The sequence below is a fragment of the Quercus robur genome, chromosome 3, assembly GCF_932294415.1.
Source record: "Quercus robur chromosome 3, dhQueRobu3.1, whole genome shotgun sequence".
Taxonomy (NCBI): Eukaryota; Viridiplantae; Streptophyta; class Magnoliopsida; order Fagales; family Fagaceae; genus Quercus; species Quercus robur.
In genome coordinates this window covers 39939064-40011152 of record NC_065536.1, presented here as the reverse complement: position 1 = coordinate 40011152, position 72089 = coordinate 39939064, and the positions used below count along the sequence as shown (strand labels likewise).

At 37.2% G+C, this 72089-nt stretch overlaps 1 protein-coding gene across 6 annotated transcripts; it reads left to right on the top strand.

Moving 5' to 3' along the window:
• The first annotated feature begins 21195 nt into the window (after positions 1-21195).
• Positions 21196-71723, top strand: LOC126718007 (protein PHYLLO, chloroplastic). Of its 6 annotated transcripts, none has more exons than XM_050420026.1 (28): positions 21200-21507; positions 21601-21810; positions 22776-22990; positions 23840-23951; positions 24089-24205; positions 25666-25767; positions 27603-27662; positions 27837-27905; positions 36895-36999; positions 37069-37263; positions 37664-37762; positions 38601-39164; positions 46773-46997; positions 47695-47997; positions 58669-58736; positions 58972-59130; positions 59244-59369; positions 59463-59594; positions 59693-59810; positions 60075-60230; positions 60559-60801; positions 60952-61119; positions 61323-61466; positions 62258-62719; positions 64058-64357; positions 64447-64604; positions 64712-64819; positions 70953-71723. In XM_050420026.1, the coding sequence occupies exons 1-28, from the start codon at positions 21349-21351 to the stop codon at positions 71245-71247; spliced, it is 5172 nt and encodes a 1723-aa protein (XP_050275983.1). In that variant the 5' UTR covers positions 21200-21348; the 3' UTR covers positions 71248-71723. The 6 variants fall into 6 exon arrangements, with proteins under 6 accessions (XP_050275985.1, XP_050275983.1, XP_050275982.1 ...); XM_050420025.1 differs by having other exon boundaries at positions 59693-59825; XM_050420027.1 differs by lacking the exon at positions 58972-59130 and having other exon boundaries at positions 59693-59825.
• The last annotated feature ends 366 nt before the right edge of the window (positions 71724-72089 follow it).

Here is a 72089-nt window from a genome sequence, read left to right as displayed (position 1 = left end):
TTCCCAAATCATTAGCACTTGTCGCACTTTTGGACGACCTGAGTTGCATCCTTCTGCATTGTTAGCTAGAAATATCTTGCACGAACAACTTGTCCGACGAATGAGCGTGGTCCAGAATGATTTCCACATACACCTTTGTGAATCTCCCTTAGAACATATTCAGCTTCTTCTCCTCTTGTAAAGCTTGTCATTCAAGATTGTAAATCTGGATGACCTAACCTTGACTTTCCTTGCTTCTGTTGGATCAGATGAGAGATTACCACTTTTGATGTAAGTGATTATTGGATCCATCCAGCTTTCTTCTGATTGTACATAATTTACATCAATCCCTTTAATGCTTGGAAGATACTGCACCTCCATGAGCAATCCAGGTTGTCGCTCACTAGTCTCTGACGATGCTAGTTTAGCAACCTCGTCCGCTTCAGAATTTTCTTCCCAAGGTACCTGAGCAATCTTGACATCATCAAAGTTAGAAATTAACTGATTAGTCAATGCTAAGTACCTCTTCATCCTGTCCTCCTCAGCCTCGTACTCATTGTTCATCTTCGCAGTCATGAGTTTTGAATCAGAGTTCAACTTCAGGTTTCTCACACCTAGGGCCTTTACAACCCTCAAGCCTGTTAGGACGGCTTCGTATTCTGCTTCATTATTCGTTGCTGGGAGTTGAAGCTGAACTCCATACTTGAGGACGCCCTTCTCAAGGGAGAAGAGAATAACTCCTACTCTGCCTATGCTTGATGCCACTAAGTCGTCTGTGTAGATCGTCCAGTAATCTAATTCCGAATCTTGATTAGCTGCAATGAATTCAGTGACAAAATCTACCAATGCCTAGGCCTTGATTGCTGTTCTAGGCTTGTAGTCAACGTCGAACTGACTTAGTTCCACTGCCCATTAGATCATCCTCCCCGTTGCGTCTAGCCTACCCATAGCCTTTCATAATGGTTGGTCCATCATAACTAGTATCGTGTGTGCTTGGAAGTAGGGACGGAGCTTTCTTGATGCAACGATCAAGGCAAAAGCCAACTTTTCTATCCTTGGGTACCTTGCTTCCGCGCCTTGGAAAGCCTGGCTTGTGTAGTAGACCGGTTTTTGAATCTAGAGCTCTTCTCGGATCAATGCCGAACTTATAGCTATCTGAGAGACGGCTAAGTATAGAAACAAATCTTCTCCTTCAACGGATGGACTTAATAGTGGGGGATTAGACAAGTAATCTTTAAGTGCTTGGAAAGCTACTTCACACTTATCTGTCCCTGGAAAGCCTGCTTCAATGTTTTAAAGAATGGGAGGCATTTGTCTGTAGCTCTGGACACAAACCTGTTCAAGGCTACTATGCACCCCGTCAATTTCTGAACTTCCTTCACACTCCTTGGGGACGTCATATCTAGTATGGCTTTAACTTTCTCAAGGTTGGCCTCTATACTTCACTGTGAGACCATGAACCCTAAAAACTTGCCGATGAAACTCCAAACACACACTTTGCTAGGTTCAACTTCATTTGATACTTCCTTAATGTGTCGAAAGTTTCTCTGAGGTCATCCAAGTGCAGATCTGCTTTCCTGCTCTTCACAAGCATGTCGTCTACATAAACTTCCATATTCCACCCAATCTACCTGCTAAACATCTAGTTTACTAATCTCTGATAAGTAGCCCTTGCATTCTTCAAGCCAAACAGCATAATTCTATAGTAGTACAACCCCTGGCTGGTAACAAACATTGCCTTTTCTTGGTCTTCTTCATTCATGCGGATCTGATTGTAACCTAAAAATGCATCCATGAAAGTCAATAACTCATGGTCGGCTGTTGAATCCACAAGTTGGTAAATCCTAGGAAGTGGAAAGCTGTCCTTTGGGCAGGCGCAATTAAGATCTGTGAAGTCTACGCACATACGCCATTTCTCGTTTGACTTCTTTACCATGACGATATTTGCCATCCATTCAAGGTAATAGACTTCTCTGATGAACCTGGCAATTAAAAGCTTCTCTACCTCTTCCATAATAGCTCGGTTTCTCAGGATCAAAAACTAGTCGTTTCTGCTAGACGGGTTTTCAGGTAAGGTCAACATTCAACCTGTGCTCTATCACTTTATTGTCTATACCCGGCATATCTTCATGAGTCCAGGTGAAGATATCTAGATTCTGCTTCAAGAACTCCATAATCTTGGTCTTCAAATTTGCGTTAACTCCTGCTCCCACTTTTGTTACCTTGGTAACATCTCCTTCTACTAGGCTTACATCCTCCAGCTCTTGAGTAGGCTTCTTTGATTCTTCCTCCACCATCCATGCATGGTTTTCTTTTGAGGCTAATACTGCTTGGTAGCATTCTCTAGCCAATAGCTAATCTCCGCATATTTGCCCTATCCCAATTAGGGTAGGGAACTTCACTTTCAAGCAGTAAGTCTTAGTTACACCTTTGAGCCAATTTAATGTAGGTCATCCCAAGATGACATTATAAGATGATAGGCAATCAGTGATTAAAAAATCCACCTGCTTTGTTATCCAAGCCAGATATGCGCCTGTTATGACTGACAATGTGATGATGTCTTTGGGATAAATCCGATCCCCATTAAAGCTAACCAATGGGGACTTGAAAGGTCTAAGCCTTATTGGATCTAACCTCAACTACTGGTAGGCCGTCATGTACATTATATCCATGGAGCTCCCGTTGTCAACTAACACTCTCCTTGTGTTGAAACCTTCAATTTCCAACATAATGACAAGGGGGTCATTATAAGGTTGCTTAATCCTAATGGCATCTCATTTAGAGAATGTAATGTCATCACTTTCTGATCATCGATACTTTAGGGGCGGATGCTTCATGTGAACATTGTTGACCTGCCTATAATAAGTCTTCTTTAAAGACCTGTATGACCTTCCAATAACGGGCCCCCCTATTATCGTTCGTATCTCACCCACGGCTTGCTTTTGATGATCTCGTCTGTCATCCTTAGCATTATTGTGAGCTTTGTCCTCAGTCTTGGCTCTGGGGTGGTTGTCCTTCTTGATGAACTTCTGGAGCTTCCCCTGTTAGATCAATTCTTCTATATGTTCTTTCAGATCATGACATTCGTCAGTGTAGTGGCCGTGATCCTTATGAAAACAGTAGTACTTCTTCGGATCACGTTTTCTAGAGGACGTGCTTAATGGCTTAGGCCATTTTAGTCCTGATTCATCCTTAATCTGTATCAGGATTTTGTTCGCAGGCATTACTAATAGGGTGAAATTCATCTTCCTCTTTGGAGTGTCAGAACTGGTCTTGCTGGTCTTGGTCTCTGAATACGAATCCTAACAATCCTTCTTCTTACCATGAGAATCACCAGGATCGTCTTTCTTCCATTTCCTTATCAACCCTTTCACAGTTAGGATGTCTTCACCATTCATATATTTCTGGGCTTTGAACAAGAGATCCGTCATAGAGGTGGGAGGCGTCCTTCCCAACAAAAAAATGAAGTCGAGGTTGTTAAGCCTAGCCTAGAAGGTCATCATTATCACCTGGTTGTCAGCCTCATCAATCTCCAACACTGCCTTGTTGAAATGCTTCACATAATCTCTTAGGCTTTCCCCTTCTTGCTGCCTCACTGTTATTAAGTAAGAGGTTGGCCTCTTATGATGCTGTCCTCTAATGAAATGGCAAACAAATGAGTCACTGAGCTGTTCGAAATTTGCTATGGAAAATGCTGGCAACTTACTAAACCAAACTCTGGTTGCCCACCTAAGTGTGGTAAGGAAAGATCGGCAGATAACTTCATCGGGTGTCTGTTGAAGGTTTAGAATGGTCTTTGAATGTTCAAATAGTGTGTAAAATACCTTGAACGTTTAGACTCCCAAATTACAAATTACCAATTCAAGTTTATTATCAAACAATGTATGTGCGGAATATGAACATAAGCTTAAAACAGAATTGATAAAACAATCTAAACCAAATAAAATCACAACCACAGCAAAAATTAAATGGCAAAACTTAAGGGAAGAAAGATGCAAACACAAAGACAACACAGCGATGTGTTATCGAAGAGGAAACAGAAGTCCTTAGTGTAAAACCTCTCCACCGTCCTCTAAGCTGTCAATAATCTACTAGAGAATGAAGTTGGGATACATGAATAGCAGAAAACCCTCCAAGCCTAATCTACTCAGTGTACCTAAGCTCTCCAAGCTTCTTGCTCCAACGAGGTTACACCGAACCTTTGTCTTCTCTAGCTTACCGGATTCCGCTATAGCCCATAGCATCAACCAATATCAATTGGTCCCTTCCTAACTACTTCCCAAGCACCAAACAACCTCCTTACAGATATAGGTATGGTGAGAAAAGGTTTTGGCTAATATACCTCTCAAGGATGTAACAATGAAGAGGGTGAGAGTAGAGGAATTTGGAGAATCAAAAGATGAAGATTGTGGATGAGTCAATCTTATTTTTCTTTAAGGTTTCTTTCTTAAAATTCTCTCTGGAAGCTCTCTACATTTCGTGGGTATAAGGGGTATTTATACTGGAGTGTGTTTGGAATGCGAAAGGTCAGTTTTTCCTAAACAGAGTGGTCTAGCCACTTGGCCTTGCGACTGGACTGAGTCGCGAGTTCAAGTCACGAGCTAACTGCCTGGCCAGCCTGGGACTTTTGTCCTGTAGTGCAACAGCTGGCATGACTCTTCAGCTCCTTTGCATGCTTCACACATGTGCCTCTTTTGGAGACTTGCCCGCCGCGAGCCACTCGCGAGATCTAGTCGCGAGTCCCTACAAAATGCACACTTCTAAGCTTTTCTTCACACTCTCTCACACACTACCTTTACATGATTCCCACCTAAATACATGGTTTCTAAATGCTGAATTACAAGCAAATTTGACACGGAATAAAGTCGACAAAATGGTTGATTAAATTCAACCTTATAATCTCCCCCTTTGGCTATTCCATGACAAAACCCTAAAACAAACTCTAGACTTAACATGTGAGTTGGGAACAGTTGAACAAAACTCACTCACACCTAACTCTAGAATCTGTGTAGCTATTGAACCATAAGCACAAGTATCTTTTGAAAAACAATAACACAATATGATCATTGTATGTAGAAAACTTGTAATACATATGGAGCAAGCACAATACGATCAAGCAAAATGAAATTAAGCAATAAACCATGGCTTGACCAAAAACGAACAATCACTATAAATAGTGACCATAATGCTCATTCACACAAGGAATGAACATCCAGACATGCAAGCTAATAAGCTCAATACAAAGTATCATTTACATGTCCAACACTCAACCAATGCAATAACTCAAGGTAATTGCATTAAGGATATAAAATCCAACAAAGGGCACAGGAGTGATGTACTTAAAGAAAAATGCATAACATTTAACAACAAGTACTACGCTACAAAGTAAGGGTACAAACATAATATACTGAATATATCATCTTATATATATACCATAGTACCAACAGCTTTAAAAAAAGTATTAAAACCATATCCATGAGTTTAAACCAAGTGTATTTAGCAAACCCATAATAACAATTATCCAAAACATAACACCACTTCAAAACATAACACCAAAACCCATAAATAACATAAAGTAAACACTGTTGAAATTAAGTTTTTGGTATGCTCCCCCTCAAAATGGCACTCCCCCTCAAGAGCTACCCTCTAAAATTCTCCCATTTTTTGACTAGAATGGCCAAAGGGCTACTGCTGGGTGGTGAAACTATCAAACTTTGCTGAAAATAAGTTCATCTAATCTTGGAGAGCAGTCAGCCTGTCAGATTGCTCATTCTGGACATCTCTAAGCCCATCAATTCTCTCAAGGATGATCTGGAATGCATATGAAGGTACAGCATATGAAGATGAAGCTCTGCTCCTTTTGCCATAACCTCTTAAGCTTGAGGGTTGTCCTTCAGCCTTTGTCTCAGTCTCCATTTGTTCACCTTCTTCTTGATCACCTTCTTCTTCATCACCCGGAAGATGAACTCTTATCCTTGTAATGGTTAGAGTATTACTGACAGAGGGAGTAGTCATGAGACTGATGTCTTGAGCGATTTCCACACCTTTGCTCTAAAAAGCCTCATAAGTAGACTAGGGAAGATCAGTTTTGCCCTTGAAGTTGTTCTAGTCTCATTAGCAATAATGAAAAAGATATGAGCACTTATATCAATGTAGGTGTTCTCCTTGAGCTCCATGAGGAAAATGGCTCTAGCATTGTTGATTGTGGTCATTTTCTTCACTGGGTACAGGTTGAACATCATGATCATAGTAAGGCATCTCATATCAGCTGCAAAGGCAGTGGTGTTGAGGCGTCTCCCCTCTCTAACTCCACCAATATGAGTTTGGACAATTTCTATAGATAGCATCCTATCCTTGTAGTGTGTGAAATCATGCTCCAAGTCCTTAAACCCTAGCACCTTATCAATATCATTTATATCTATGTTGAATTCATGTCCTCCTATCCAACAGTTGATCTCATCCTCTCTTAAAACAGCATTAGCATAGAATTCTCTAATCAGAGGATCACTCAGTAGCTTATCCCATCCTCTGTCCTGAAAACACCTGGGAATGAATGTGTCCCTCAAATCAACCAAATCCATAAAACGTTCTTGGAAAATAGGTGCCTTCAAGTAGAGCTGAGTGTATCTCTCAAAATGTTGAGGAGACCTGAACTTTATATTGTCCATCATCAACCTTTTGTCACCCTTTTTAGCAGTAGTCTTCTTCTTTGCAAGAGTCATTTGCAAAACCACAACAGCAATTCCCACAAAAACAGAGCACAATAGATGGAAACTCAAAAGTTAGTAATAGGTTAGTAGCATTGAAAAGAACAGAGAATAATACCAAACAATTAGTCTATATTCAGTTTAGAATGAACTTGACATGAGATAACCTAAAGCAGAAGAACACAGTACAGTTTTATCACCAACTCTAAAGCATAACATAGTGTGACAGTGTGCATAGAAACACAACATAAACAACCTAGGGTACACAACCAAACACATAAACTAATATGCACTAAGCAAACATTGTGAACCAAAGACACTCACAAACAGTGTGAATCTCAAAAACCGTAAAATTTAAGCACGTCTATAAGACATGTCTCAATGGGTATGATATGCTCAACACAAGACCGATTAGTAGATATACTCAAGGATGAAAATCAATCATGATAACAAGAATATCTAGCATCCTAAAAACAAAATCAACAAAACCCAAACACCCAAACTCAACAAACAAGAACCCAACCCATATCCGAAACATCATAGATCACAAATCTCCATAACAACTCACAAATCCAAGAAAACAAGGCTATAAACATGAAATATTTAGTGAGAATAAGAAAACTCATACCTTTTTCTTGAAGATTGAAGTAGAAATGATGAACAACAATGGTGGTTTTTCGAGAGTGACACGATGAGTTTGAGAGAGGTATAAACGGGGAAGACACTGAACAGTCACAAAAGTTCGAGAGAAAACTGAAAAGTTTTAAAAACTGTCCTTAAAGCGCAAAACACACATTTTTCGCAACTGAAGCAAGTCACGTGCAAGTTGCCAGGACAAGTCGCCAAACACCTTAAAGCCAAAATTTTGAAAAATTTGTCTAAGTGTTTTTCGCGACTGGAAAGTCCACCTGTGAGGAAGTCGCGAAGGGAGCCGCAAAAACTTTTGTATAACCTCGCGACTGGAGCTTCCACTTGCGAACAAGTTGCCAAACCAAGTCGCGAGAATTTCCAAAACCCAGATTTTTGAAAAAATTACTATGTATTTTTCGCGACTGGGACATTAACCCACCAGTGAGTCGCAAAAATTCGCTATGTAAGCTTGCGACTAGCTTGACTCGCGACCAAATCACCAAAACAAGGTAACACTATAATTTTTTTTTTGAAATTTTTTATATTTTTGCAAAAACAAAAAAAACTTTCCAAAAAAAAAACTAAAACACTCAAAAATCTTTTTGGGTTTGATCAACAAAAATTGAGTATGTGAAAAACATTTAATCAAGTATAATCATACAAATGAATAAAACATTCATTGAGCATAAACATGTGTGATGTGTGTGGATACCAATGATGAGATAATCCTTAATCTAATGTGAAGTTTCAATTATCAATTCAACCAAGGCATACACAATTAGCACTAGGAAAAGTGACCAATCTTAATAATAGAAATATGCATATATGACCTCCCACATAAACTTGATTACATAATTTGAAGCTTTTCATTTGGCTCCATATACATCATATCATTTGATCTTTTTGAATCATTACATCTCATTTTGAGATTGATACATGAAATTTTTAATATTTCAATTTGATGAGCAAGCCTTTGGCTTTTTGGGCATCATACATTTTATAAAAGTCGCTTTCCCTTTTTCTCAAATACTACTATGTGCGTCGGTTTTTGCAGCTCATTATCTCTTTTCATTTGGAGATATATATTTATTGAGCTCTTTAAGCAAAAACAATAAAATAAAAGAGTGGGAAGATATATAGGCACAAGTCTGTGCATGTCTCAAGATCAACAAAACCATTGACTAATCATTCATGACAAGTTTGAAGATCTATTTACAACAATCACATAGATGTCAAGATTTCTCCCACAATGATATGAGTCCATAGGGAACAAGCTATGCTCGTAAATGCACAAAACCATTAGTACAAAAGTACAAGGCAAAATATGCTTGTGACAAAACATAATAATATCGATCAAACTTTTTTGGATTTTCTACTTTTTATGTGCTTTTGGATTTTTGATCAAAAGCAACAATGTACAAACATTTAAAACAAAAACAAACAACCAAACAATTTTCAACTCAAGCTAGCAAAAAGCACACTACCAAGCATAGTCACAAAACATAGGAAGTATTGATCCATGGACATGTTGTAATGCTTATGCATGAGTATCCTTCTTCACCTACACATCACGTGCGTTTGGGGTGATATCCCCATAGGATTGGGTATGAGTGTTAAGGCTTTCAAACCTTCTGGTGAAGCTTGCCAAACAGGTGGTGAATACATCAATCATCTTCATCACATCCATCACTCCGGAATCACCATCTCGACCTCTTGGTTGCCCAACAGCCTAATTCCTTTTGTCATCTCTTGGTCCTCTTAACCTTTGATCCCTTGCATTCTTCGATGCACTAAGATTATGACAATTTGGTCTAGTGTGTCCTTGAACTCCACAATGATGGCAGAAATGGTTTGTTCTCGGACCTCTTTGTGATTTTGGAAGTGATTTCCCTTTAGCTTCAGACTTGATCGCTAATTGGTTACGAGGCTTATTCAACACCCGTTGGTCAGTCACATTCCTCTTCTTCTCCGGCTTCACTTTCTCAGCCTTTGTGGTAGATACCATTGGTTCTTTGGCTTTCACAAACATTACTTCCTTGGAGATATTGACAGTCGAACTAATTTCTCTAGTATATCCCAATCTGGTTCTGTCGAAGAAAGGTTTTTGATGAGAAAGTACTTCATCAAACTTCTTGGAGGAAACTCGCTATCTTTAGCGTTGGCTTGAACCACCTCAAGCTCAAGAAATTTTGTCTTTGAGTAAGTTTTAGTTAGCTTTCCATTCAATGTCTCTATTTCACATTTGGCCTCCTTATATCGCACTAGGAGACTTCTATAGTCCTCCTCTACCTTCTTCATCATTTTAACGGCTGCCTTGGTCATCATTTTAACGGCTGCCTTGGCCACCCTTGCATATTCTCCTGACTTCTCAAGGAGGGAATTATAGTTCTCTTGAAGACCTGCTGTACTTTCATCTTCTTCAACATCCAATTCTTCTACAATTCTCATTGATTCCTCATCACTATGCTCCCCAAGCTCTTCTATAGCCAAACTCAAGTCCTCCAAAGACTCAACATGAGCAATAGTCATAAAAGTGGAGTAATTTCCTTCTCCATCACAGCTTTCCTCCGAATCAGAATTGGAAGAGTCAGAGTCACTAAGAGTGGTGGCATACACCTTGCCCTTCATTCTCAAATAATTAGGACATTCCTTCTTGAAATGGCCATGTCCATTGCATTCGAAACAAGTGACTCCTTGAGTAGATTGAGACTCTTTTCCATCTTTCCTTTTGAAGTCCTTTTTCTCCTTTCCAAAACTTGGAAATTTCCCTTTATCACCAAATTTTCCATTGTTCTTGAACTTTAAAAATTTTCTGAAATTTTTTACAAGGTAAGCAACATCTTTCTCGACAACATCCTCATTTGATGAGTCGTGAGCTTCTACCCTTTCATTAAGTGTCTTAAGAGTAAGGGATTTGCTCTTCCTTTGGGATGGCAATGACAGCTCATATGTTTGAAGTGAGCCAATCAGTTCTTGAACTTTGATATCATCTAGGTCCTTGCTCTCTTCAATTGCTGTAACCTTTGCACAGAAGCTCTCCGACAATGATCGAAGGATTTTCCTCACTATCTTTGAGTCCTCTGTTTTCTCACCCAAGTTGAACTTGCCAATGACCACCTCATTCAGCTTGCTATAGAAAAAGTCAAATGACTCGTCCTCACTCATTTTCAGCTCCTCAAACAGAGTGGTCAGCATCTGCAACTTAATGTCTTTCACTTTCTTTGTTCCTTCATACATTGTCTCCAATATCTGCCACGCCTCCTTGGTAATAGAAATTTGAGATATCCTGTGGAACTCATATAGAGATATACCACAAAAAATAACGTTAAGTGCTTTGCTATTTGCATTAGACGCCGCGAAGGTTGCCTTATCCCACGTGGATTTGGCAGCCTCCAGACTAGTCCATCCAACATCCATCGCATCCCAAATGGTTTCATCCATTGAACGCAAAAATGCCCTCATCCTGACTTTCCAAAAGGTATAGTTGCTACCATCAAAATATAGTGGAGCATTTAGAGATTGAGACTGGTCCATCTCAAATGGGGTCAAGGATCGCACTAAGGTAATTAAACCACAGTAAGTGCACCTGCTCTGATACCAATTGAATGTTCAAATAGTGTGTAAAACACCTTGAACATTTAGACCCCCAAATTACAAATTACTAATTCAAGCTTATTATTAAACAATGTATGTACGAAATATGAACATAAGCTTAAAATAGAATTGATAAAACAATCTAAACCAAATAAAATCACAACTACAATAGAAATTAAATGGAAAAGATTAAGGGAAGAGAGATGCAAACACAAAGACAACATAGCAATGTGTTATCGAAGAGGAAACCGAAATTCTCAGCGTAAAACCTCTCCGCCGCCCTCCAAGCGGTCAATAATCCACTAGAGAATGAAGTTAAGATACACGAACAGCAGAAAACCCTCTAAGCCTAATCTACCCAGTGTTCCTAAGCCCTTCAAGCTTCTTGCTCCAACGAGGTTACGTCGAACCTTTGTCTTCTCTAGCTTACCGGATTCCGCTATAGCCCATAGCATCAACCAATATCAATTGGTCCCTTCCTAACTACTTCCCAAGCACCAAACAGCCCCTTCACAGATATGGGTATGGTGAGAAAAGGTTTTGGCTAATGTACCTCTCAAGGATGTAACAATGGAGAGGATGAGAGTAAAAGAATTTGGAGAATCAAAGGTTGAAGATTGTGGATGAGTCAATCTTGTTTTTCTCTAGGGTTTCTCTCTTAAAATTCTCTCTGGAAGCTCTCTACATTTCATGGGTATAAAGGGTATTTATACTTGAGTGTGTTTGGAATGCGAAAGGTCAGTTTTTCCCAAACAAAGTGGTCTGGCAACTTGGCCTCACGACTGGACTGAGTCGCAAGTTCAAGTCGCAAGCTAACTGCCTGGCTAGCCTGAGACTTTTGTTATGTAGTGCAACAGCTGGCGTGACTCTTCAGCTCCTCTACATGCTTTACACGTGTGCCTCTTTTGGCGACTTGCCAGTCGCGAGTTCCAGTCACAAGTCCCTGCAGAATGCACACTTTTAAGCTTTTCTTTACAATGTTTCACACACTACCCTTACATGATTTTCACCTAAATACAGGGTTTCTAAATGCTGAATTACAAGCAAATTTGGCACGGAATAAAACCAACAAAATGGTTGATTAAATTTAACCTTATAGTTTTAAAGGCCCCTATATGGTCAAGAAGGTCCTTTGTACCATCATAAAACTCCAACTGCGGTAGGCGAAACTTTGAAGGCAAAGAGCACTCCAAAACACTGGCTGTGAAGGGTGAATCTGTTCGTTTAAGCATGCCATCAAGGTTCACCATCGTCTTCCTTTTCATGGCATTCTTCACTTCGCCGAGTTCCCTCCTTAAGCTTTTCATCAGATGGTCATTGTCATGCATAGACTGCCCAGTGTATTCAGTTGCATCTTTTCCCTTACTGTTTTCAGGGCTGCTGGCCTCCTCATTATGTCGACTATGGTTGCGTCGATAATGCGAGGCATTGCTGCCCTCTGGGCAAGCTCGGCATTTCAACTCTTCATTTTGCTTCATCAACTTTTGTACATTTGATGTTAGAGCTTGGATTTGTTGAGCCATCACCACAGGATCGGGAGTGGGTGCCGGTGCGGAATCCATAAAGTGACTGGAGCTTTATCGGTAGGAGCACGATGGTTTGAGAAAGGATCAACTCTTCGTTCCCCACAAACGGTGCCAAACTAATGAAGCCGAAACTTGACCTCGTCAATATGCTCCTAGTCAATGCCAATGGACGATCTCCAGTACCTGATATCAAGAAAGAAAAGGCAAGGGAGGATTCTGTCGGCGTGAGGCTAGCTGAAAATACTCCGATGCTAAAGTTAGATTATAAGTTCTCAAAAGAAGTTTCTCATGATTCTTTCCGAATGTTTTCTATGTCCTTACCTCAATTCTCTTTCCCTTTTTATAGTTTGCTTCATGTTGGTGCAGTTATGTCTATTAATGCTGTTTTGAGCATTTTTCTTCTGAGAGAAACGTGGCATTAATTGACAATGATGACTGCATTCAAGGTATAACAGATGACCGTTGTGCCATTATTGTTTTTGTAACTGTTCCGGCGCAGTCATTGCTTGTCAGCTGTCCTTATGGCATTTATTTGTGCTTTTAATGTACGCAGACTTGTCTTCGTACATATTGACGGGGTCTTGCCCCTGCATTCGTCTCTGTCTTGGACGTAGTTAATCTCATCTATCTTCTAAATGACCTAAATATGATACTCGTTAGTGGGTTTTGGACATTGCTTCCCTTCAGTGCCTTTGCCAGTTCTAGCAACGACACCTTTCTTTTAATGAGCCCTTGTGGTTCTGGGCTCTTTAGTAGGGGCTTGTTGCACAGGCTGAGGAATTTCTCCCTCTTTGGAGCCTTTAGTTGCTTTTCCCCTTTTCCTTTTTCTTTTCGATAGCCTCGGCAGCGGCGGCTTGAGTTGGGGCAGAGGTTGTTGGCCAAGGAACTACAGGTACCACGGAAGAGTTACCCTCAACATGGGCAATGAGTAGTTCCAGTAGGTCAGGAGTCTTTTCCTCTAGAACCATGGCTTCTAAGATGTTGGTTGCTTCTTGACTGATGCTAACTTAAGCGGTGGCGAGTAAGGGTAAGGGAGTCTTTGGGGTCTTCACGATAAAAGACTTTAAAGTCTTTGTCCATATCATCTTAGGTAGGTTCAGGTGTGTGCTCCTCTGGCTTGTTGTCAGGAATAGCTTGCTCTTGGGAATAAAGCAGTTTGGCTACAAGCGGAGCTGGCAATTAGGCATCCTGAGTATTGAAAGGAGGAGACTTAGTCAAAAATCCAGGAACAACCACATCGATTATAACTAGCCTTAGGTCCTTCGCTCTAATCACGTTTTTAGGACTTTGGGAACGATTGGAGATAGGTGTGAATCTGAGGATCACGTGCATCATGCACCACCCGAAGTTACCTGTCTCGGTGGAGAAAAATTTTTGACTTGAGAATTCGGTTGAGGTCTGAAAAGTTCACCAAACTTTTGTTCGGAGTAGTGTGGATTTCGTCTGCAAAAAATAAAGAAACTATAAGTCACAGAATTATTTATTGGAAGTTAAAAACAATAGATTATGTGAAGATGGATGCCCTAAATTAGTCTAAAGACCTCGAGAACCCCACCTGGTTCCCCACTTGGGTAGGGCAGTGCAAACCATCATGCCATCCACCCGAGACAAAAAGGAAATCTTCGTCCATGCCCTTATTCGACTTGGGTATACTAGAAATCAACCTAACCGAGGGAATTCTACACTTAAAGTAATAACCTGTGTCTTTTCCCCTTTGACTATTGTATACCCAGTTTACGTCATGCCAAGTAAGGTTGGTCCCCTTTTTTCAGTTTATCATATCCACACTATCGAGGACCCTAAAGAGTTTAGGAGAGCATTGAGTTGGGGATAACCTAAAATTAATAAGGAAATCCCTAGTTACCTTGCCCATGGGAATTTCCACCCCACCTTCTATAAAGGCGATCATAGGAATAACTACTACCCCGAGTGGTTTATTAAGGACCAACCACTCTCCTAATTCGTAATGTTGGAGTTCAACATTGTTAAGAATCATATACTTCGCCCTAAAGGCAGCCATACATTTGGGGGTATCAACTAGTCTAGCGAATCTACCCATATGTTCCTATAGGGTTAAAAATTAAACAAGGAAGAAAGTTTTCTTATGTATAGAATGGGATGAAGAGCCAAACGCACCTATAAGCACTAAAAGGTGTTTTCCTCGGACTGCTGCTTCAGTGAAAGGTAGTAGAAAGCAAGTAAATGAGACAATGTTGTTCCTATTTCCTCATTATATTGGAATGAAAAAATGAGCGGTAAATGTTCTCGCTCATAAATTATGGAAAATAAGGACCGTAGGATCACTATCGTACCGTAGAACATAGGGGGACAAACAACCACCTAGTGCATTAACTACAAAGTCGTGGATACCGAAGTATCAGGAACGTGCAGGAGACAGATGAAGCAATGTATATATGTGGGAACGCGTCTGGCACATACCGCTTCACTCGTTGTTACTAAAACCTTCCTCTTAGAGGGCTCCTTAATAGCATGGTTTTAAAGGGCTAATGTAGGGCATCCAAGGACCGAAGAGAATGTAAAATGAAGTATCGAGTGGTTCCACCTGCAAAAATATATCCAACCCGAAGACTTCACCAATCTTAGAAGGGAAAAGGATGCAAGATAGCATTACGGGAGGACCCATTTGGAAGAGAAAGGGTCAGGGAAAGAGGGCCAAGACTGTGGGAGGAAGCTTCCTGTAAAGGGTATACCTTCCCCCACCACATTGAATGCATTGTAACAATCTTATTAACTGCATTAATGAGGAAATGACACTTGAATAGTAGTTTCACAACTAGCAACCCCTTCTACCACCTTCATCAGAGCTCTGATGGGACAAGTGACCTAAGGAAAGCCGTGAGACATACAGGTGGAGGGCTACTAAGAAGAAGGATATATAAGAGATGGGAACTTCCCAGTTAAAGAAGATGATTTTTCTCTAAGTGTAAAAATGAACTACAAGATAAACAGTGAAGGTTTGGTGTAGACTTTGTATCATTCATCTATAAGAACAAGTCCTCGGATTCTCCCAAGGATAGTAAAATCTTTAATTATTATTTGAATTGTCTATCTCTAGAGCTTTTAATTCCTCGGATTAGACTAGAATTTAGTCCCAGAATTACGCTTGAACTTTTTTCTCACTCTCTTTAAAAATTCTTTTGTGTGGGCTTGAGTTGAGGGACAAGGCATCACTATATTTAGTGGGCTTGGGCCATCAATTTCCTAGTACCTACAGTCAATATTTTAAAAACTTATTTGTTTATAGTATGAGAGAAAATGTCAAGAATTTCATATGGTGGCTCTATCTTTATGTCATCTATGGCTGAGACTAAGAAAGTTGAGTAAGTGCAATTCAATATAAGGGTGAACATATTCCAAAAATCTTACTGCGTTTAAATCCAACAATATATAAATTATGTTCATATGCTTCATTTTTTAATGGAGATGAAAATCAAGGGAGATAATACCGAACCAAAAGCTGTTACTGTTTGGTCAAGAAATGTTTATAATATTGTTGATATTCGTACAACAAAGTAGATGATATTCTTTTGACAGTAATTGATATTGAGATGCTTGTTGTTGTCAAACAATGACTATTCAATTTTTGAAATGAAGGATCTTAATGAAGTATCATATATTTTGGGCATTAAAATTAAATGAGATTAGATGAATAAAAATTTTAGTTTCTCCCAAGAAAAATATCATATGGTTGATTGTTTAGGTGGGAGGGTTGCCTATCATAATCTTAGTGCTTTTTTTTTTTTTTTTTTTTTTTAAATATTAGCAAAGCAAAATTTGGCCATCCCTTTTGCTAAAGGCTTGTCTTTTGTATTATTTAAAACATGTGTATTGAGAATAAGGTCATGTTAGGCCAAGTGGGAGACTAAAATTATGCATTCATTGTAGTCCTTGACACTACCATATCCATTCATTACTGCATAATAATCTCTGCAGTCCTTCTATAATTAGATTCATGCATGTTATGGTTGGCCATAATAAATCTATCATGTCATTTCCAGTAACTTGATAATAATAAAATGGGGCAAATTACAACTTACTCATATGTAGTTTAACCGAAATTTAAATTGTCTACTTGTGATTTGAAATCTCATAATAAAAGTGTTTGTTGGATCCTTTTTGATCTTATATCTTTACGTTTTTTTGTGTTTTTGAAGGAGAGAGAGGCATAAAAGTGGAACAAAATTATATATTTAGTCATGTTTTTAATAGAGGTATATTACAGAACTCTAACTGAGCTAACCTCCGGTGGGTAAAGTGTCAAATTTCAAACTACAGGTAAACAATTTAAATTTTGGTCAAACTACATGCGGGTAAGTTGTAATTTGCCCTAAGTGTATGCATACTTATAATTTGACAATTTTAAATAAAAAATTTACTATTTATATATGTAAGACAATATTTTCAAAAAAATATTTTTTTTCATTAGATAATTGCATACTTAATGCCAATTTTTCAACAAAATTGAACAACTTTGAAATTTAGAGGACTCAATTGAATGAAAGTAAAGTTAAATAATTGAAATGAATATCCATCAAACTTAGAAGGTGTATATTAAATTTTAGCCTTAATTTTATTGTAAATTTGTAAGTGATAATATTTGAGAATTGCGATTTTTCTTTGTTGTTGTATCAACACGTTTTGCAATTTCCTTACCCTATATTATTTAAGCAAAAAATCCTTAAGCAATATAAAATTATCTTACTTTCATTTGATTATCTTACTAACTCATGTGTAATTCAATTTACACACACACACACACACATATATATATATATATATATATATATATATATCTCCCCTTTTTTTTTTTGAGGAAATTTTTTCCTTTTACTTAGTGAGATGCATGGATGTATTTTTCATCATTGTGTGGACATTTCTATGGTATGAGAAAATGTTAGAAAAATTATTCAATGATCATAAGAGTTTGCATCAATCGAGTTAATATCGTATCGTACTGACCGATTCAGCCAAAATATGTCGTAAACAAGTACAGAAAACGTGTTTATCTTAATTGCTAGAAATACTGGTTATTATTGGACAATATCGACCATACTGTTGGATTTCGGGGTTTCGATTGAAATATGAAAATTGGCTAGTATAAAAAAAAAAGGGCAAAAATCCAAAACTGACCCTCTAACTTTTAGCATTTTTCATTTCAGTCTTTTAACTTTCAGTTTTGTCATTTCAGTCCTCTAACTTTCAATTGTTGTCAATTTGGTATTTAGTTAACCATCTATTAATTGTCTCCGTTCAATAAGCAAAACGATGTCGTTTTGTCTCTTTTTTTTTTTAATTTTTTTTTTGGTAATTAAAAGCAATTAAAAAAAAACTGTTATTAAATAAATAAATAAATAAAAACATTTAGGGGAACAACGTGGTTCCCCTGACCATGAAATCAAAACACAATTCCTGCCTAATCAAACACAAATCGTGTAAAGTTTCTCACATCCCTAAAGTTTCTCACATCAAATTGGTACTCCTTTATGACAGCTTCAGCTGGAAAAGAAATTAAGCCAAGAAATCCAAGGAAAAGAAAAGTGAACAGAGACTTCTTCATACACACCGAGAGAGAGAGAGGCTTCAGAGATCTCAACTTGTTATCGGAAATGGTTACTTTCAGGTTCAACCAGTACCAAGTTGTTGAGCGTGCTTTGCCCACTGAATCTGATGAGCACCCTAAGATTTACCGCATGAAGCTTTGGGCCACGAACGAGGTTCGCGCCAAGTCCAAGTTCTGGTATTTTATGAGGAAGCTGAAGAAGGTCAAGAAGAGCAATGGGCAAGTGCTTGCTATTAATGAGATCTTTGAGAAGAACCCAACCAAGAAAAGTGAACAAAGATAAGACTCTAGCCATTTTCCTAGTCAAAAAAAGCTTCTAGTGTAGTGTTTGTATGGATGAGACACTGAGGTGTAATGACTTGAGGTGGATATATGCTTGTATAGAGGTAATGGTTGGATATCAATTTGTAGAGGAGAAGCGGTGGTGGATGATTAGGTAGGAATTGTGTTTTGATTTTAGGTTAGGGGAACGACGTCGTTCCCCTAACTTTTTTTTTTTTTTTTAATAATAGTTTTTTTAATTTCTTTTAATTACGAAAATTAAAAAAGAAAAAAAAAAGCCAAAACGACGTCATTTTGCTCATTTAACGGAGACAGTTAACAGATGGTTAATAGAATACCAAATTGACAACAATTGAAAGTTAGAAGATTGAAATGACAAAACTGAAAGTTAGAGTATTGAAATGAAAAAGACTGAAAGTTAGAGGGTTAGTTTTGGATTTTTTCCAAAAAAAAAAAAAAATGAAATAATATAAGAAAAAGAAAAAGAGAGCAAAGCAAATACCACTACCAGAGCCCAGATAGTCGTTGTTGTCACATTTCTGCAATCACCCTCACATCGTTGATCTTGTCTCCTTCATTGTTTGCCTCTTGTAGATCTTCATTCTTTCAATTTCGTTCACCTTTCTTCTTTTGTACCTTTTTCATCCTCTTATCATATTATTTTACTTTACTGCCATTTTGCTTTTATTTTCTCTACAAATTTACTGACTATTTCATGGGACTTTAAGGGGCCATTTAGTATGGCATTTTAAGCAACACTTTTTAGTTTTTAAACAACATTACACGTATTTTCACATACTTTTTCACCTACACATATTTCTAAAAAATACAAATAACGTTACTAGAACAACGTTATCAAACAGACTAAGCATCTTGCTATTTTGTTGTTATTATTATTATATAAGTTTCATTGTTATTATTGTTATAAATTTACTTAAAGAGTAATTCAGGAGAGACAAATATAATACAACTATCAATTAACAATTATATCATGTGCATATGTAACAAAAATCAACAAATAAAATGTGAGAAATTTCTTATTAGATTATTTTATTCAAAGACCTCACAAGTAATCAGGGACTCAAGGTGCTCTCCCAATTGGTCAAGATTAATTATTAGATGATTGTATGATGAGGGATGAATAATTAGATGCCTCTGATTGTGCTTCTTGTAGAGAGTAATGGTTTCGCAAAGACAACCTACTCTGGCTTTTAATAAATAATATTTTCTTTTAGTTTCAGGAATTGATTGAACAAGTACATAAATCCAGATTTCAATGAAAATTAAAATTTTGATAGAAAAGAAGTCTATGCTATAAATTGGCGTCCATTTTTCAAATGGTTCCAAATATTACCACACATTAATCCCAATAATTTTAAAACACTATACAAACTAAACTATATATATATATATATATATATAATAATAATAATTTAAAATTTTATATTTATTTACCTTTAAAAAAATTTTGGGACCACCTTGAACTTTTTTTATGCCAATAAAATTAAATTTTGATCCATAATTTGAGCAACTTAACAATATATTGGGGTCTTTCAAGCAAAAAGAAAAAAACTCAAAAAAAAAAAATTGAACTAAAATCTTTAAAAAAAAAATTATAATAAAACTACTACATGCTAGGCAGTGGCTTGATTCTTTCGACTAAACACACTGCCCAATACAACACAATTTTCAACCTTTTATTATTTTTTATTACAATATTCTTTTTCCTCATCAGACATATGTTACTTACTTCTTATTTTTAATTATTTTTTCCTATTTATTCTTAACCACACATGTTTTCTGTCTCCTCGATTTTTACACTTCATACTTTTAAATTTTATCACATCTTCATCAACACTTTTACATCTACATTTTGCCTTCCTCCTTATTCATAACTTCCGTGTCTTTTACCAGTATTAGTGTGGTAGTGCCTCTTCTCAAGTTTTGAATATCAAATTTCTCAATACAATTTTTTTTTTTTTTTTCCTTTTGAGGTTTTTTGGTTTATAGAATGCAAATTTGTTTTGGTTTTAACAAAATTTTTTTTTAAAGCACAAACTTCATGCTGGCCGAATCTTGAATTTCGGCCGGTATTTACCGAAACACTCGAAATAGATCAGAATGATTTGAAATTTTTTCCAAAGTGAGGGTGGGTTACTGTTTTGGTTTGTTTACCGGCACGGTATTTTCCGGCCGTTATGGAATGAAATTAATAATATTGAATCAAACCTAATTACCTAAAGGCTAAAAAGAAATAAAATTGTGTAATTTATGCTTCCTAAGGAACACCTTGAACAAAATTCCTGGAGTTGCCACCGTAAACAACCACACATTTCTCACCTATTGCATTAGAAGAATGGTCAAAAAAAAAAAAAACTACATGCATATTAGATGGAGGATACATCATATATGTGTCTGTGTTAGAAACAATTTATTTAGTTTTTTGTCAAACATGTGTTAAAGTGTACTTCTATTTTTTTTTAAATAAAAATAGTGAAGTTTTAAAATTTTGTGTATAACCTATAAAAAAAATTGTACATAAAAGTTAAAAGTTGAGCTCATAAGTTTAAATCGAATGGGAAAATGTGATAAATAACTTATAACTTAACACTTATATGATGAAAAAAAGTCTCTAAACACGTGAATTATGAAGTGATTAGTTTATTTTTAATTAATTGGGTAGAAATATAATTAAATAAACATATAATAAAATTATTCTTCTTCAAAAAATTCGCATAAAAAAAAAATCACCAATTTTCCCCGGCACAAAATGAGTAATTGATCTCAAACTTAAGCTGGATCACAATGGGCCAGGCTGCAACTTCCGTGTCCAAACCATTAAAAAGAAGAGAAATGATATATGCTTTTCCCACAATAGATAATGGCCCATATCGTACGTTAACTGGCAGTACCACCACCACCATTCCTCTGGATTTTCTTATCCTTTCGCCTCGAAAGTTTAAATTTTCTTTCCATCCATGCACAGCGCGCGAGCACACAAACACAAGCACAAACACAAACACACACTCTCTCTTCTTCCTTACTGTCAATGAAATCCCAACTCTCACACCCTCACCGTCACACGCTTTCTCCTTCACTCTCAAACCTCCATTTCCGCACCAAACGCTCTCTCCTTCCACTGCAAACTCTCACATTTCTCACCCACAATTCCTTTCTCCGTCTCTCTCCTCAAAACCCAAATCCAGTGGTCAGTCTCACTCCCAATCTCCTCAATTAATTTCCTCTTTCGCATTTCGCAATTCTCACAATTGAATGGATTTTCATTTTGTGGTTTTGTTAGGCTGTTGAAGCGGTGAAATTCGACGGCCCGGTGGTTGAAATCGGAGAATCGTCGGAAGTTGTGGACGGGGATTTAGCGTTTGAGACCTGCATTACGCGTACACTGCCTCCGGCGTTGACGCTTGAGCATGGTCTCCAGAGTATCAAAGAGGCTGTTGAGAAGTTGAAATTGGACCCTCCTTCTTCTGCTAGTGGAGTTCTCAGGTTTCAGGTAACAAAAGCTGAGGCATTTTGAATCTTTTTTTTTTTTTTTTTGCTGACTTTATGTCATTATTTCTATATGTGATATTTATTTTATGGAAACTTGATGGTTTAATTGAGTGAATTCTCGTTCTTTAGTTGATTGGGTATATTAAAATAAGTGGACATTGTATTTATGTCAAAATTCAATGTGTGAAGTGTGCATTTGACTAACATTAGTTTATTTAGCTTTTTGCTGAAAATGTGATAAAATTATACTTTTCTTTGAAAAAGTGAGGTATATAACATCTAAAAGCTAGCCAAATAAGCTGGACACAAAATAGACTTATTGGTGTCTTGGTCTCATGGTAATCATTATGGAGTAATAAAAAAAATATATAAATAAATAAATAAAACTATGGCCCATTTGTGATGTGATTTCTAAGCAACTTCTCCAATTCTATGTTATTTTTTGGTTCAGTTTTGGAATACAACATGATTATGAGGTGTTGAATAGTACTCCCTTCATCCCAATTTGTTTATCCTGTTTTGAAAAGTCAAACTTTTTAAGGGAATATCATTTATTGTCTTGTTTATCCTATAAAAATGTATAAGTTTACAAAACTACCCTTAAATAAATTTATTAGTTTTTTTTTTTTTTTTTTTTAAGAGTTAATGAGGCAACTAAAAATGTGTCCCGATTAGATTGATTTTTTAAATATTTATTAGTTTTCTTTTCAAATAGTTTTGAAAATAAAGTAGGGGTATAATAGGAATATTAGTAAATTAATAACTTTTACTTTTAGAAACAGAACAATATTTAAGGACATTTCAAAATAGAATAGAGGACAAACAAACTGGGACAAAGGAAGTAACATGTTTGAAAAATAAGTATTTAAAATCTGGATATGAAGAACTCGAATGTGCCAAGTTGTACAAGTTTCTAATACTAATAGGATGTCCTATGGATCATGCAATGTGACTGTGTATCTGCAGGTGGCTGTGCCTCCTGGTCCAAAAGCTTTGAATTGGTTTTGCTGTCAACCGGAGTTGTCAGTGTATCCTTTGTTTTTTCTCTCCAAGAATACAGGCAATCCAACATATAAGTCATTGTATTTGAATGGAAGCCGTGGTGTTTTCGGAATTGGTGCTGCAATTTACTTTACAAATTCTTCTTCCTGTACTTCAGGAGAGCAGAATTTGACCAAAAGGTGGATCTCATTTCTTCCATTTATGCCTTTCCTAAAAGTAAATTTGCTCACTGAATAAGACCTGAAAACTTTAGTGTATCAAATGACAAAGAGTTAAATCATATGTAACTTAACTTTGACCGTTGGAAAATTGTTACATGTGTGATTTGAATTGAAATATAGATTCAACTAGAGTTGTGCATAGTCTCTTTGTAGGATGAACAATTATCTCACTTGAACCTGGCCCTTGGAAAATTTTTAATGTGTTCATTTGCTTTGAAATATAGATGTCTTTCTAGGATTAACAACCATCTCATATCTAATGTTTATTAGAGGTTACTGCATTGCACAAACAGTACGAAAGTACTAATACTTAGCATTATTAGCTGTTACAACTTACCAGCCTGGAAAGGCTATCACCCCATGTGGCATTTATTGGCCAAAATCTAGGTTCATCGGGCTCTTTAGAAGTTAATTGTCTTGGTATTGATTAAAACTAGAGTGGGTAATTACAATGAGAGACTATAATGTATGCTATAAGCCTTAAACCTTATGAAGTTGGGTTAGAGGATGTCCTCTTTACATATTTGAGCTAGTTTTTTGAATGAGGTTCAAGACCAACAACATGGTTGTTGGTGTGGATTTGTTTCACCTTTGTCAAACTGATGCTTCATTGTTCAAAATTAGCGTGACTCTTTCGATACAATTCCATTTCTACTTTTCCCTTTTTTATCTTTTTATTTCCAACACCCCCCCCCCCCCCTCCCCCACCCCATGCATTCTCCTCCCCTTCTATGAAAGTACTCACTTTAAGATGAATTGTGACTTCCTTCAAATAAATTTAAGCATTTTTGTTTAATTTCTCTGCAGATATCTTTCAACTGATTCAACATTTATAATGATTTATGGTTTTATGGATATTAATTTCAACATTGCATCTTCCAAGATGAATGAGGCTGGTTCTTACCTTTTCATTCCTCAGGTAAACTTCTATTTTTTTGCCCTTTTTTTTTTGGATAATGCCTCCCCACGTCGTGCTTATTATTTCATTCTCTAGGTTTAGAACACAACATGTTAGTTCAAAGTTGTAAGCTGAAAATAACAATATGATTGTAACAGATTGAGTTAGATGAGTACGAGGGAGTTTCTTTTTTAGCAGCAACACTTGCTTGGAATAATTCTTCCCCTTGTTCATTTGAAGAGGCTGTTCGTTCTTATGAGATCTCTCTCAAACAGGTATTCTAGGATGTCATATCCCATTGTGCTTTTGTTTCTATAAGTCCGTGTTTTTCATATTTGATTGATTTATTATATTTTTATTGGTCAAGGGATTTTATTCTGAGTGCAATATTTACCTTCTCAAGTTATTTTATTGCTAATATTCACATTAGCAATTTTTGATGATCTCTGTATATCGTGATTATTTTTTAACTGCTATTTTGGAATTTCTTGGACTTGCTTGATTTCTCACACAATATTCTATGTGAATTGTGGTTTGTACCATTCTTGTGCATGTGAATGTTAAAACCTAATTTTAAGCTACAAGAAGATTTAAATATTTCCTTCTTAAGGTGGGGTGGACCAGGGGGCTAAGGCTTTGTTTGTTTCGAAGTAAAATATTTTACTAAATTTTTTTTTTTTCATTTTATCATGTTTGGTTGCATTTTTGAAAATGTAAAGAAATCATTTTCAAGTGTTTGTTTCATAGCAAAATGAAAAAATTTTCCTAATTTCACAACCGATCAAATCCAAGCAACCACCACTAGATCCAGCGAAAACCAACCCACTGCCACTCCACCAACTACCCAAACCACCACCAGATTAGCACACACGAAACCATGAACCCAGCCACCATTGTGACCCACCCACAAACCCAACACCCACCGCAACCCAGCTACTCACCACAACCCACACACGAACCCAGCCACAACTGTGAACCCAGCCACGAACCAGCCACCCACCACAACCCACAAATGACCTAGCCACCCACCACAATCCACAAACCCAGCTACCAGCCACAACCCAAAAACCATCCAAAAAAAGAAGAAAACTTTTGAAGGTCGAATTGAGATTCGGTGGGTGAAGCAAACTATGGTAGAGGTGGAGCTGGCGCTAACGAATGGATTGGTGGCCGGTGATGAGTGGTTCGGTAGTGGCTCAGTGGTCTGGTTTGTGGGAAGAGCAAAGAGTGAGAGAGGGGAGAGAGGGAGAGTTGTGTGAGAGAAAGAAAGCGTAAAATGTTTTTTTTAGCTTGGGGACTCAAATCTAGTGATTCTCTTCCTTTATTCCTTAGCTCTCTTCTCTTTATAATTAGTGCTTTTTTATGTTTTTGCTTTTCCATCTTTTTTTGTACTTTTGATATGCTAGTGCTACTTTGCATTTAGCAGTTTTTCGAATACACATCTTTCTTACCTATCCAAAAAAAAAAAAGCGTAAAATGTTTTATGTTTGATTTAAGCGTAAGACATTTTACTTTTGAGAGTCTGAGTCTTACAGTTTGACTAGAAAATATTTTACAGTTGCCCATATTTTTCACCTAAACAAACATGGTAAAATGTGTAAAATAATTTTTGGAAAATATTTTATTTTGAGACAAACGGAGCATAAGTTATAGACTTCTATTACAAGAAGTGGTCTTCAAACGTAATTTCTATCTACATGTGTATAACATCTTTATTATAATCTTTTCTCTTCAGGCCAGTTGTCATTCTTGGTTGACTACAGATAAATGTCACTCTGAAAGCATAAGGTCTACTCTCAGAAAGCTCAAAGTTGTGGAGGATAAAACTGTTACAATGGTATGGATTTTAAGTTTTTAGATAAATTCTGTCATTGGTGATTCATTGTTGTTTGAAATGCCAACATTAATTGGCACATGAATACATTAGTCAATTGGATATTACACATTTAGATTTATAATTTTTTTTTTCCAATTGTAGTCAATAGTTCTTTTGTAGATGATATAGTTTTAGTGGATGAAACTAAAAGTGGAGTTAATGCCAAGTTAGAAATTTGGCGAGACTTTCTAGAATCAAAATTACCCAAAACTTTAAGAATATAAATTTCAATTTAGTTAGAACTTTACAAGACTGATGGCATGCTTGAAGTCAACACTAAGCAAGGGAGAAAAAATTCTAGGAGTTAGCACTTAGGGTTGGCTGGAGTTGGTACTAGACCATTGGAAAATTCTAAGAGAAATTTTATTAATCAATTGAACTTTCTCCATAGGTTTACAATGCTATACTTATATAGATTATGATTTATAACTTATCCTAAATTCTAGTTGACTTAGGAAACCCTAATTTTAATTGACTTGGGAAATCTCAATTATTGAATTACAAAAATACCCTTAACTCTAGGAAATTAAATAAGATACTAATTAACCTAATTAAGTAATAAGACCTAAAATAAAATCCAAGTGTCTAATAGAAACACTATCTACTTCCAAATATAAATAGAACTAAATTAAAATAAAAAATTATTTGTACTTTTTGCGTCACCTAGGAATCAGCGATTTAGCAGCAAGGCTTGCTTGGAATTGACACAAAACAAGAGAAACAAAACCTAGGAATGTGCACATAGGGTTGCTTGGAATCAACACCAAGCCATTGAAGGAAAGATTCCAACAATAAATTTTATTACTCAAGCAGCTTGTCTCCATTGGAATACAATAGTGTGCTTATATTGCCTATTTTGAGCTAAACCTAATTCTAATAGACTTGGAAAAGCTTAGTTATTGAATTACAAAAATACCCTTGACTTTAAGAAATTAAATAAAATACTAATAAGGGAGTTAAGTAATTAGACCTACAATAGAATTCAATGGATGAATAAAAATACAATTGACTTCCAAAATTAATCTTATTAAAATGTTATGCAATCTATATAATATATATGCATGACTTTTAATTATTATTATTATTATTTTGAAAAAGATCTGGATAGTTTAGAATGAAAAAAAAAGATTTAGATTTGGATATTTTGTGTCTCTTAGAATAGCTTAGTGTCTATTTGCTTCTGTTTGTTTTTTTTTTACTTTCTGCTCTTTCTTTGTTCACTATCGTGAACCTTGTGTATTTTTCCTACTACTACATTTTTAATAATATTTTTTCTTACCTATCAAAAAGAAAAAAAAAAAAAGAGAAAAAGAAAAAGAAAAAGATTTGGATAGTTTAGAATGACTTTTAATAATAATAATAATTATTATTTTTTTGAAAAAGATGTGGATAGTTGAGAAAAATGTGATTCCAATTCTCGAAAGTGGACATTTATTTTAGGATGTCCCAAAAATGAAAAACAGGACATTTTTAGGAAGGAGGGAGTATCTTCTTATTAAGTTTTATAGTTGACTCTTTTTTTTTTGAGTCTATAATTTATTTAAATATAGTTATTTATATATTAATTATGTGAAGTATATGTTGTATTGTATCCTTTTGAATTGATTTGTATCATCATGTCTGTATCATATTGTATGCATATCTGGTATCATTGTGTCCTACAAGAATTGAGTTACACAAGCACCTGATGGGTCTTGAATCCATGACCTCACCCTCAACCTAGCTTTTATAAGGGGAGACGTCTGGTTGAGTTGATTTGTTTAATTGTTCTATCATTGATCAAGATGATTGTGTAGGTATACATGAACCTTCTTTCAAAAGATGGCAGAGAAGTCATGGATGGCATTATGGAACTGGTATCCTCTTTTTCTTGGTAATTTTCATCCTTTATATTTATCTCTCAATTTTCAATAGTGAGTTTTGGCTCATAATTACTGCGCCATTGTGAACATTGTTATTATTCTATAAGTATCGTTGATTAGAGCCATTTGTAAGCTGTTTGTTTCTAAGTTCCTGCTGTAATATTGCAGAAAGAGGGTCCATCTTCCTATCAATTCTGTATCAGGCTTTCACCAACCATTACTATTGCCAGGAACATGGTATGGTGCTTTTATGTTATAGAAAACATATCTTTTTAAATATTTTGTTCATCCACTCACAGATACACAAGTGGGCTTGGTCAAATGCCACATACTTGGAGTCAGAAGTAAAGTAATAAAGCATTGGTTGCTTTTGCATTGTGCATATGCAGTATAAATTAAGTACACAATCTTTTGTTTTAGGAAACTAAAAGATTTAAAATATCTCATTTCATCAATAGTCTTCAGACTTGTGCTGCCTAATGTATATTATGTATGTCACTGGAAATACAAGACATGAGCCATCACTAAAAATTGATGAAAACTTAGATGGGACATGTGAGGTTCTGGGGGTGTGTTTGGCTGTAATTTAAAATCATCATTATCATTGCTATTATGATACTGATGATGGTGGTATGCCCATTATGAAGTTAGATTTTCACACATTTGTGAACATTTGAAATACAAAGTCTTATACGCGTGAGTTGGGACCTGTTCAATATTGAACTGATGCTGATATTGGAATGGTTTCAGTTACCAAAAAACAAGAAGAAGAATAAAGGAAGCAAAGGAAAGACATTAGATTCATGCTTTGACCCATGATTCCTTATAGATGAGAAATGGAGTGTGATTATTTTTTGATAAGAAAGAGAATATTTTTTTAGAAAGAAGGATCAGTAAAAAACAGAGTGAGATTATTACTACATTATATTTAATTCATCAAGCTAATGTTATTATATGATTCTTTCCCTTCATTCAAATAATTTGGAGGATAGTAGTTGTTAGAATTGTGGTTAAATGATTCAATTCACCATTTCCTAATAGCTTAAGTTTTTGGGACATTCGGTAACTTATTATAGTATCAAAGCAGGAGATTTTGAGTTTGATCGTTGTCTATGCCTTATCTCCTATTTAAAATGTTAAAAATCTCATATGTTGGGACCCACTTTGACGTAGGACAACCACACTGTTTCAATGGAGCAATTAAACAACAATAGAACAAAGGATAAACCCTAGGAGTCAGCACCTAAGGGTTGCTTGGAGTTAGTACCAAGCAAAACTGGAGTTGGCACCAGTGTAAAAGAAACACGTTTTTAATAATTCTCAAAAGCTGTCTTACAATAATCAGAAAAAGTGCTTAAGTAGCTAACAATAAAATGCATAAAGAAACCCTAATTATTAAATGTTCGGGCTTGTTTAATCTCAAGCCCAATAACTAATAGGCTCCATTCTTAAGGTCACAGATTGGGCTGTCTTCTTTTTGCTCTTCCTCCCATACATGCGTATAATTGGGGGCTTGTACCTTGTGTCCGCACTAACTCCCCCTAGGTGAGAAGAACTTAATCCTGTTGAGTGGAAATCTGAAGAGCTCTGATGGTACTCCAGCAAGTTAGGATTCAGTCACTGTAACTCATCTCGAGTAATCTATGTGCAATCAGAATCTGGTCGCCCTCGCCATCGAACTAGGAAATGGTGAACTCCTCCATCCCGGGTAGAAACAATCTACTCATCTAAAATAGCATCAATAGATTCTTTATGTGCATAGGATAGATTTAAGGGTAATAGGGGCATCAATAAGATCAAGCAAAGGCTCATCAAAAGGGGTATTAGGAATAGCTGTGGGACTTTTATAAGCAACTAGATCCTCAATATTAAAGGAGGAGCTAATACCATAATCATGAGGAAGGTCAATGACATATGCATTTGGGCCCATTCATTTCAATACCTTGAATGGACCGACACTACGAGTCTGCAATTTCTTAACGGTCTTAAAAGGAAACCATTTAGGTCGAATCCGAATCATGACATAATCCCCTACCTGAAACTTTGCATGACGCTGATGAATGTTAGCATGAATTTTATATTGAGAGTTACTTACTTGAATTTTTTTGCGAATCTTATTATGCAAATCATGAATATGTCATACAAATGCCTCAGCAGATTCAGAAATCCTAACATGTGGGGATATGGGCAAAAGATCTAAGGGCTTCCTAGGTGTATATCCATGCACAACCTCAAAAGGACTAGTGCCTATAGACCTATTGACAAAGCTATTATATGCAAGTTGGGCTATAGGAAGAATTGAGTCCCAATTCCGATTGGCTTCACCCACTAGACACCGAAGGAGGTTGCCTAGACTACGATTAACCACCTCAGTTTGACCATCAGTTTAAGGATGAAATGCTATGGAAAATTTCAATTTGGTGCCTACTAAATGCCACAAGGTCTTCCAAAAATAACTCATGAAGCAAACATCCCTATCAAATATTATGGTTTTGGGAAGTCCATAAAGTTTGACAATCTCATCAAAGTAGAGCTTTGCAATCTTAGAAGTATCAGAGGTCTTAGAACATGGTAGGAAATGAGCCATCTTAGAGAAGTGATCAACAACTAATAGAATATAATCACGCTTCCTAAAGGTGCGGGGCAATCCTAACACAAAGTCCATACTCACATCCTGCCATGGGCGATCTGGCACAAGTAGAGGCGTGTACAAGCCAGTGTTTTGCTTGTGATGTTTGGCTAGTTGACATGTACAACATTTACCAACTATCTTGGCAACGCCCCTCTTAAGACCAGGCCAATAGAATTGACGACTTCCTTAATTGTTTTGTCTCGGCCAAAATGACCTGCAAGGCCTCCCGCATGTATCTCCCAAACTGGGAAATCTCTCACTGAAGACCGAGAGATACATAACTTGTTGGCTTTGAACAAGTAACCATCCTGAAGGATATAATCATCCAGAACTGGCCGTGAGGCATTACGCAGGCTAGTGTAGAGCTCCCCAAAATCTGGGCAGGACTCATAGTCATCTTTGAGTCGTTCAAACCCAGTAACCTTAACACTCATGATTGACAGCAAAGACACCTTTTGACTTAGTGCATTAGCAATCTTATTCTCAACTACCGCCCTATGTTTCACCACAAAGTGGTAGCGTTGCAAAAATTCAACCCAGCTACCATGCCTAAAATTCAGCTACTTTGGGACTGGAGATAGTGCAAAGCTTCATGATTAGAGTAGATAACAAATTTTTGAGACAACAGGTAATGGCGCCAATGCCAAAGAGCTCGAATAATGGCATTCTTTGTCATAAGTGGAGTACTTTTGCTTAGCATCATTCAATTTCTCACTAAAATAAGCAATTGGGTGGTGCTCTTGACTAAGTACTCCCTCTATACCAATACCTGAGGCATCACATTCCACTTCAAAAAGTTTGGTAAAATCAGGGAGATGCATGACAGGTGCCTATCTTTTGCTTGACCTCATTGAAAGCCTTCATAGCAACTTTTGTCCAAATAAACTCCCCTTGTTTCATGCAACAATCAGTGATGGGGGATATAATGGTACTAAACCCTTTGATGAATCGGCGATAAAAGGAAGCAAGCCCGTGAAAGCTTCGAATTTCATGGATATTTTTGGGCTCGGGCCAATCCACAATCGCTTGAACCTTTTGGGGGTCGGCAAAAATTCCTTCAGAGGATACTATGAAACCTAGGAAGACGACTTTATTGGTAAAGAAAGAGCACTTCTTGAGGTTGCCATATAAACTCTCCTTCCTAAGGGTAGTACAAACTTGAGTTTGGTGGTCTAGGTGTTGCTTCTTAGAATTGCTATAGATGAGGATGTCATCAAAGTACACAACCAAGAATTTCCCCATAAAAGGCTTGAGCACTTGAGTCATCACTCTCATAAAGGTACTAGGGGTATTGGACAATCCAAAAGGCATGACTATCCACTCATATAAACCATCTTTTGTCTTGAAGGCAGTTTTCCACCCATCACCAGGACGAACCCTAATTTGATGATAGCTGCTTTTCAAGTCTATTTTTGAGAAGATCGTTGCTTCAGCCATCATATCCAACATGTCATCCAACCGAGGGATGGGAAAACGATATTTCACAGTGATATTTTTGATGGCACGACTATCAACGCATATCCTCCAAGTTCCATCTTTCTTTGGAGTTAAGAGTGCAGGGACTGCACAAGGACTCATACTTACGTGAACAAAACCCTTCCTAAGTAGTTCTTCTACTTGCCTTTGCAACTCGGCATGCTCTGTAGGGCTCATCCTATAGTGAGGCAAGTTTGGTAGGGTCGCTCTGGGCACAAAATCTATGGCGTGTTGTATGTCACGCATGGGCAGTAAATGATCAGGGAGGTCCTCAGGGAAAACATCCTTAAATTCCTGGAGCACTAACTGAACTTCTTCAGGTTGCTCCTCACGGGTTTCTCCTTGAAGTTCCTTGACAACTAAGACAAACACAACGGATTCTTGAATTGCTATCCGTTCAAATGCCTTTGGGTTTATGATGTTCAAGCCTTTCGCCTTTGGGGCCTCTGTCTTCTTGCTCATGTCAATTGGCTTGGGTTTCAAAGGATTGAGCACAATTTTCTTACCTTCAAACACAAATGAGCAAGAGTTGGATCGCCCATGAAGGGTGACATCCAAATCATAAAGCCAAGGTCTATCTAAGATAATCTGCCCTACATCCATGGGAATTACGTAACACCGTATTTCAGCCATGTAAGTGAGGAATTGAAGTGGGACAACACATCTTTCTTTTATGGCTATGGAGGAAGTATCACATTAGCTCAGCCACCCAATGCGTCGACTGGACCAGTGGTGGTGGCCCAAGCCTCCCATGATCAAATATCGCCGATTAGTGAGCTGAGTGGGTTGAAGTTGGTGCCGGTGGTGTCATAGGCCATGATATCGGAACCGGTAATGAACCTGATAGTATCGGCGCTAGTATCTTTGGATTCTTTAGTGGCATCGGAGGTTGGGGAGGAGGATTTTGTGGGTTTGGAAGGACCGGGTACTTCTGATTTTGAGGGAGCTCAAATACCTGGCCCAATTATAAGGGAATTGGTAGGAGACTTGGATAAGTCTTGAGGTAATTCCAAAGACTGGATATTACAATTATGTGTTGGTAGGCAATTAGTGATCCCATTGTCTTTGTATCATTCTCCAGATAGTATGTCAGTCAGCTTAAGTTTGGACGGAGACTGTGTACCAGGTAATGATTCTAGTACTTATGAAGGGCAAAGGGTTAGTTGAGTAGATGAGTGTGAGGGGCTAGTAGAGTATTTTCCTGGGTCAGAGAGTGAGTTATGGGAAGTTGGTGAAAGGTTGAGGTCGTGTGAGGGTGGTGATGAGCCATTAGTTGTGGTACCTTTGGCCATGGAAGGTCCGACGGAGTTGAAGTCTAGTCATGTGAAGGAGATTGGGTGTAAGGAGAGTGTGGATAGTTGCCAACTATCACATTGGGTAACCAATAGGATAAAGGCTTTCAAGAAATTTATGGGCACTTCATTGGAAGGTTTTGAGGAGCAGATTACAGGATTGTTATTAGCCATTGAGGCCAGAAAGAAAGATAAAAAGAAACGTGTGGTGGGTGATCAGACGAAGTTGGTCAAGTTAGGCCAGAAAGGTCAACAAGAGTTGAAGAATTTGTTGACATCTTTGAATGGTGAGTATGATCCAAATAAAGCAAGGAGTGCAAGTTTTGAGCGGGCTGTAGTGTCTTATCAATGAGTGTGAAGATTATTTTTTGGAACGTAAGAGGGTTGAACAAGCAGGATAAAAGGCTCAGGGTTAGAAACTTGATTAGAAAGTGGGGGCTAGATGTGGTTTGTCTTCAAGAAAACAAAATGGGGCTAATTAATAGAGCGGTAATTCGTAGCTTGTGGGGTGGACAACATGTTGACTGGTCTTACTTAAGTTCTTGTGAAGCTTCTGGTGGGGTGTTAGTGATATGGGATACTTAGGTAGTGAATAAAATGGAGGAAGCAGTGGGGAGATTTTCGGTTTCTTGTAAGTTTACAACTGTGTCAGATCAGTTTGTTTGGGCGTTTACTAGTGTTTACGGTCCTAATTTACACAGAGACAGGAGGTTTTTATGGGAGGAACTCTGTGACTTGAAAAGCTGGTGGAGTGCCCCATGGTGTGTGGGTGGGGACTTTAATGTGGTTAGGTTTCCTTCTGAACGATTGGGGTCTAATTCCTTCACTACTGCTATGCGAGAGTTCTCCAGTTTTATTTCGGAATAGGGTCTCATTGATCTGCCATTGCAAGGGGGTTCTTTTACTTGGTCAAATTCTAGAGAAGTTGTCTCGAAGGCTAGGCTGGATAGATTTTTGTTTTCTGCAGATTGGGAGGATAAGTTTCCAACAATTTCTCAAAGACGAATGTCTAGGTTGTGCTCGGATCATTTTCCAATTGTCCTTAAGGGTGGATCTTTTCAGAGAGGGAGTATGCTGTTTAGATTTGAGAATATGTGGCTTAAGGATGAAGGTTTTGTGGATAGGGTTTGGTCTTGGTGGGATTCCTATTAGGTTTATGGTGCACCGAGTTTCATTCTGGCCAATAAATTGAAGCTCTTAAAAAATGATTTCAAAAGATGGAATGTGGAGGTGTTTGGTCATGTTGAAGTTCGGATTAAAAAATTGTGGAATGACCTAAGTGCTTTAGAGAATATGGAGGAGAGTCGGGGTTTATCAGCGGAGGAAAGGGTAGAAATGGGAAGAATTCGTGATGAGTTAGAACTACTCTATTGGAAGAAATAAGTTGGAGGCAAAAATCTAGAGTTTTTTGTGTTAGAGAAATGGAGAAAATGGATAAGGTATTGCATTTCAATTGTAAAGTTTTCCATTCTAATCAATGGTAGCCCCTCTGATTTCTTTGGAAGTTCTAGGGGGCTTCCGCAAGGGGATCCTTTATCTTCATTGTTGTTTGATATTGTGATGGAGGCATTAAGCCGTATGTTGGATGTGGTTGCCTCCGACGGGCAATTTTCAGGTTTTTTTGTGGGTAGTACGGCTGGTTCATTAGTGATGGTGTCTCATCTTTTATTTGCAGATGACACTGATTTTTTGTGATGCTAAACCTTCTTAGATTGCTAATTTGAGGGCGATTCTTGCTAGATTTAAGAAGGTGTCAGGACTTCATATTAATTTTGGGAAGTCTGAGCTAGTTCCTGTTGGTGGGGTACACAATTTGGAGGCTTTGGTGGGTTTGTTGCGGTGTGGGCAGTCTTCTTTGCCCTTGAAATATTTGGGCCTTCCATTAGGTGCAAAATTTAAGGATTTATCTGTTTGGAATCCTATTCTAGAGAGAATGGAGAGGAGATTAGCAGGTTGGAAGAGAATGTATTTATCTAAAGGGGGTAAGGTGACACTCATTAAAAGCTCACTCTCGTCTTTACCTACTTACTTTCTTTCCCTTTTTCCTTTACCAGGGAAGGTGGCAAAGCGTATGGAGAAATTACAGAGAACTTTCTGTGAAATGGGATTGGTGGTGAACCTAAAATACATTTAGTTAATTGGGCCAAGGTTTGTAGGCCTTTGTAAGTGGGGGGGTTGGGTATAAGAAGGTTGGGGAACTTTAATTATGCCTTGCTAGGTAAATGGTTGTGGAAGTATGGCATGGAGACTGATGCTTTATGAAGGAGGGTTATAAAGGCAAAATATGGGAACATTTGGGGTGGTTGGTGTATGAAAAAGGTGACAAGTCCTTATGGGGTCAGCCTGTGGAGATACATTAGAAGTGGCTGATTGATCTTCTCTAAACTCCTTGTTTATGATGTAGGGGATGGTACTAGAGTGAAATTTTGGAAGCATGTGTGGTGTGGGGATTGTACTCTCTAAGAGGCCTTCCCAAAGCTTTATCGTCTTAGTAGGTCAAAGGATTCCTCAGTGGCTGAAGTTATGGGTTGGTCTGCTGGGAGGTTTCACTGGAATGTACAATTTCGTCGTCCACCACAAGATTGGGAAGAAGAAGCCTTCGACCGGTTTATGGGGTTGGTCTATTCTTCGACAGTGCAGGGGTTTGGCCTTAATAAGGTTTGTTGGAAACCTGCAAGGAATGGAGGTTTTGAGGTTAGAGGTTATTATAGGTCCTTCTACCCTCCTACTCTTGTTTCTTTCCATGGAGAATGATATGGCAATCGAAGGTTCCTCCAGGGGTGGCTTTCTTTTCTTGGTCTGCTTCCTTAGGTAAGATCTTAACAACAGACAACCTTTGTAAAAGACGAGTGATGGTGCTTGACTGGTTTTATATGTGTAAGAGGTGTGGGGAGTCGGTGGATCATCTTCTACTTCATTGCTCCATAACTTGGAAGTTGTGGTCCTTGGTCTTCTGCTTGTTTGGTATTCAATGGGTTATATGCCTCATACTGTTCTTGAGTTGTTTGAGGCTTGGCAAAGAAAGTTTTTGCGACATCGTCATATAGATGTTTGGAAACTAGTGCCTCATTGCTTGATTTGGTGCATTTGGCGTGAAAGGAATGCTAGAAGTTTTGAGGGTTGTGAACGCTCTTTGCTGGAGATTAAGTCTTTCTTCTTACACACTCTCTTTGAATGGAGTGTGGTTTTTTCTCATCTTTCTTGTTCTTCATTTTCTTTGTTTCTTGACCGTTGTTTTTTTGTTTCCTGATTTGTGCCCCCATGGTACATCTCCAATGTACTCGGTTTGGCAATCTTTCTTGTTCAAAATCTATTTGGCTGATAAACTTTCATGCAATTTGTTTACTTTTATTTCTTCTTCTTTGACTCAATGCCAATTTGATTAGTTTTGAAATGCATTCGTTTACATAACCAATCCCTTTAGGTGGGGAACCAATGACTTTTTTTTCCCCTGGGGGGATTTAATATTGCGTTCAGAATAACTAATTTTCTCTATTAAGAAGCTTGCTACTTCACCTTGTCAGTTTTATATTACACTACACTTTCTTTTCTTTTTTTGAATTTTTTTTTATCTTATATAATTAAGGTTGAGACACGGGGAGTCAAACCCTGTGCCATTGGCATGTGAAGCAAGTGCTTGCTCTACCTCAATTCTATATTTCATTTTACACATTTGGTCTAGTTGTTTCTGTGTTTTGGTTGGCTGATGGTATCAAGCCTTTTATACTTCTATTGTTAATTATATTGAGGTTTTAACTTAATGATTTTAGAAGGAACAAATTTTTGTTGAAGATTGTTCAGGTTGTATGTCTCTTTGTACTATCAGTTGGATCATACAAGTGAAATGTGTTACTCAGCACGAGACTGTGCCAATATCAACACTGTTTGGGCATCACTTATAATTGAAGAATGCTCTCGACTTGGTTTAACGGTGAGATTAAGTGTTTTAAATCTGGTCTAACTCTATTGAGGTACATGTCTGATTTATTCTTTGTTGTAGTATTTTTGTGTAGCTCCAGGATCAAGATCATCTCCCCTTGCTGTTGCTGCTTCCACTCATCCCCTAATAACATGCATTGCATGTTTTGATGAGCGCTCGCTTGCATTTCATGCTGTTGGTTATGCAAGAGGATCTCACAACCCAGCAGTAGTCATAACATCATCTGGCACTGCAGTTTCAAATCTTCTTCCTGCTGTGAGTTTCATTGAATATTTATGGGTTAAATTACTATTATGTATACCATCTTTTAGCTGTAAATGAAAATATAGCAAGTATGAAATACATTCAATTTACTGTCATCATTTAGGTGGGCTTGATCTTGTCAATTCATGATTATGGTACAGAACTTCAACCATAACATCTTTTTTTTCCCCCTTCTAGTGACATACTTTGACCATTGTCCGCTATCACAGTTCTTCTTATCATAAGTATTTACTTTAGTTTTCATTCCTCATTTTATAATTAAAAAAAAGAAGAAGAAGATATTCCTCATTTATGTTTTGTCCTGAAACTTGGATTTTGCACATAACATTGCTTATAACACACGTAGCTTAGTTTAGATTAATTATAATACAATATAAGAGACAATGTACAGGTTGTGGAGGCTAGTCAAGATTTTGTACCACTTCTGTTGCTCACTGCAGATCGCCCTCCTGAGTTGCAGGATGCTGGAGCAAACCAGTCAATTAATCAGGTATGGGACATTAAATTCAGTCCATTATAGTATTCTCAAATTTTAACTTATTGCAGCATAGTATATGCCTCATAAAGCTAACTATTTTTCAATATTATAAATATAATGAACAATTGTATTTTGTGGTGTTTAACAACCTCTTTTTAGTATCTGATTTTGACAATGGGGAGTTGGTGATTTTCTTTTCTCTGTCAATTACTATCAATGCTTGCTTATACAAAAAATGGCGTAGGATTTGATGCTGTGTTGGTATAAAATGTATTACTCAAAAATCTGTTTTGCATATCTACACTAACATATAAATGATGAGCCTATTTGGTCTCCCTCTTGTTCTCTTGCATTTCAAGCTTAAAAACAGAAGAGATCTGCAAAGTAAATAAAGTTTTCTTCCATTTTGTGTCCCCAAATGTAGTTCATGAGAGTCATTCCGGTTCTTGCATCATCAATTGATAATGGCTAAAACTGCATGTACCTGTATGCTTCAGTCTTGTGTGATGGAATATGTATCTATGGACCTATTTCTCTGTGATAATTCATAAGTATGTCATTACTTGAAAGATGATTGTAATTTGGCTGGTGATGCTAGATTTTGGGTTGGTTCACTATGATTATGCTAGCTCTTTTTTATCGTAACATCGTGTATTATTCTTATCCTTTTCTCGTTGCTTTATTTATTTTGTAAGTCTAACTTAATGAAGCAATTCGAAATTCTGATTTCTATTAGGGCATAGTTGCATGGGGGAGTGGATTAGTTATTGGAATGAGACTATGGATATTTAGTTTGCTCCAAAATTATTATTACCATACTCATGAATGAAAATTTTTGAATTTGGATTAGGTAAACCATTTTGGTTCTTTTGTGAGGTTTTTCTTCAGTCTTCCTGCAGCCACTGATCAGGTTCCTGCACGTGTGTTACTTACCACCATTGACTCTGCTGTACATTGGGCAACCTCTTCACCTCGTGGTCCTGTTCATATTAACTGCCCTTTCAGGGAGCCCCTGGAAAATAGTCCAAGTATATGGATGCCAAGCTGTTTGAAGGGATTAGGCTTTTGGATGTCTAGTGCTGAACCATTTACTAAATATATTCAAGTGCGGCATTCTCATGTGTGTAATGATACTCATGGCCGAATGGCAGAGGTTTTAAATGTTGTTCAAAGGGCTAAGAATGGGCTTCTACTTATTGGTGCGATGCATACAGAGGATGACATATGGGCAGCTATTCTCTTGTCCAAACACCTTTCATGGCCTACTATTCCTGACATCTTGTCAGGATTAAGACTGAGAAAGCTTTTGGCTTTTTCTGAACTTGAACAGGAATTTATTTTTGTTGATCATCTTGATCATGCTCTGCTTTCAGATTCTGTCAGAGATTGGTTGCAGGCTGATGTGATTATTCAGGTATACCTTCACCCTTTTCTTTCCTGGCTAATATTTAGTGCCTTTTGTGTTAGTTCTTAGTATCTTTGTAGAAATGTGACAAATATTGATTGAAGCTGTTAAATTACCGATTGTCCTAAAAGATTAAAGTATTAGGATATGGTAAACTTAATCATTTAATCACACAATTCTAAAAGCTTAAACTATTAGGATATTTTTTCATTTTACGACAAAACAAACACTAAAAATGATTTTCGAAGCATTTTCATGAACACCTAAACACTTGATTATTAAAACGTTTTCAACTAAAATCATTTTCCAACGAAACAAATGAAGCATTAGTGAAAGAAGGTTATTGAGTGAAAGGCATGAGAAAATTGTTTTTTGACTTTTCAAAGATGGCTTCATTTTGGGACTTTCCAAAATGGAACAGAGAACTAAAAATTTGGGATGGAGAAAGTAATACCTAAAATAGAATTTGACCAAAAACTACAACTGACTCTAAAATTCACTATGCCAAGAGCCTTGTAGATCAACTAGTTAACACCTCTAGGTGTTTCCAATGGAGATATCCTCCTTGTGCATCTTGCATCCTCCTTCCTCTAGTGGAGAAAACTCGGGCCCTATTTTATCAAATGAATACAAAAAAGGTTAGCTAGGAATCTCGTCCACATCATCCTTTATTACCAAGATCTCATTATCAATGTTGTCTTCTAAGTGGGAAGTAGTCATCTTATTTCGAACTGTAAAAAATAATGCATTAAGGCGTTTACTAATTTCATCACAATCCTTACTAATCTTGACAACTCACTCCTGAACAGCTTTCTTTAGTTTTTCTAAGTGTTGATGAAAGGAGAAAACTTGACCTCTATTTTATCAAATGAATACAAAAAAGCCAGTTAGAAAACTTGACTGCATCATTCTTTACTTACAAGATCTCATTACCAACATTGTCTTCTATGTGGTAAGCAGTAATCTCATTGTGAACCGTCAGCAATAAGGCGTTCAATAAATTAAGACAGCTTGGTCTTCAAAGACTTTCTTTACTTTTTCTAAGTCTTGACAAAAGGTAAATTGTTAAGGAGTAAGCTGAGGAGAAATTGTATGAGCATTCCTCTTGTTTTCGGGTCATGCAATTGTCCATTTGTTCCTTTGGCTCATGTTGTCTCATTGAACCCCAAAAAATTACCATGATAAGATTGTGGCAGATAATTCTTTTGAATTCAAATTGTATTATAAAGTGTTACACTCAACAGCTCAACCATCTTTTCCTTGGAATAGTGTGGAGCACTAAAATGCTAACAAGGTCTGCTTCTTCCTTTGGACAAGGAATTCTTATTGAATTTGTCAAAATGGTAATAGGAAGTTTTAAGATTTACTAAAAACTATTTAACTACATAGTCAAGGTCAAATAGTGAATAGTAAGATGTTCCTCAATATGCATTTGAATTCACACTCTCAGTTGGTATTAGAAAAATAAGAAAAGTAATTATTATGTGACACATATGATTGATAGTAGAAACTATGATTAGAAATATGTTCCTATTAATGTTTGTACAAGATTGTATATGTTATTTCATAAAGTGTGTTTAGGGTAGACAAAGTAATTATCCTAGAACACAAAATATTATATATATATATATATATGTTGGCATTGTTAAGAATATAAAGTGAGAGAGAGAGACTAAATAGTCTGTATATTGATGTATATTTTGTGTAAATAACACTGTACAATAGAGAGCCTTATGTAGGCTATGTATGTGTAAAGTACAAGTAATATGAGTATACTACAAGTGGCTAAGCTCGATGGGCTAGGCTAGACTAAGCTATATACTAACATCCCCCCTCAAACTCGAGGTGGCAAGGAGGAAGCCAACTGGAGTTTGGATATAAGATCTCAAAGACGACCAAGCGGGTGAGTTTTGGTTAAGATATCAACAGGTTGGTTGGCAGAGGAGATGGAGAACAACTGGAGATTGCCTTTCTTGAGATGTTGACGAGTGATGTAACAGTCGATCTCAATGTGCTTGGTGCATTCATGGAAGACATTGTTATGAGCAATGTAGATAGCACTACGATTATCACAATAAAGAGAAGTGGTAGTGGGTTGTGTAGCATCCATGTCAGCCAAGAGCCATCGAAACTAGACAAGCTCGTAGGTGGTGTTAGTAAGGGCATGATACTCGGCCTCGGTACTGGAACGGGAAACCACATCCTGCTTCTTGCTACGCCATGACACAAAAGAAGTACCCAACAAGAAACAACAATCTGTGATGGAGCATCAATTAGTCAAATCACCTGCCCAAACCGTATCTGAATAAGCATGGAGCTCGAGAGAAGACCGAGAGTAGTGTTAACCATGATAAAGTGTGCCTTTAACATATCGAAGAATCCGAAGAACGGCAGCATAGTGGATTTAGGGTGTCCATGAACTTATTAACCATACTCATGACATGTGAAATATCAGGGCGAGTGATAGTGAGATAGATCAGACTACCAAGCAACTGACGATAACAAGTAGCATCTAATATAAGTTCACCATTCAAGGGTGTGAGCTTGGCATTGTATTCCAAGGGAGTGGAAACAGTCTTGTTGTCTGTGATACTGGCTTTGGAGTGAAGATCAGAAACATATTTAACTTGGGAAAGATAGTATCCATAAGAGGATAAGGTAACCTCAAACCCAAGAAAATAGTTGAGAGTGCCCAGAACTTTCATCTCAAAATGCTGACTAAGGAAGTTCTGAAGAGAGCGGATACCTGTAGAATCATCTTTTGTAATAATCATGTCATCAATGTAAAGAAGAATAAAAGTGATACCATCAGAGGATCTTCAGACGAAGAGAGCAGTGTCATGAGGACTCGAAGTGAAACCCTGTTGAGCAACAACTAAGCTAAACTTTTCAAACCAAGCCCAAGGAGCCTGCTTGAGGCCATGAAAAGCATGACAATGGCGACAAACTTGATGACCTGAGTGAGTATAGTTAGGGGTGGTTGCATGTACACTTCTTGGAGGTCTTTATTGAGGAAAATATTCTTCACATCTATCTAATAAAGAGGCCAACGGCGAACAACGGCCACAGTAATGAGACATCTGACAGATGTAAGGCAAGCAACAGGAACAAATGTTTCCTCATAATCAATGCCATATTCTTGAGTAAAGCCCTTAGCAACTAGGCAAGCCTTGTATCGTTCAATAGATCCATTGACCTTGGTCTTGATTTTGTAAACCCACCTACAACCTACTACAGACTTACCAGGAGGCAAATCAACCATATCCCAAGTTTGATTTTTGTGAAAGGCATCTATTTCTTCCAACATAACTTGTTGCCAAAGATGGTTAGTATGGGCTTCACGATAGGTTTGAGGCTTATAGAGGGTGGCAAGAGCAAAAGAGCAGTGATAAAGAGGGAGGACATAGGAAACTGAAGACCTGTGAAGGGACGATGTTCCCTAAACTCAATATGACGGGAGACACAAAGGCGATGAGTTATGGGATCATAGCAACGAAATCCCTTTTGGAATACACCAAAGCCAAGGAAGCAACAAAGACGAGCACAAGGTTGGAGCTTTGTCCGTCCATGAGGAGGAAGAGAAACAAAATAAGCACAACCAAAAACCCGAAGAGAGGAATAGTCAAGAGTTTGACCAAAGAGGAGCTCAAAGGGTGATTTGTTGTGTGTGGTCGGTGAAGGAATACGATTAATAGTGTAAACAGCAGTGAGTGCTGCCTCACCCCAAAAGTGCTCAAGAATAGAGGCAGAAATGAGAAGGGTGTGGACAACATCAAGAATCAAGAATGTGACTATGTTTTCGTTTTGCACGACCATTTTGTTGAGAGTTGTAAGGACAAAACCGGTGAGGGAGGGTACCATTGCTATCTAAAAAGGATAGGAAAAATTTATCATTATATTCTTGAGCATTATCTAACTAAAAGATCTTAACAATGCGATTGAACTGTGTTTCAATCATTTTATGAAATGTTTGGTAAATGGACACAAGTTCAGACCTATGGTGAAGTAGATAAATCCAGGTATATTGAAAAAAATCATCCACAAATATGACAATATCGAGATCCCCCCTCAGTGGGAACTGGTGCAGGACCCCAAATATCAGAATGTATAAGATCAAAATGCGTAGAAAAAAAGTCACTATTATTAATGGGCAATTTTGTTTGTTTGCCAAAATGACAGGAAGTACAATCAAATTTTGGAAATTGAACTAAACCTAAATGACCTTGAGAAGCTAACAACCGAAGACGAGATAATGAAGTATGACCCAGACGAGCATGCCATAAATCAGGCGAGAGGGTGGCAGTAGTAGCAGTAGCAGCAGAAACAACTTGTGAAGGAATTTTCAAGTCGTGAACTTTAAACATATGTCTAACCTTACGGCCTGTTCTAGGTACTAGACCCGTCCGAGGATCCTGCACATCCACACCATGATTAGTAAATAGAATATCTACTTCTAATTCACAAAGTTGACCAATAGAAAGAAAATTGAAGAACAACTTTGAAATATGAAAAGTGTCACTAAGGGATAAACTAGGAGAAGAGAGTGTTCCTTTATGACTAACAGGCATAGGAGTTCCATCAACAGTGTAAATAGAAATGGGATGTGCTAAGGGTGCCTTATCAGAGAATTGTGATTCATCAGGGTTCATATAGTTACAACATGCAATATCAAAAAGGCAAGAATGTTTACCTGAGATGTCGAAAGGACAGTGGAAGTTTGGGATAAAACCTATTAAACTATTGCCTCAATATCAGCTGTAGTAAGTGAAGAAGCCAAAGACCTATAGGAACCGATAGATCTAAGGGACACACAACAGCTACCCGAGGAAGAGGAGCTTTGTTTTGCTCTTGCATGAATTTTTGTAGTTTGCGACAAACAGAGATATCATGGCCTTTGGCATGGCAAAACTCGCAGTGAGTACCTTTGGAAAACTGAGAGGTAGGATGTCCAGAGTTCATTTGTGGAGGAGTAGTGAATGCAGTAATGGGAAGCTGTGGAGGAGGAGAAGGTGTAGCCAACACATGATCAGATGATGACATGTGATAAGTAGGCCAATGGTTCTCCTCGGAGATGAGCTTCTTGACTGCAGCATCAAGAGGAGTAGGAGATTGGCTAAAGTAAAGAAGCCCTAGTAAGCTCAAAATCCTTACGTAAACCCATCATGAAATGCATAAATTGATGGCGATCCCGATATTTGGTAGAGAGCTCAATGTCCTCAGGATACAATAGTTGAGGATCTGTAGCAGAGAGTTGTTCCCATATATAGAAGATGTTTGAGAATAATAATCAGAAATAGACTGACCTATCTCTTGGCCCATTTGATAAAGCTTTGATTCAATGTTGAACTCTAGGCTTGAATCATTAATGCAATTGTAGCGATTTGACAAAAATATCCAAGCAGTCTCAGCAGTACCAAGACGAGGAAGAAGACTATGAATGGAAGGTACAGAGGTATTGATAAAACAAGACAAGATCTTACTCTGAATACTCTCTCATTCTTCTAGGCATGCTTCATAATCATCCTTTGTTACAATAGTAGTCTTGGAGGAATCGGCATCAGTCGTGGCTTTGGAATTAGGTATTGGCACTGGCTTGGGAATCAAACCAATTACATATCTCCATAGTTTGCGGCTTTTAAGAAAAACAGTCATATTTTGAGACTATGCATGTAGCTAGTAGGACTATCCAAGATAATGGTGATAGGACGTATAATGTCTCGTTCGTTTTGTTAAGCCATAATGAAGAAAATGAAAAAAAAGAGGGATTTAGAGACCTCAAATGAAGAAATGGAATCCAAAATTGAAATCTACACAAAAAACTGAGCAAGATAGGCCCTATTGAAAATTTGACTTTTTGGTAAAAGTCAATGCTGGGTCAACAATCAAAGTCAACGGTCAACAGTCTAAGTCAACGTTCAAACGGCAGCTGGTCAACGGATGACGTGTGCTGATGCAGGACGCTGACGCAAACTGATGACGTGGCAAGATGACGTTATTGTTGATGCGGAATGCTAACGCACACTGATGACATCACCTTAGGGCTAACATGGTGTCACACAGACTGGATTTGGTGCGTGGACTGTGTGGAGCGCCTAGTGGCACATTTCCGATGCATGGCAGGTTTTGGTGGAGCATGGAGGCACGTGAGGTGCATGTTTAACTCGCAGAGAACCTTTAGCAGCATGTGTGTGTGCATGAGAAGCCGGCTCGAGAGGCTGGGTTTTGCTCAGGATAGTTTGATCAATCAATTCGTGGCCGTGGTTCAACGTTTTGATGGGAGAACATACTAGATTTGAGGGTTGCAGTGGTTGTGGCTGTGGCTTGAAGGCGGTAACTTGCTTCTATTACTAGATGAAGGCAAGGGCAGCGGAAGAACGTCGGAGATGACCGTAGGTACCAGAAAGTCAAAGCAATGGCTTTGATACCATGTTAAGAGTATAAAGTGAGAGAGAGAAAAACTGAATAGTCTGTATATTGATGTATATTTTGTGTAAATAACATTATTCAATAGAGAGCCTTATATAGGCTAAGTATGTGTGAAGTATAAGTAATATGAGTGTACAAGTACATTATACTGGACTAAGCCTGATAGATTAGGCTAGACTAAGCTATATACTAACAATTGTTACATTGATATTACTATTTTATTGCTGACTCAATACAAACTCATAATAGTATGAATACAATACTTTTTTTTCATTTTTTTTTAAATATCTTTCTTTTTTAATCAAGGGAAGAATTAAGCATTGGGTTAAATCAAAGGAGAAATATAATTAGTCATAGGATGTTAAAAGGGGAAATAGATTACAAGGTCAATTTCTTTCTTCTTTAACTCAAAATCCATGCCTTCTACTTCAGTGTATAATTCAAGGTCATTCTAATTAATTTATGCTACTCTTCATTTAAACTGTGAGAGTTAAATAAGTATGCCTACATGACTACTTACCAAGATTAGCCTATTAAAACATAATTCTTTTCCTTATCACCAAACCAAACTCACTAGAGTTTCAAACCTCCCACATTGTGGACACCCAGCCACCATCCAAAGCCTCGACCTCTCTGCTAGGAAACCTAACCTTGAACGGCCACCCTATGGCCCATTCGGCCACCCACGCTACAAATCCCTGACCACCACTTGCCAGCACCCAAGCCCTTTCTCCACCTTGATAGCCTCAAATCCATTAAACACGATTCCTCAATGACCATATAACTGTCCGGACCCGTTGCCTTTCAAAACTCATTAAAAAAAAAAAAGAGTCGACTTGCCCTTCATTCCATTCGACGTCACCCTGCTCTAGAAAACTTTCCTCAATGCCACCAAAGACATGCTGTGCTGCTGCCATAACTCTATTGTAAAGTTGTTTCACTCGTTGTCATCACTACCATGCCACTTAATCACTATTGGGACTGAGATCTGTTGTGAGGATATAAAGGCCCTTTGATGTTGTCTTGCTTTCACTTGAGGCACTTGCCAAAAAAAAAAAAATTTCTATTTGGTATCATGTTTAGAATGACTGAACATGGGATATGTTTGTTGTAATGGATACATTCTTATGATTATGCTATCAGTGCCAATTGTGAAGTTTGTTGATTGCCTTAATTTTGAACTATAAACAGGTTGGGAGTAGGATAACAAGCAAGCGTATTTCTCAGATGCTAGAGAAGTGCTCTCCATGCTCATATATTATGGTTGACAGCCATCAATGTCGTCATGATCCTTCACATATTGTAACTCACAGGATTGAGAGTACTGTTGTTGAATTTGCCAGTTGTTTACTTAAAGCTACATCTCCAAATAAGAATAGCAAGTGGAGCTCATTTCTACAAATATTGAATATGATGGTAATTGATCCCAGGCAATGATGTTGTATTTATTATGTGCTTTTGTCCCATTTTGATATTTTTCTATGGCAACATCTGTGGCAATAAGCTGGATATGGTTTGATCCAGGTTGATCAGTGTCAACTTAAGCCCTACTAAACATTAAAATGCCACCGGACTAAATCACTTTTTGAATTCAATTTTGGATATCATTAGTAATCTTGAATATTACCCCACATGTGAAGGCCAAAAAAAAAAAAACTTGTGGGACCTGAAGAAAATCTCCAGCCTTCCTATTTACGGCCAAGTTTATGAGGAGCATTCCCCTTGGAATGACGAATTTTATGGTTCCTATAGGAGTTTGAATCAGTGGTGCCAGTTTAAGACATCATTTTGAGATTTAAATTATAGGTTTTATTTTCCCTAAAGGGAAAACTCCTTAGTAGCTCGCTTGTTTTGCAGTTTTCTCCTCTTTGGAGAGAACTAAACAGATCCTTTTTTTCCTTAGGTTGACCTTAGAGACGCACATTGTTGGAGTGAAGTAAATGATTTTGTTTAGTGTGATATATCATGCCTTGATTCCCTGCACTTCCAGGGGTTTAAAATTCTTTTGTTGTATATATTGATTAATACTCAGTATTAAAAAAAGTAGTGTTTTTGTCAGTCTTTTCTCCCTCTTTCTCTGTGTCTCGTTGAGTTTCATTTACCTATTTTGTAGGTTGCATGGGAGATATCATTTCAAATTAGCACCCACTACTCATTGACTGAACCTCAAGCTGCACGCACGATTTCAGAAGTACTATCATCCAAGTCTGCTCTTTTCGTAGGGAATAGCATGGCAATACGTGATGTAGATATGTATGGACACAATTGGTCAGAATGTATTCATAGTTTTTCAGCCTCAATGTTGGACTCAGAACTACCATTCCACTGGTTGCGGGTGGCTGGGAATAGGGGAGCTAGTGGTATTGATGGGTTGCTCAGCACTGCTGTTGGCTTTGCTGTGGGTTGCAACAAACAAGTAAGTTCATAAGATTTTTTATTTTTGGAGTGAACTATTTTATGAGCATTAACTTCTGGTTACTACTATCAGTCTTTAGTTGGAGGAGTTTTTGATGCTGCATGTAAGCTATAGATGGCTCGTAGACAGAAATTGGATGTTCTGTCGTTTATATTTCTTCTTGTTGGTGGATTTCTTATAAGGTGTTTTTTTTTTTTTTTTAAATAATAATAATAATAATAATAATAATTATTATTATTATTATTATTATTAATTCCTTGAAGGAGCAAGGTACGAGTTTAACTAGTTGATGCAAAATGTGAATGGTGTTTTATTTTTGCATTAACACTTGAACTGCCTTTTTGTTTGTACATCAGTTGTTATCTTCCAAATGTTCATAATTACCATAGATATAACTTATAAATGGCCTTTCTGTTCTTCATCATGCTTGTGAAGACTGCCAAGTTACAGTTCTTTACCCAAGATATTGATGTTCAATTAGTATACAGAAATTTTGTTTTGAAGTAGAATGAGAAATTCATATAGCAGCAACTTGATTGTTCACAACATCCAAGTTCCATATCACTGTATTTCAACAACTCAACAATTAGACCATAATCTTAATAGGGCTTGCTACATGGATGGTTTTTTATCATTTAGTTGGATGTGGAGAAGACGTATGATCATGTGAATTGGGGTTTTCTTATGTATATGTTGCAGCGTTGTGGGTTTTCAGATAAGTGGAGAAAATGGATTTTGTGTTGCATTTCTACTGTTAAATTTTCTATACTAATTAATGGGAGCCCTTTGGATTTTTGTGGAAGCTCTAAGGGGATTAGGCGAGGGGATCCTCTATCTTTATTGCTTTTTGATGTTGTTATGGAGGCTTTGAGTCGTATGTTGGATGTGGCTGTAGCTCTTGGATAGTTTTCGGGCTTCTCTGTAGGCTCTACAACTAGTGCTTTGATTATGGTGTCTCATCTCCTACTTGCGGATGACATTCTTATTTTTTGTGATACTGATCCTAATCAGTTAGTTACTTTGAGGGAGATTTTGAATAGATTTGAGGAGGTTTCTAGGTTAAAAATTAATTTGGGGAAATCAGAGTTGGTTCCAGTTGGAGAGGTACATAATCTGGATGTGCTAGTGGGGTTATTGGGTTGTAGGCATTCTTCCCTTCCTTTGAAATATTTGGGACTTCCTTTGGGCGCCAAATTCAAGGAGATATCAATATGGAATCCTATTTTAGAGAAGATGGAACGACGGCTAGCAAGTTGGAAGAGGCTTTATTTATCTAAGGGAGGTAGGGTCACTCTTATTAAGAGTGCCTTATCCTCCTTATCTACTTATTTCCTTTCTATTCTTCCTATACCTAGGAAGGTTGCTAATCGTATGGAGAAACCACAAAGAGATTTTCTTTGGAATGGTATTAATGATGATTCTAAATTTCACTTGGTGAAATGGGGTAAGGTTTGCAAGCCAATGTGGGTTAGGGGGCTGGGTATCAGACGGTTGAGAAGTTTTAACACTACTTTGTTGGGCAAGTGGTTGTGGAGGAATGGTTTAGAGACAGATGCGCTATGGAGGAGGGTCATAGAGGCGAAATATGGGAATGTTTGGGGTGGTTGGTTGACGAAAAAGGTGACTAGTCCGTATGGTGTTAGCCTCTAGAGGTTTATTAGAAGTGGCTAGTTGAACTTCTCTAAACTGTTACGGTATGATGTGGGTGATGGTACTAGAGTGAAGTTTTGGAAGCACGTGTGGTGTGGGGATTGTTCCCTCAAAGAGGCTTTTCAAGAACTTTATGGTCTTAGTAGAGCAAGGGATTCTTTAGTGGTGGAGGTTATGAGCTGGTCTGGTGGGCAGCTGCATTGGAATTTTTTTTTCGTCGTTCACCGCAAGATTGGGAGGAAGAATCTTTTGATTGGTTCATGGATATTGTTTACTCTTCGAAAGTGCGGGGGGTTGGCCCTGATAAGGTTTGTTGGAAGCTAGTTAGGAGTAGAGGGTTTGAGGTTAGTAGTTTTTATCTTTCCTTCTACCCTCCTTCCCTTTCTTTCCCTTGGAGGTTGGTGTGGCACTCGAATGTTCCCCCAAGAGTGGCTTTCTTTTCATGGTCAGCCTCTTTAGGTAAGATTCTTACAACAGATAACCTCTGCAAAAGACGTATTGTTATTCTTGATTGGTGTTACATGTGTAAGAGGTGTGGAGAGTCGGTGGATCATCTTCTGCTTTATTGTCCCTTAGCTTGGGAGTTGTGGTGATGCAATTCATTTTTAAATTTATTTGTTTCTAGCTTCTGTTGTATAATAAGTAATTTCTGGTTTTACTTTTAATAGCCTTTATCACTTGTAACAAAAAGTTAGTTAGTTGATAGGTTGTTAGTGATAAGTGCAATAGCCTATTAGTTAGTTAGAGAAGTTAGTTAGGCTTTGGCCAAATCACATGGCAGCCACATGGTGGGTTCTTGTAACTAACTCAGCAGCTTGCTCATGTAATTATAAATAAGCAAGGCTGCCTTCATTGTAATTAGTTGAATTTGAATCCAAGAAATCTACGTATGAGGTATTATTCCAAGAGTGTGACTCTTGAAGAGCTAGTTAATTCTTTCTTTTCTCTAAGCAACTTAGCTTTCTAAAACATCTTTCCTTTTCACCATTTTTTCCTCCATCATGTGGCCATTGGTGTTTTGTTTGTTTGGGCTGCATTGGGTTATGCCACTTAAGGTTATTGAGTTGTTTGAATCATGGCAAGGTAAATTTGGGCTGCATCGCAATATATATTTTTGGAGACTGTGCCGCACTGCTTGATGTGGTGTATTTGGAGGGAAAGAAATGCTCACTATTTTGAGGGATGTGGACGGTCCTTGCTAGAGATTATGTCTTTTTTCTTACACGCTCTCCTTGTTTGGAGTGTGGCCCTGTCGCATTATTCTTGTTTTTCTCTTCCTCTTTTACTTGATCGTTGTAATTTTAGTTCTTGATTTTTGCCCCCAAAGTACATCCCCAATGTACTTGGGTTGGCTATTTTGTTTCTTAATAAAAAATTTGCCATCTATCCAAAAAAAAAAATCATTTAGTTGGATTATCTAGTTACATCTTTAAAGGGTAACTACATAATAAACTGCAAAGTTCGTCCTTAGTTCAAAGCTAACCTTGAATTATAATTTACATAAATTTCCATCTTATAGTTTTAACAATGTTGTAATTTGACCCTTTGTTAGTTGAAAAAGGATCCTATCCATTTGCTTTTGAAATGGAGAGGATCCATTGTATGGTGAAGATTTAGTAGTTCACAAATCTAAGGCAGAATATTAGGCCATGTCATTTAAAAAAAAATCATCATTCCTTATTTGCTGGAATGAGAGTTTAATTGATGTGTCATCATGTGCACCTTTAAATGTATGAAAATGAAATCTTCATCATGAAATGGACACTCTTTGTTTTATAGCAAATAGAGAGGATCATGTTCTTGGTATAGTTGACCAAAAGTAACAAAAACCCGAGTAAGCCATACATGGAACCTATCTAGACACTAAAAATCTTTCGAATTGTAGTTAATTTTTTGACATAGAAAAATATTGCAAAATGGCTTACTCGTGTAAAAAGAACTTAAGGTACGAAAAACCTGTACAATGAATTAGCAATCCAACGCTTTAGCCCACTCAGCCATCTCCCCCAATTGAAAAATGATAATTACTAGATTATATTACACAAAAAGAGTAAGGCTTGAAAAAGAGCCCTCTCTTTATACCTCTATATTATTCAGTATGTAATTATTCATACAATTTTGCGTGGTTGAAGGAAAAGATCCAAATACATGTTTTATTCTTTTCAATAATCCATATTTACCTTGGCTGATATTTTTAACCATGCTAACCTTGGTATGGAAGTTATGCATGAACGTAATGTTCATAATTTCCCTCAAGACTTAGCTTCTACGAAGATCCCATCAATCTAAGAAAATAGGATTTCTTGTAATAAGATTTTGATATTCAGTAACTCCAGTTAAATAATCGCAGAAATCCAAACATTTATCAGTATTCTTAAAAAATAGAGAAATCATAACTAAGTCAATATGATATGGATCAACCCCTTCTTCTTGTGCCAAAGATCTTACCATTTCCAAAGGACCAAGGGCAGGTTCTTACGCGTTGCTCACCAGTTTGCCACTGGAAACACCGCTTCCTGTACGACTAGCGGCCTAACTATGACGTCATTGTGTTGTGAGTTTTGTTTGCACTAAAGTATCGTTTGGCATTCATGTGGAGGATTAGGATTTCTGTTATTTTTAGTTAACAGAAAATCACTCAAGGTCCAGACTGTAACGATTTTTAAAAGCTATAGTTTGGACATTGATGCAATTGAAAACTCTTGGATTAAATTTGAAACAGGGTCAAACGCTAGGATTTATTATGTAACTACCCCATTTTAATTATAATGTTTTTCCTTAATACTTTCATCCACATCATTTACGACCTCTTTTTTTTGCAATTTTTGTTCGTCCAATTTTAATAAGGTCACCTGTTCATACCTGGGCATTCCTATGTATTGGTTGCCATGACAAAACCACTTGAGGCAACTTACCCTCATCAAATCCTCAAACTGGTACCAATCCAACCTTAAAACTAACATCCACATTCCCATTTCTATCTTTCCTCTTTTTGCCACTTGTCTGTCTTAAGAAAAACCACTTTTGACGAACAAAAACCACTTGTGTGTGAGTATATATATATATATATATATATAGAGAGAGAGAGAGAGAGAGAGAGATTAGATTCCCATGGTGGAATTCATCTCTTAATTAGGTTTTTTTTTTTTTTCTGCTAAGTGTAACAGAAAATAAAGGGAAGTATATGACCCATGGCAATGTAATATTCTTAAAGGGGCTATAGGATGCACGGACACTGACATGAACATGGGTGTGGGTACGGGTACGATAGGGCGACACAAGCAATTTTTGAAAAATTATAACATGATATGGTAGATAGGACACTGTTACGACATGGATATGACACGGGTACAGCACCCTAAATGAAGTGTCCATGCTTCCTAGTTATATCGTCCATAGAATTGGATTGGATTGTTGAAGATATCTCGAGGACATGATTTAAAATTTGGCCATAACTGGTATTCCTTAGGCTTGTGACTTTGGATATGATTACGAATGTATTTTCGTTTTACTGGAGTTTGTGTAAATAGCTCCAATATAAATTCTAAGTTAGATTAGTGTTGTTTGATTAGATTCTTTAGGTGACCTAGTGTCACGGGGTCAAATTTTTCACTCAAATTTTCTGCCTGCGATGGCTCTAAGTCCCTAACTTAGTCTTAGCCAACACCATACACACTGTAATAACACTTAGAACAGATTATATAGGGACGTATATACACACAGCACACACAATATTTACAGGGAACCCACTCCCAACCTTTATTACTTAATCTCAAGTACAAAGGAAACCCTTTTACAAGCCTAGAGAATTACATAGAATTTTTCCAAGGCCAAATACACTTTGCTATTGGCACCTCCAACACCCTTAGGGTTAAATACACATAATTAACTGCTATGGTAGTCTAGGATGCACTGACACGGACACGGACACGGATACAGTGATACAACAATTTTTAAAAAACAAGGACATGACACAGCATGGACATGGCAATTAAATAATTAATTAAATTTTTATATTTAGGCATATTTTTTTAGACATAAAATACATTTATGTCTAGAATTTAAATTATGTAAGAACTACAAATAAGTAAACACACACCCAAAGTAGTGCAATAATACACATAAAATGTTTGGAGTACAAACCAAAAGTTTAAATAGGCTACATTCAACATCAAACTAAAAACATAAAAGGAAACCAAGCTTTAAGCTTTCAAGATTACCATAGAACAACAAGTTCAACATCAAACTAAAAACATAAAAGGATAACAAGTTTTAAACTTTCAAGATTATCATAGAACAACATCATCGTCATCAACATAGTCATCATTCTCAACAAGACTTATCTCCATCTCTGGCTCCTCTAGTGTGAGATAAGCAATCTCAAGCAACCTAGGTCCTCCAAATGGTTCATTCCAAGTGTCTCCACCAATGTCCCACTTCTTAGAGTTTCCTTTAGTGTACTCTTCCCTCCTCCTTGAGAGAAGTCGAAGATTAGAATGAACAAACACTAAATCTTCAGCACGTTTAGGAGTAATTCTATTCCTCCTCATACAATGGATGAAGCCATATGTACTCCAATTCCTCTCAGCACATGATGATGAGCAAGGCTGTCCAAGAAGCTTAAGAGCTAAAGTTTGAAGCATTGGTAACCTGGACCCATAATTTGACCACCAAAGCATTGGATCGAAGATCCACCTATCATCCATGTTATCATTATCATAAGCCCCAATTCCTGAAAACAAACCAAACTCCATAGTAACATTCTTCCTATCATCAAGATCAGGAAAGAATCTTTTGAGACACTTGTTTCTCTCCGCAGAAAGTTCAGCATCCTTATGTGGCACAACACGGCCTTTGACTTCCTCAATCCATTGATTAGTATAATACCTAGTTAAAAGCAAATAAATAAGTACAACTAATGAGTGGGCTAGGCCTAAAGAATATAAGAAAAGATTAAAGAGATAGAAAATTACTTCGTAGTCAAGGAGTGGGCTAGGCAATGAAGTGGTGTGCAATTTTTAGTCCACTGTTCAATGAGTATAGTGTGTACCACATCATAGAATGGAGATTCCTCATATTCTTCCTTGCCTTCATGCCGGTATATTTCTTTCTTCACATTTTCTATCATGGAATCCCACATTTCATACACCTTATGGAGAATAGGTGCATCCGTGTCAGCCACTCGAAGCATCTCATAAATAGGTCCTGTGAATCTCAAAATATATGCAACCTTGTCCCACCACAAATCATTCAAAACATAATCCCTCACAGGTTGAGCTTTTCCTACATCATCTTCTCTATATGACATCCATTCCTCACTAATGACCATATTTCGAAGATGCTGTTTTACTTGAAACAATCTTTTAAGCATGATGATTATTGAAGCAAATCGTGTTTCAGCAACAGCAAGTAACTTTAAAGGGGAAAATGAATTAAAAATTGCTAATCTCATAGAATGATTTGTGATGAAAATACGAATGAAAGTTGCCTCATCTGAAACTTCTGCAATCCAGTTACATTCATTATATGAAACCTCATTCTGCAAAGAGTTCTTAGGTGCACATATATTCCTCAAGGCCAAATTGAGGGTATGTACAACACAAGGTGACCAAAATATATGAGGATATTCAGCTTCAACAAGAGATCCTGGAGCCTTCATAACAGATACATTATCAGTAATAATTTGGACAACATGAGTATGCCCAACCTCACCAATGACCATTAGAAACAAGTCAGAAATGAAGTGCTTGTTTTTGTACTCTTTGGTACAATCAATGGATTTGATAAAAAGTTGCCCTTTCTTTGATGTAGTCATAAAATTGATAAATGACCTTTTTTGTGCATCTGTCCACCTATCACTTACTATGCTTAAACCCCTTTCTTTCCAAGTGTCTTTAATTGACTTCAAACAACTTCTCAATATGTACCCTCTCTTTGTGAGCGTATGGATAGGATTATTCCTACATTTGCGTTTTGCGTTTTCTGCTTTTTTTCTTTTTCTTTTTTTTCACGCGTTTTACTTTAGGGGACAATTATCACTGTTCACGCATTGTAGCAACACTATTCATGGGACCCACAACCACTTTATTCAGAAAAAATATTAAAAATTGGTCCCATAGCACTATTCACACATTTAAAAATTATTTTGCTACAGTGTTTTTAGTTTTCAATTTTCAGTTTTAGCAAAAATAAGTTGTATCTAAACAGACCCTTTATGCAACAAAGTTGTTCTTAATTTATTGTAACCCGGAGGAACATGGCTCACTAAATTATTATTAGATGCAAATTTGATCATCTCAATCCAATATGGGTTCTTAGCAAAGTGAAAGTTTAAACCAGTAGAATAAAATGTCTTAGCAATAAGAGAATCTTATTGCTCTTGACATTGATTGTTAAAAGCCTTCTCCAAAGGAGAATTCCCAACCCCTTTTTTATGAGAAAATGGATTACTTGTAGCTGTACTACTCTCAATAGGACCCAAATTAGGACTAGTAGGAGAATCAGATGGTAAAGACACTAACCTAGGCTTCTTCAATCTACGCGAAGATTCCTCATACGCATCTTCTAATTTCTGCATTTCATTCTGATACTCATCTCCAACCTTAACACATGGTTGTATTCCAAAATTAGACAGTTTTAACAAGTGTGCCTTCACCCTTGAATAAGACCCCTTAAAAAAAATTTCACAATAGTTACATCTGAAAGTAACATTCCCACCACCAACAGCTGCTTTTTCTAACTTAGTAACATATTTCCATAGAGGAGCAGCTGACTCAGTTGATTTTTCACTTTCAGTATTCATTTTAGTAAAATCACCTACAATATTTAACTTAAATAAATAAATAAAGCTATATGGCAAAACAAAAGGCTGAGTAAAGAAACAGAAAAAAATATATATATAAGTTATAAGGTATAACTTATATGGCAGTAACAACATTATATTATATCCCACTCTCACACAGTGACAGTGAGAGTGGGATTTAAAAAAAAAAAAAAAAAGCGTTATAATAAGTGAGTATTTAAGTAACCCATTCACCCAAACCAAATGGCCAAAAAAAAAAACAAAAAAAACACAGAGAGAAGCTTAAAGAGGTCGGACCTTACCTGTTGTCCATGCCAAGAGAGAGAGAGAGATCGGAGTGGACAGGGCACGGCGCTGACATCTATGGAGCTTGCTGATCGGCCCAATCTAGCTCTGGCGAGGGACAAAGGGCAGCAGCAGCGGGCAGAGGTCACCGACACGACGCCAAAAATGCCATGTCGGTGCAACCTAGATGGCAGTTACTGCCTAGGTCTTAGACAATCTGCCACTTATGTTCTAACTTAGGACACCTTTTATTGATGCTGTCTTGGTTTGCTTTCCACGTTTCCAACCTTTACACAGCAGGTCTGATCATCAAGAAAGCTAGGAATTGCTTGGTAACTTCCACTGCACATGTTGCATATGCACAACCCATGTCTCAATAGACCATGGGGCCTCTGCCCATCCTCTAGCAACCCACACAACATGTTTTCACACGTTTTGGGAGGTTTGGCCCTTGCTTAAGGCCTCCCCATTAGCAATATAGCCCACACAGCATGCCCCCATGCAGCACACAAAGTAAATGTCATCAGCCCACTAGCACTTGTCCATGCATTCAGCCAGCCCCCATTAGTCCAATGCTTTGCACACAGCATTTGATTATCACAACAGCCCAGCCCTACCTTGCACTCAAGCCACCCAACCCACACACAAGAAACCAGAACTTAGCCACCAATGCCATGCGCCACATAGGGTCAACACCACCTGCTCTTGCCCATCATTAAAATCCATCTCTGCCCACCATGGCCTTCTTCTGCCATGGCCTTGGGGCATCATGTGGAGCAAGGCGCCTCCACATGCTACCCCCTCATCCTGCTCATCGATCCAACTCAAGTAGGGGGACTGGGTAAGTCCCCCTCAAAAAGCCCTTAGGAGCATCACTAGTCTGGCATGAGGAGCCATGAGTGTGTTGAGAAAACATGAAGTCAAGTGATTGGCCCAATGCTGTCCAAGCACCCTCATTTCTCATGCCATCATTAGCAACAAGTAAAGCTCCTAACACCTAGTTAGGTAGACTATTGGTGGTGTAATTACTTCTCATGAAAGGTGTTGTCAAGGTCTGGTGATCATGAGTATTAGATGATGGTCTTTTTCTTTTTGGGAGAGAGCGAGGAGTTTTAGTTAATGTCACATATGGTTATCCTGATTCTGATTTTGTGTTGATGTGAAATGGTAAGATCATGGGAAGTAGCCCAATGTAGAAACACATTGTATAGAAAGAAATTTCCTAAGAGGCACCCTGCTGGAGATAAAAGTTAGCAAGTGCCTTCCCTCCAACTTTGGGTCAGTGGAAAAATGATTCCTCGTATTTTCAATTTAAGAAATAAACTCCCCAGCTTAAGACCGTGGTAAAATTACTCCTTCCATTCTGGACTTGAAATGTTTTACTTGGTGTTCTTTGTCTGATTGGATGTCAGTGAGTAGTGGTTTTCCCTTTACCTCAATAGTTGAGTTTTTGGATCTGTGCTCTTTCCATTGACTTCTTAGGCCTGTAGCAGCACACTCCCTGTGTGCTCATGGTTATCTTATTTCTTAATAAAATTCATTTTTACTAATATACATATATATATATATATATACACACACACACACACACACATACATACATACATACATACATACATTTTTTTAATAAAAAAAAAAACTCCTTACAGCCAAGTAGTCATGGGGTATGCACTTGGATTGAATTCCACCCACTCACTTAATGGAGGTTTGATGGAATGCATAATTTTACAGTTTTGCTAAGTTTAGGGAGTTTATATTGCAAATTTAAACCACAAGGGATTAATTTGCCACTGACCCAAAGTTGGAGGAGACATTTGCATGTTGGCTTTTTTTTTTTTATCCTTTACTCTCTCTCTCTCTCTCTCTCTCTATTTTATTTTTCTTTCCAATTTAGACAAACTTACACTCTTTCATATTTCTATATTAATGTTCAGGTGCTTTGTGTGATTGGAGATGTTTCTTTCCTCCATGATACAAATGGGTTGGCAATTTTATATCAAAGGTGGGAAATTTATCTTGTAGTTTTGAAGACTTGTGTCACATTGTATTCATGCATTTTTTTCCGTTTAATTTCCTATTATCCTGTTTCATATCAGTTACATGGTATTGGTAATTACACACCCTTAGGGAATCATCCACATGATTTTTGTGCTCTAAACTTTCCCATGTTGATGTACATTAATCTGTCTGTTTAACACTTGTTGCTCTAATGTTTAAAAAAATTGAATGTTCTGAAGGAAATCACGGAAACCAATGACGATAGTTGTGATAAATAATCAAGGTGGTGCAATCTTCAGTCTTCTTCCAATTGCAGAGAGAACTGACCCAAGTATTCTGAACGAATACTTTTACACCTCTCACAATGTTTCAATCTGCGGGCTGTGTAAGGCACATGGGTAAAATGCTAGATATATAGTCACGATATGTAACTTTCCCTCCTATCTCAGTCGAAGCTATATTGGTGAATAAATTCTTGCTTTAAATTCTTTGGAATTCATTGAATGTGCAGTGTGAAGCATTCACTAGTGCAGACAAAGAGGGAGCTTCAAGAAGCATTATTGGCATCCCAATACGATGAGATAGATTGTGTAATTGAAGTAAAGAGCTCCATTGATGCCAATGCCACCTTCCACAGGTTATTAGGCGCCAATGCTACTTCAATTATTATGTCTTCCTACTTGCATTTTTTTGTCACCTGTCTGCTGATATATTGTGCTTCTCATCTCAGTAATATAAGAAAATTTGCAAGCCAGGCATCAAATCATGCTTTTAGCATCCTCTCGAGACTTTCAGTTCAAGATTCCATTTCACATGAAGGCTTTATTTGCAAGATTTCTAGAATGGAGTGCTCACGGTTTAGGTGGGTTTGAGTATATCATTTATGTAATAAAATATGAATCAGTGATTTGCAATTTTGAGGAAGTTTGGCATAATTCTTCAAATTTTTGTTCGTAGCAGAATTCCACTATGCACTCCACCCACTTTGAATCTGGTTGACCATGAATGTACCAAGTTTTATAGAGAAGGTTATATTTTGTCTTTATATCTTGAAGATGGGAGTGTCGGGCTTGGTGAGGTAAAGCTCTGGAAGGTTTTTTTTTTCCCTCTTCATCCACTTATATTTAGTGTGAACCTTTTATGTAACAAGCACACATAATGGCATTGGCTGCGGTTTACCTGTTCATCATTCTCATCATCTTTCTCTCTAATTCTTGAATGTCTTTTTGATAACCTTGTTGCACCCCTCTCCCCCCCCCCCCCCCCCCCCCAAAAAAAAAAAAAAAAAAAAAACCTCAAGATCTTAATGGTTATTTGATCTTGCCATTTTTTTCTTGAACAGGTTGCACCTTTTGAAATCCACAGAGAAAGCCTGCTTGAAATTGAACAGCAACTCATATTTCTTCTTCATGTTTTAAAAGGAGCTAAAATTAGTTGCTTCCTTCCTCTGCTAAAGGGTTCATTTTCTTCTTGGATATGGAACAACTTGGGAGTCCCAGTAGGTCCTTTGTATCTTTATTCTGCAAATACAATATCGATACGGCCAGTGAATAAAGGAGAGAATTTACCTCCAAACCAGTTTGGAGGAAATTCTTTCCACCCACTATGTGGTGATTCATAAAAAAAATAAAATAAACATGTGTACTTTTAGTCACATGACCTATGACCTATTTAATGAGTGATGTGACTTGTTTAAATAATGCACTTGGATTTTTTTATGAATCATCACTTGATGGATTGTTGGAGTCCGTGAATAAAATTCTTTAAAAAAAATTTAGTTAATGGAGTAATAATTTGAATGATAAAGTGATTTCATGGTTATACAGCCATGTTCAATCCTTCCAAGTGTCAGATGTGGCTTAGAAATGGGTATCCTTAATGCCATAGCAGCCAGACAAGGTTCCAGTTTATTAAACACACTACAGCCCCAAATTGATGAGGGAGATAAATCTGGAAGGTCATCAAAAGTTAAGATTTGTGCCCTTCTTGACTCCAATGGAACTCCTTTGGAAGTGGCTTATGCTGCTACAGGTCTTGTTGAAGAAGGATTTACTGCAATAAAGCTTAAAGTAAGTTGATCTGACTGCAATTATATTCTGCTAAAATTACACTGCTTAACATTTGTTTCACGTGCTGCTACTCTTGCCTCAGATGACGTTTCTAAAGACTTGCATTTATTGGAGATGTTTGTTAGCTTCACAATTATTCTCCTAACGCAGGTAGCACGTAGGGGAGGTCCTATTCATGATGCTGCTGTAATACAAGAAGTAAGGAAGATGGTTGGATGTCAGATAGAACTCCGTGTAGATGCAAATCGTAACTGGACTTTTGAAGAAGCTATAGAATTTGGTTCTTTCGTAAAGGATTGTAACCTGCAGTACATTGAGGTATAATCTGGATAATCAGTGAATATGACTGTTCTACCTCTTGCTGGTTCTAAATGGATCACACATGGTGTTCTTTGCTATATTTAATTGTATTCAGATCTCCTATGATTGTCAAGAAACTTCATGGTTGTCTTATATGATGATGCGGATATGATCTTTTTGGTATTTGTTCTCAAGTAATTGTTAACTATCCTTTATTTCAGGAACCTGTTCAGGATGAAAATGATATTATTAAGTTCTGTGAATACAGTGGCCTGCCCGTTGCACTGGATGAAACTATTGGCAGCATTCAGGAAAATACTCTTGAAAAGCTTGCGAAGTATTCTCACCCAGGGATCGTTGCTGTTGTAAGTGACACTGAATTTTCATTTTTATAAGCTTGTTTTGGCTGGTGGTGTTATACTTTTCACCGGTGGTGCTGTTCAGGCTGTAAATACATTGTATTTACTTCATGAATATCAGCATCAACATACTTACCACTCTATAAGGATTAATAGTAACACAACTCAACTTGGTCTTATCCCAACAATGTGGTCAATTATTTATTTTTTTACTCCCGTTGTCTCTCAGTAATTGATGACCCTTCCTTTTTTTGAGTCGCCTTTTTATATATTAAATTTTGTAAAAGTGGAAGTTCAATTTCCAATATCTCGTGTGCTTTTTAAAAGAAAATAAGATTCATGTAAGAAGTCGTGTAACTTTTGATATGACGTAAAGGAAAATTTAAAAAGATCACCATATTTTTACCTTTTCATAAAATATCATGTCATTTTGGAAGTGCAGACATTGAGAGATAGAGGGAGTTTATTTATTTATTTTATAGGTAAGTTACAATTGCACCTAGTAGGCCAAAAATTAGTGAAGTCTGTTTAAGATTGGCCAAGGTCTTGTTGCCGGAAATGGCACTGGTGGTGTATACAAGCATCATTGTTTGCTAATTCTCATCATTTTTTTTTTTTTTTTTTTTTTTTTTATCTTTTGGAAGAAAATTGTTGTGTGAAATAAAAACCATAACAGGAGGAAGAAATGTACAAAATAGAGGAAATGCTGAAAAATCTCCCATTCACCATAAACATCATTGTTGTTATTTAATGGGTGTTTAAATACTGATTTAGGTTTGTTATTTTGATTGTTTCAGGTTATCAAACCAAGTGTCATTGGTGGATTTGAAAATGCTTCATTGGTTGCACGCTGGGCACAAAACCAGGGAAAGATGGCTGTTGTCAGTGCTGCATATGAAAGTGGCCTAGGTTTGTCAGCATATATTCAGTTTTCTTGTTATCTTGAGCTGCAGAATGCAGACATATGCAAGGTGATAAAAAGTGAACGTGTCCCATCTATAGCCCATGGTCTAGGAACATACCGTTGGCTTGAAGAAGATGTTACTACTGATCCTCTCAGGATTGATCGTGATCCGTATAGTGGTTTCATAGAAGCTTCTGTTTCTGAAGCTAACCGGTTTCTGCAGAAATTTCAAATTAACCACAATACCATTTGTAGCAAGCTTACTGGGAAGCAAGTTAATGGATACCAGTTGATTGTAGATACAAGGGGTTTCTCTTGTTTCCTCAAAGTTTATGAGGTTGGAGAAAGAACCAATGTAAGTAGAATTTTTCACAAGATTCATGTAATCATCTTTCCCACCATTTAACTTACCCAGACTCTCACTTTCTAGGGGCTCATAATCCCTGTAATTACTCGACACATTATTCATGGTACTAGGGAAATGTAGTTTTGGCTATCAATTTCTCTGCCGTGAAAAGTGGTTGGTTTACCACCCATTTAACTTACCCTGATACTCTCACTTTCTAGGGGCTCATAATCCCTGTAATTACTCGACACATTATTCATGGTACCATGGAAATGTAGTTTTGGCTATCAGTTTCTCTGTCAAGAAAAGTGGTTGGTTTATTAATTCTTGCTCTAGGAAGCACGGGTGAGGATTCGGGTTTGGGTGCAGGTGCAGGTGCAGGTGAGGGTGCGGTGTAGTGAGTCGGCAATTTTTGAGAAAGTAAGGTGCGGGTGCGGCGAGATACGTTTATTAAAAAATTATTAAATATATTTTTATTTATATTTTTTATATTTTGCTAAGCATATTTTTTTATATAATGGTAAACATATGCCAATTTAAGAGCAATAGTAGATAAGGAACCTTTGGGGTCAATTTAATATTTATAGCCGATATTTAGGGGGGTAAATTTTGCAAAATAATATTATTTTCTAATGATAAGTAATTATTTATATTGATACAATTACCAAATTATTTGGGAACCTTTTTTAAAAAATAAACAAATAAGACGTGGAAAGGGAACAAAAAGGGAAAGAAAACACTAGAGTCAAACGGTGCATTTTGCCTTTTTTTTTTTACTTTTATTTATTATTATTATTTTTCCTGAATCGGACTGATTTGGGGCTGTTTTGGCCCATTTCAGACTGTATCGGCCCTAATCGGAAATTGGGAAAAAAAAAAAAAAAAAAAAAAACAGATTCGCCTCGGACGCGCGTGCAGCCACGTCAACGGCCGCACGGCACATCCGTGCATGTCGGACGCGGGTGCGGCACCCCTGGAGCCGCACCTGTGCTTCCCAAGAATGATAGTGGTTTGTTAGCAATATTGTATCAACAATAGGAATAGGTATACCTTAAATTGTAAATGGTATATGTTGTTGATATTTGGCCTCTTGTAGTTATATTTCAAAAGCTCAAGTGAAATGCTCGTCATGACTATGAAGGGATGATCTCTTGATCACAAGTTTGCATGGTTATCTTCAGTCTTGTGACATTGACGTCAAATTACTGCTTCACTGTTTGTCTGTCTGTTATAATTTTGCATGGTAGCTGGACAATTTCCATGACAATAATTTTACTTGTTAAATATTCTTTCCAGAGTAATGTTCCTATATTGCATCCTCACTCCACCATGATTAAGCTGATGCAGGATAATGTAGTTTTATTTCTTCATGGATTTCTTGGGACTGGTGAAGACTGGATTACTGCCATGAAGGCCATATCAGGTTCAGCAAGATGCATTTCTATTGATCTTCCTTCTCATGGGGGATCGAAGATACAATACCATGGTGCCAATGATTCTGCACAAGACCCAACTTTTTCAATTGAGGTGGTTGCAGACATAATATATAAAATGATTGATCAAATTACTCCTGTAAAAGTTATTTGTGTTGGATACTCAATGGGAGCAAGGATCGCATTGCACATGGCCCTGAGATTTAGTAATAAGGTAAATTGTTAATGTTTGCGGTTTTGACCATTGTTTTGAGCATCTTATTTATTTTATATGGTTAATAGAAATAAATATTGATCATGAAGATCAAAGGAGCTGTTGTAATAGCTGGAAGCCCTGGTTTAAAAGATAAAGTAGCAAGAGAGGTTCGTAGGGCCAAAGATGATTCCAAAGCATGCTCACTTGTTGCTCATGGCTTACAACTCTTTATGGAGAACTGGTATGCTGGAGATCTGTGGAAAAGGTAATTTCTGGGTTCTTTTCTTTCAGAGGGTCTGACTTCTGTGATTGCCTTTACTATACTCAACTCCCTGGTTATTGATCATCTATTAAATTTCTGCTTATGAACAGCTTAAGAAGCCATCCCCATTTCAATCAAATATTCGCCAGCCGCTTACAGCATGATGATGTGCAGAGCCTTGCAAAATCTCTGTCTGACTTGAGTGTTGGGAGGCAGCAGTAAGCTTTTTTTGGCATTTTAAATTTCCCTTGTTTAAAATATTGGTGTCTTAGGTTTCGTTTTTTCCCACTATATATGATTAGGGAAGCACAAAGGATCTTTAGATATCTTTTTGTAATTCAATAAATGGGATTTGCTAAATCAATTAGAATTAGTGCTAAGTCATAAAAGTCTATATAAGCACACTAATGTGCTATAGTGGAGACAATTTACAATTTTCTTGATTAATAAAATTTGCTTTGAAATTTTCCCAACAGCCCAATGTGTTAGGGTTTTTGTCCTAAAATCCAATTTATTGGCATATTATAAATAATTAAATTGTTTAATTATATGAGACTATTTGTATATGAACTAATTAGATATTATCATATAGTCCTTGAGATGCATTGTATGTGATTTAGTTATAGAAGATATAAATCACAAGTTCTTTGTAAATTCAAAAATGTAGTTCGTAGTTGGTAATGGAATTGGGCATTTCATCTGCGAAGACTATAACATATCAACTACAATGATTTGTCTTGATCATGGAAGTGAAGACTTCTAGTTGATGTGTTGATGTGTCTTAAGTGTGTAAGACACATTAAACTGGATCTCTGTGAGATTAATTAGTCAATTAACAACTATCACCTGAATAATAACGGCATGTTTGGTTGGAGATTTCTAGTATTGTTGAATAAAATAATGTGAAAACTATGGTTTAAAAAGTGTTGTGAAACCACGTGTTTACAGTAATCATAATGCAAAAAATGTATTTGGTACCATGTTTCATATAACATATTTAAATGTGAAAAAATATAGTTGTGTGTTTGGTATGTGTAGGTTTTTTTTTTAAGAAAAGTTGTTAGCACAATACAATTTATCTTTTTTTATTTGAAGAGTGAGAAACTCCCTCATTTTATTGTGATAGAGCCTCTCCTTCTCTCTTCCACAAAGAAATCCCAGCAATAGGACTGCAAATACCCAAACCAATCATCCACAAAATCAAATCCACCCTCTCTTGCGTATTGGAAAATAAATAAAGAATTTAAATCAACGCAAGAAATTAAATCTAATTGCTATACAATTGGGGTTGGCAAGCTAGTTGTCGAGAAAAGAAAGAAGCAAAAGAAAAAACCCAGAAAAATTGATATTGAAGCTGTCATCCAAATCCAAAAAATAAAATAAAATAAACTGGCCTTTGGCCGTTGTGTGCAAACCCAAATTCAGAAAAATTGCTAGTGAGGCTGTCATCCAAACCCAGGAAAAAAAAACCACAATCGTTTGTTAAAAAAAAAAAACCAGGAACCCATTCTCATTACACTTCTAAAAAAATAATGAATCCTGTGCACAAAAGGAAGAGAGAGATTAAGAAATCTGGATTTTTGTTTTCTAATCGGTGATGTTGGATTTTCTTTGATGAAGAAAACTGGGTTTGTTGTTTGGGTTTGTGATTTTCTTTGAGAGAGAAAGATGAGATGTGGTGAAGAGAGATGAGAAGAAATCTGAAAGTGAAGAATAAAGGGAGAAAAAGAAAAAAGAAAAAAAAAAAAGATAAGAAAAGGAAAGGTGAGGTGTTGGTCAGCATGAGGGAGAGAGAGTGTGTTGTCTAATCCTCATGGGCCCCAGTGATTTGCAATTATTTACGAACTTGCCATTGGAATGCATTGTTTGTTTAAAATCACCAACCAAATAGCCCCTAAATCTCACAACTTCTATTTTCATAAACTCTCAATTCTTATAGGATTATGAATCTGATCATAAAATGTAAGTTGCTTTGATATATCAAGAGTGAGATCTAATTTAACAGTCAAAACCCCATTATGTTGGGTAATCACATGTAGTGTTGAGGGAATAAATATTCTCAAGATGAAATTTATAATATCTTTCTTTAGAGACATGAAATATCCCCTTAAGATAAATTTATCTCAAGTTTAATAGGAACTTGTTATTCAAGGTGCTGGGCCTAGCCTTTTTTAGATTTCATAAAATATATAAATAACTAAAAGATTAAATCGGGGACTCAAGGAATAAAGTAGTGATTTACAAAGTGACAGTTTATTATGACTTTCTTCAGTATAGATGTTTCATAGAGGGGTCAAATGATATTATATTAGAGTCTTGAGATATAGTTTATTAATAAGGCCTAGAGTGCAATTATATTTCCATTGTGGTACTTATTATATAATTAATGGTAACTTTGAGCTTGTCAAGAGTTGATGGAAGCCCAAAGCCCATTAATGCTAGAGCTTTATTTCTCTTTGGTCTCATCCCAAGCCACACACTAAAGCCCATTTGGGTTGGCCAAAAGGTTAACTCAATTAGATAATCAATTGTTTATTTAGTAAGAGTTATTAAATAAAATACTGTCTTTGGGTAAGTTCGATAAAAAGAAGAGAAAATAGTTTTCTCTTTGATCTCTCTTGAACACAGTTTTTAACAAAAGAAAAAGTATATACGTAAGAACTGATTGAGAAACCACACCTCTTGGGTACCATGTGGAATTGGGATAAAGATTGAAGGTCTTCTCAATTCTTGTTTTTGAATTTCACTACATCAAGGTACGCTTTTTATTCTTTGTTCTAAAATTCAAGGTTGTATGTTATCTCTCATAAATGAAGTAGATCGTTATGTTGCTTCCGCTGCTTGTTTTGTATGAGATGCAAAACCATGTTTTCCAACACGGTGCTCATTAGTCATTCCAGCCAACCCTAGGTGTTGATTCCTAGGTTTTGTTTTTCTTGCTTGGTGTTGATTCCTAGGTTATTTTACTCTTTTGCTCTTCAATTTTGGTGTGGCATCAGTTTTGGTTGCCCTGCATCAAAATTTTGAATTGGATAGCATATGAATCTTGAAAGAGCAAGAAGTTCATGAATTGATCATTAGCTTTTATAAAAATCTATACCCTGAATATGAAGGTTGGAGACCATGAACGGAGAACCTTTTTCGTTCTCTTTTGTCAGTATGACAAGTAGAAGATGGCTAGAAAAACAATTTACCTAAGAGGAGATATTGGTGGCCCTTCATGATGTGGATGCAGTAAAAGCACCTAGTCTGGATGGATTCACTATAGCTTTCTTCAAACATAGCTGGAACACGATGGAGGGGAGTGTGTTGCAAGTATTCCAAGAGTTCTTTACTCATTGTAAGTTTGAAAAATCCCTAAATGCCACATTTGTTACTTTGATCCCAAAGAAGCCAGGATCTACATACATTAGGGATTTTCGCCCGGTAAGCACAGCTAAGTTTTTAGCTAATCATTTGAATACAGTTAGTGTAGATATATTTTTAGATACACATAATGTTTTTATTGGGAGGCGTCAGATTCTAGACTTGGTGCTCATAACAGATGAAAGCATTGACAGTAGATTGAGAGAGTACTTTGGGGATCATATGTAAGCTTGATATTGAGAGGGCTTATGGCTATGTCAATTGGGACTGCTTGCTGTTCTTACTTGGTAAGCATGGTTTTGGTGCAGAATGGTGTCAGTGGACTCTGTTATGTATGTCAACTGTTTGTTTCTCCATCATGATTAATGGAGCTCCAAAAGGGTTTTTTTGAACAGTTCATGGGGTCTAAGGTCCCCATTGTTATTTCTCTTAATCATTGTGATTTTTAGCAGGATGATCCAAAGAATTGTGGATGGTGGTTTACTTAAGGGCTTTAAAGTTGGGTTGGCCAGTAGAGAGGTTCTTAATATCTCTGGCCTATTTGCAGATGATACTATCATGTTCTATGAGGCCTCTCCTGAACAATTTTCCAACTACTTCGCTATAGTGTCTGGTCTCAAAGTGAAGTAAAGCAAAAATGAATTGGACTCCAATGGGTGATGTTCCCAATATTATGGACCTTGCTGATATCCTAGGGTGCAAGGTTGGTCCCATACCTATGACCCATCTAGGATTACACTTGGGGTCTTCTTTCAGAGTTGGAGGTATTTTGAATCCCATTTTGGAAAAGGTGGAAAGATTGTTGACAGGGTGGAAGTTGTACTTGTCAAAAGGTGGAAGGGTGAATTTGAATAAGAGTACGCTATCTTCTATTCCTACCTTTTTGTCTTTGTTCATGATGCCTAATCATGTGGCGAACAAATTGAAAAAACTCTAAAGGGATTTGCTATGGGGAAGCACTAGTGATACCAAGAACTTCCACTTGGTGGATTGGTGAGTGGTGTGCTCACCCTTAAAATAGGGAAGGATTGGGGATTAGGGAGCTAGCTTAACCAGGCACTCTTACGATAGTGGCATTGGAGGTTTGGAGTGAAAAGGGACCATCTCTGAAGGAGTGTAGTCTATGCTAAATATGGTGAAGGTTGGGGAGGATGGATAACGAATCGAGGCCCCTAGGGGGTTAGCTTTTGAAAAAGCATCAGCGGGGGATAGGAGCCTTTTCCCAAATTCTTATGGTTTGAGGTATGAGATGATTGAGTAAGATTTTAGATACACATTTGGTGTGGACTGTGGTGACCGTCCTCTTCACAATATGTTCCCAGACCTATTCGCCTTAGCAGTAGACAAGGAGGCTGTAGTTGCATTGTATTTAGCTGGCACCCATAAGGGTGAGTTCCAGCATTGGAAACCTCTTTTCGCAAGTTCGTTCATGATTGGGACTTGAATTGGTAGATTCTTTTTTTGAGTTTCTCTATGATAATTTGCCCGTGTCTAACCGTACAAAAGTCATGTTTGAGGTTCAATCAATAATGACCTTAGGGCTTCTGCAGGTGTTCCCTTCCTTGGAAGTGCATTTGGATGACCAGGGTCCCATGAAATGTTTCATACTTCATGTGGACTGCAGCTTTAAGAAAAATCTTGACAATTGGCAACCTTGGAAAATGGTATCTGTTGGTAGTTGATAGGAGTTTTATGTATAAGAGAAGCAGGGAATCTATTTATCACCTGCTACTTCACCATTTGTTGGCAACATTGATATGGTCATTTACCTATCAAAAAAAAAAAAAAAACAGTGATATGGTCATTTGTCTTTTGCTTTGTTTGAACTAGTAACGTTGATGCCCAAATCAGTGCTTCACCTTTTGGAGTGTTGGCAAGGACGATTTCAGTGACAAAGAAGAGCTATGGTGTGGAAAGCCATGCCTCTGTGTCATGTGGAATTTCTGGTATGAAAGAAATAGGGGGTCTTTAATGGGGGTGGAGCATCCTACCTTTGGTATTAAAGAGTGCTGTTTGCGATCCTTGTACAATTAGATTCATGCTCAAGGTGGCATTGCTTCGACGTAATTTGTTGATTTTTCAATTTCCCTCTCTTTGTGATTTTTACTTTTTGATCTGGGGCTGTTCACGTCCTTTGTGTCAACTCCTTTCCTTTTTTAATAAAATTTGTACTTGTTTAAAAAAAATAAATAATAAATAAAAAAACAGCATCCAGTTTAGCTAAATAACTGGAATTATAAGAAGAAATGTGATGTGTACTTGTATGTTTTTGCCTAAAGTAATGACAATTTTCTTCAACTGTTAACATTATGCAAAGTTATGTAATGTTAAACTTTGTGCTTTAGTTGGTTCCATAAGTAGAGTTTTCGGCTAGAAAACTTTACAGTGATTACTTAACATATAATAAGTTCTTATGGAGTCGTTGGGAGGATGTTGGTAAATGGCTTTTTCTAAAAGAATGCAACATCATTAAATTATCTGTGTGCTACATTTTAGTAGACTTGTGCTTTCTCCTTTTCTCTAGGCACCTTGCCATTTTCAAGTTGGGATACATTTAGCCCGTCTGAAGATAGTGAGAATCATATAGAGCTAAAATTCTCAAATGGATGAACGTGGCAAAGCTGAAGTTTCCCATGTGCTCCTTCATTTGGACCACCTTTACCATATTTGCATGCTACAACGACATTTCATTCTAGGCTTCCACTGCCGACATATTCCCTCCTTGCTCCACATGCCTTACAACTTCTAAATCCTAATTTTGGGTTATAAATTCTAACTAATTCAATTCACAAAGTCTTATCTTATCCACAATAACAAAACCACATAATTTCTGCTGCCTTAATATTTGTCAGTATGTTCTGTAATACTAGCTTTAAATTTGATCTCTTCTGTAAAGTAGTTTCCCAATGTTTTAGGAGTTTGATATCCTATTTTTGAAAGTCAATTTCATTAAGCAGTGTCTTTGTGCTTTTGTTTGCATTGTAGGCCATTGTGGGAAGACTTGAAGCATTGCAAAACGCCCCTTTTGCTCATTGTTGGGGAGAATGATACGAAGTACAAGACAATTGCTCAGGAAATGTTTTGTGAAGTTTGCCATGGTTTGAAGAGCGGAGATAATCTATGGAATGAGATCCATGAGATAGTTGAGATTCCCAACTGTGGCCATGCTGTCCATCTGGAAAACCCACTTCCTGTAATCAGTGCATTGAGACAATTTCTAACCAGGTTGGGCAAGAGTTCATTTCCAATCAAGAGTGGTATAGAGATTAGAGAGCTGTAAGTCCGTAACCTTGTTATAGTCAGATGCAATATGACGGCTGATGATACTGCGTACAAATCATCTGATGGAACTCACGTTTAATTCATGGCATAGACTTTACCAAGCTTGTAGGTTCTCATGCCAGTCTCATGGATTCTTAGGAATGTGCTTCTAATTTTTACATTTGGTACTTCTCATAAACTATTGTGAAGATAAACACCAATTCTGTGTCCTCCGTGTCTATTTTTGGCAGACCCTTTTTCTTATACTGGAAATGATAGAAGGAAAACCATTTCTAGATGAGGTCAGAAAGCCCAAATGCAGTTGCAGAATAATGTTCAACACCGTATCCGCATGGTAGTTCAGTAACATGTTTTATACCATAAAATATTGTACTCTTTTTTAAGCGTCTTCACAAGAAAAATTGGGTGACAATGAATGTGATTGGTGAATTTCAACTACTGAATATATAAATGTTTGATTTATTTTTTATTTTAGTGACAAATGAGTTTGTAGGCTCCAATTGAGTAAAATTTAAAGCATCCATAGTGTCACTCAATCACAAAAATAGCAATCAGCTTTGAGCCATTTGATTGAGGATTCGGGTCCTCTATTTTCATTTTGAAATTAAGTGTCCATCTAAAGGTCAGAATTTAATTTAAATAAATCTAGGGTCTAAAATATGCCAACCCATTAAAAGGCCAATATCTTAAGTTTAACATTACTTTAATAATAATAAAAAGGATAATTACCATTTTGTCAAAATAGTCCATAATGTTGCAACCGTATTGTTTAGACCCTAAACTTTTGATACTATGTCAAAATATTTCCGCTTTGGCATTCCTCGTTCCTTTTGCCTATCT

Bases quoted from the DNA above. Each gene is read 5' to 3' on its own strand.
- LOC126718007 (XM_050420025.1), top strand. From the start codon at position 21,349: ATGAAATCCCAACTCTCACACCCTCACCGTCACACGCTTTCTCCTTCA. The intron at 37,264-37,663 runs GTGAGTTTCATT...GACAATGTACAG, and splicing joins TTTCAAATCTTCTTCCTGCT to GTTGTGGAGGCTAGTCAAGA. The intron at 59,595-59,692 runs GTGGGTTTGAGT...TGTTCGTAGCAG, and splicing joins ATGGAGTGCTCACGGTTTAG to AATTCCACTATGCACTCCAC.